The 72,089-nt window shown below is 46.3% G+C and overlaps 1 protein-coding gene across 1 annotated transcript; it reads right to left on the bottom strand.

The window, feature by feature from the left end:
- Positions 1–21,854: 21,854 nt before the first annotated feature.
- LOC119465729 (prolyl 4-hydroxylase subunit alpha-2-like) lies at positions 21,855–58,432 on the bottom strand. Its single transcript, XM_049656953.1, is given in 17 exon segments — positions 21,855–22,069; positions 23,263–23,349; positions 25,144–25,237; positions 26,302–26,355; positions 27,869–27,949; positions 29,818–29,929; positions 31,651–31,715; positions 32,877–32,996; positions 32,998–33,051; positions 34,679–34,824; positions 35,306–35,339; positions 38,114–38,274; positions 39,290–39,484; positions 40,172–40,326; positions 44,421–44,618; positions 55,481–55,931; positions 57,174–58,432. Coding segments are annotated over 16 exon segments (1,665 nt in total). The 5' UTR covers positions 55,501–55,931; positions 57,174–58,432; the 3' UTR covers positions 21,855–21,980.
- Between the last annotated feature and the right edge of the window lie 13,657 nt (positions 58,433–72,089).

The raw sequence follows: 72,089 nt of genomic DNA on the forward strand, positions 1-72,089 counted from the left end.
CCATGTAAAAAAAAATAACTGTTCAGAAAAAAAAATGGAGAAGTTTGCACTAGGCGCGCAATGCTTAAAAGACAGCGGAGCTGATGGGCATCTAGGTAGTCCAGGCCTTTGCTAAGAGTTTGCTAATTTTCGCTAGTCTTCCCTAAGTTTTGACAAGTTATATCAAGCTTTTAATTGTATTACACTTTTTATCGAGATCCTGCTATACAATGCTCGGTGTCGTCGATCGCATTCTCGCCTGGCCGCGCGACGTGATTGCCGGTAAGCGGCCTCCCTATCGCTACGTATAGACCTTTTCACAAACCGACGTTTGAGCAGCGCCATTTGCCGACGCGGGCGACGTCTAGCGTCAGAACATGTTATGCCACCATTTTGGACTGTGCGCCTTGCGAGAGCAGGCCGGCCGCACTTCGGTTGTGTGAAATTCGCCGCGCATTATTTCGATTGTTTTCTTCCGTTTCGCTTGTCTTGTGCGGCTTGACTTGTTACATGTTTCACGTGCTCGCGTGAGCGCTCAGTGTGGTGTGCCATGGCAACAGCAAGCCCAGCCAGTGGATGTGGTGTTTCGTCGTCGGTAGCGGCGGCAGCCGCGTCTGCTTCGTCGAGACCTGGCGTGCTAATCAGCGGTATATTTCATTGTTATTTCTGGACACATGTGACCGTATCGTCGATTGAATCTGATCACCATTAGGTTTCGCGGTTGAGGGTTGCCTCATTTAGCGAAAGCAGGCGCGTACGTAGCTGTCGGGCAATGCTTAGAACCAGGCGCCGGCGGCCCGACGACGCGTGTCAGTGGTTGGTAGATATGCGGTGGTTACTCCATACGCTTCCGACGCAACTGAACAGCTCAATCATGCAAAATTTATTGGATCTGGTGCGGTGCAGTGTGCTTATAACCAAATGTCAAAGCATAAGCGTGGCGATCGAGCAGCGCGGTACCTGCAGCGAACGGACGCGCGATAGTGATCACAGATGCCAGCGCAACTGATACAGCCCAGGTGCTATATTATTATTTTTAGTATTTAGTAGTTATTTATTTATACATACTGTCAATCCCAATAGGGATTATAACATGACTTGTTATAAAGATATATTTGTTTACCTATTTTTTACGTTTGTTTACCTGGAATGGCTTTTCTTTCGAATGTCTCAATTTGGAACAAGCTTCGCTCACGGTGAACCTTAACGTAGATCGTGCGCGAAGTTTGTATTGAAGATATCGCGTACGGAAAGAATTGTTCGTGTGCGCTATCTCTGAAGCGAAATACGCCAATAATATTGCAGCGTTAGGGCCATCTCTGCTCTTTCGCTAGTTTCTGTGCAATGTTCATAATAAAGTAATCTCAACTCTTGACATTTGTCGAATAAATACATATGCGTATGACTGCAAACCACTACTGACCGTGACTGAAAAGCGCTTAGTGGTCAGCGAAGCGGTCACTGCACGCACGTAAGTATTTCACTTGATCGACTGTGCGAATAATTTATTTTTTTCGTTACTGTTATTCTTGAAAGTATGATGCTATTGTCCGCGCGTACCCATGCGAATACCATTTTTTACGTTCTAACTTGCGCGGGCTCATTTAGCGCGTTTCTACTCCATGCACAGTTAGCGCATTACGGTTCCCGAACTCTAGCACTGGCGCTAGGCCGCGCTGATGAGGTTGACACGTTCGTTTTTGCATTCTCTTGCTGCCCAAGCACACAGACAACGCTCAGAGATGGGTGAGCTCGATGCAGCACCACACTGTTGAAATTATTAACTTTATGGGCAGGGCGGGCGCATGGTGCGTGTGAACGCAGAGACAATGTTTTGGTGGTCTGCACACATCTTCCATAGGACACGGTTTTTCCAGATCGTTGCGAAGTGTATTTACCGACTAGTTCTCTCGCAGAGTGCTTCAATTTGTGTTATACCGGTGTCACACGGTCATTTTGATAGCGATCGAGACCGATCTGGATCAGAATGTTCGACCGCGATTGGCTCCCTTCCGCAGATTGAGCAAAGAAGCCAATCGCGACCAAGAAATTCGACCCAGATCGGCCTCGATCACGATAAAAAGTGCACCGTGTGGCCCCCGTATTAGGCAGTGGAATGAAGTCGTGTTTGAAAGAATAACAAATGTAGCCTCTGCTACTACATACGAGAAAATATTGCATCGAAGAGCTGACAATTCTCGCAACCTATTGGGACATGTGCCGAAAAAGTTTACCAAAATGCGTTATTTTACTGATGTGTGCATTGGTTCACATTAGACTGAAATGCCAAGTCCTCAGGTGATGCAGGAAACCGGCAAAACGTTAACATATCACATCGGCAGTGGTCTCGCGGAGTGCTGTGTTGTGGACACACTATACTCCTCAAAATCGTTATTTTCCGCTGGTTGTTTGTGCACCCATAAACTGCACAGTGCTGGCCTGTAGCCTTTTGATGAGTATATATGCCATTATTTACGAGCGTAAGTCATTCGTGACAAAAATAAACGGAAACATCGAAGGAAAGCTACCACTCCGCAATGCAAACACAAGGCAAGCTCACAGTCCAGACCGAACAGGCAACACTGACACATACTCTCTACGCCAGACCGTCGGAAGCGCCCTCGTGAAAACGTCTATAGACGAGGCAACCTAAAGTTTGCCCGCGCTGCACCAGCGCCGCCCACTCCCCTGGCGGAAGGATGGAAGTGTCGAAGGTCGGCGCCGGGCCAGCGCGCGCCTGTGTTCTCTACGGCGCGAGGGACCGCGTGGGTTGTTTTCGTGACGGCGAGCGCGACCTCATCAACCAGGAAAGGTGGCACGCAATACTGCTGTGTTGTTGATTGCCACAAGAGCCTCGAAAAGTCGAAAGCCGCCCGTGAAGTTCTACAGAATCCCGGAGAGGTGGTACGAGGAGGACAGACGACAAGCGTGGATAACTGCAGTGCGCCGCGAGTCAAGTAAGTCACGTACTTTCGCATTCGCGTGCAATATCACGGCCGCTCGATAAAAACGCAATAGTAATGCGCCTGTATTTAGCGCATGGCCGTTTGTTTAGACGTGTCGCGTAGTTGAATCGTACAGTGAAATCCGCCGTGTTAGCTTAGCGGTAAATGCATACGTGTAGCGCCGCTAAGCTCGACGACGCGAGCTCGATTCCCGGCCACGGCGGCCGCATTTCGATGAGGGCGAAATGCAAGAATACAGTTCTTGCATTTCGATGGGGGCGAAATGCAAGAATACAGTTCTTGCCATGTACTTTGATTTTTGTGCACGTTAAAGAAACCCCGGTGGTCAAATTTATTCCTGAGACCCTCCATTACAGCCTGCCTCATAATGATATTGTGCTTTTGGCACGTAAAACCTACGAATTTAATTGATTGTACTGTTCGTTCACTCGCGATCGGCGAAGACTGGCTCAAGATAATTATATCCTTTTTCCAAACGCTGCAAAATTCCTAGTTGTACAGGCAACAAATAGGGCCGCACGTTCCTTGTCTTTTGTGTGGTGGCAATCCGTATTTAATGCAAGCTGCGGTCATCGCATGCGTCGGTAAGCGGCAGATCGCAAAGCAGCTGCCCGAGACGCGCGCTTTATGTTTGTTGCTTGGCCATGCTTTCTGGGTTCACAATATCCAAGCATGCTTTAAAGTAATTGCCACCGTGCACATTCTTCCTGCTTCACTCTTGCCGCCAAGAATCTTCGTTTCGTGTAGTAGCCGGCCATCGGTGTGAGCTTACTTTTGCTGCGGCGGTGCATTTGCCCGACGAGAAACTAGATTTGCTTTGGTGAGGCATGTATCGCTAATTCTTGCGCTCGTGCTGCTGGTCCCAAGGTAATCGCTGGTTACCGTGACCTGGGTTCATTTCGCGGAGCAGTTTGTACGAGTGATTTCTCATGACCAGTGAAAAGATACCTTGCTCAATAATGCAATGAGTTGCCATGACTCTAGCATTGAATAAGACCTGATATACTTTAAATATTTATACAGCATGATATAAGGCATTATGCACATATGTAGTACTTACATCGTTAATTAATTTTATTGGCTTATTGGTGCGTAATGCGTGTGTTCTTTCTGTTCCGACAGTGCTGATGCCACTCCCTGGGAGCCAGATTGAGAGCAGCCGTGTGTGCGCGCCCAGCGACCAACGAAACCAACCGCAATCGTCACCGTCTCTGCACATCTCTGCAAGCATTGATGACCGCTTTGTGACTGCACCATAGAGAAATAAAAGTGACTAAATGGCTGAACTCGGTGTGTACCTCTAACTCGATGTCGTATACAATCTTGTTGGACACCTCCGACACGCACTTGGCTTTCAATGGCACATCACCGCCCACAATTTTTCAACACCACACACGTGTGGAAGCAGACGCTCCTCTTTCTTGAGGTTGCCGCCACGAAAAAAACTGTTGCCGTCGGCAACCGTCTTGAAATCGCACTGCAGTCTTTGCATCGCTGTTCAGCAAGCAGGCGATCTGCCACCTTCGAAAACGGAGCTTCGTGAGCGCGAGCAGCGAAGGAAAGCGCGGGCGAAACAATGTAAACAAAGCGGAGACTGCACCGCGGAGCGACCGCGCTGCTTGAAATTTCCACATTGGGGGCGCTGTCAGGAGGCGCAGCAGCGCCTTCAGGCGATCGTTTTCTCGTCTATTGCAAACTGCCGCTGCACACGAGCCGTTTAAATCACCGCTGACGTCCCAGTCAAGCCCCACCGTCCCACCCGCCCCACGGAACGTCATGATTTAACTCAGATATGCGCCGCGCGCATTGTCTAGGCAGGATTGCGGAGCAGACGCAGCTGCGCGCAGTGTAAACACCACCTACATACACAGGCACAGGCCTACATACTCCGATATATGACATCATGCTATCTGGGCCGAAATTACCGTTGCCAAGGCTGGCGTGACGAAAGCGGTGACGTCAAAATCACTGTTGCTTACGCGGGAGCATCCCCATTAGATTCTATGGCAGTCGGTCCAGGTAGAATGTGGTCATGCATGGATCGGAGTGTGTAGGCCTTGTGCTATCTAGGTGGTCTTGGCAGTGTCTAGGCAGGTGCAGGGCGGAGCTTGGCGAAGGCGTAGCAAAGCGGCGCAGAGTCTTGCGAAGACATGCACAACTGTGCCAGCTGTTGCTAGGCAACGCAGGTGACGTCATCGCTCAGCGATGTTTTTTGTTCGCCTGTTAGGGACTGACGGTCGGCTTAAACAGCTCCGCTGTTAACACCTTCGCTAGTTCACAGGGGCATATATGTGCCTTTGCGCTTGGACCCTTTCTGCACTACCGCCAGGATCGGCCCAAATTTTTGGATTCTGCAGACACATTACGCCCGGCTTAAACACCTCCGCTGTTCAAATTATTAAATTATGTCGTTGTCTGCTTCTAACAAGAAGGGCCCGCACGCCTTGCGAAAAAGAAAATCGGATTTAAATAGGATAGTTAATTAAGGAGGCAGTCTATGCGGAGTATTAGTACAAGAAATTACGGAGATCTATCGCACATGTTATAATATGTGTTGGAGTTAGTACATGGAGGCCCGGTCTGTTATTTTAATGCGCAATTGCACAGAGAATAGCTGGTCACGGCCGCATCTGTAGCGGTGTAGTACAGATTGGGCTACATATAAGCCGGTTCATTGTATGGTGTTGCCTTACAGTGTCGCCTAGGGAGCCTACATGCAACGCCGTTTTAGGGTGGTGACAGCCTTTAAAAAATATTAAATTATGGGGTTTTACGTGCCAAAACCACGATCTGATTATGAGGCACGCCGTAGTGGGGGGCTCCGGAAATTTGGACCACCTGGGGTTCTTTAACGTGCACCTAAATCTAAGTACACGGGGGTGACAGCCTTTGTAAGGGTACTTGCCACCACCAGCTAAATTGGCGGGTTAATTGTGGGGACAGAAATGGCGAAAGATCAGCCGACAGACCACACTTTCCGCAACCCTTGGTGACATGAAATTAATTAACTTCTCTTAATAAACTTTGGCCTCAGCAGCCAGAGACAAACGGCGCGTCTGAGCGCCGTGCACGGCATGCCTACGTTTTAGTTAAACAGATTAGTAAGGACAGCCTTTATTACAGCACACTTCGAAAAGCACCCTTTATATATTATGTACAACTGGAAGGCAACGACAATACTTAATGCAGTTCACATTCTTGGCGTGAGATAATCCTACCACTAGCATGCCATCGTGCCTTATAACTTCTTGCTTTATATGTGTCACACGACATGCAATAGAAAAGTAAGTTTGATGTGTTCAAATAAAAGGAAAAGGCAACTAGTATATTAAAGATGTATGCAGGTTTCTAGTGCACACTGGCGGAAAACTAAATTAAAGACACGTGCCAACATGATCACGTGCCAACACGAGTACATCAGAGCGTGACAAAAAAAGGCAGAAAGACTGGGGACAAAAATGGCTTTCCACCAAATTTGGCGGTAAATAGCAGTCACAATTTTGGTGTTGTCACGACCCTAAAACGGCGTTGCATGTATGCTCCCAAATATGGCCCTATGGATAAACGGGTTCTGTTTTCTCAAACTGCCGCGCATCGGTCAGTCGGCTCAAGGCAACTGATTAGCGTCGTTACTCTGGCAGCCCTTGCGACTGAAGCCAAAGTATTCCTTTAATTCAAGCAACGAAAAGCGCTATGCAATGAAATATACAAAGGCTTTCAAACGTCACGTGAACCTTTTATCTTATCCTGGCAAGCAATGCATTAACGTAAGAAAAAAAAAACAATAAATATGCGGATCCAACGCAAATGTAGGAATCATGGTACATTAGCGCGCATTGTATCGTGCAGTTTAAAAACTCTGTCTATATTTTTATTATTCATACATTATAGGTATATATTATATGCAGTTGCTGCCTGGCATCAGTGCCTTATATATGCATAAATTTAAAAAAAAATTAGGGGCAGCCAAGGAGGTTTAAAAAATTTTTTTTTAAACCTCCTTGGGGGCAGCGTCACACTAAGTGGTGCGAAGGCTTAGGGAGCATATACATGCAACGCCGTTTTAAAACCGCGTTGCATGTAGGCTCCCTACGAAGACTGGGCAAACAGCGAAGCTGGTGGACCTTCCCTAGCTTTAACTTTGCTTCCTTTGCTTAACTAGGTTTGGCTACGCTGGTTCTTAGCTTTAACTTTGCTTAACTTGGTTTGGCTTGGCTGGTTCTGAGCTTTGTCTTTGCTTTCCTTTGTTTAACTTGGTTTGGCTTGGCTGGCTCTTAGCCAAACTTAGCCGACCCCGAGTACCGGGACGATACTCGAGGTCGGCGCGCAGTCTTCTAAAGACCACTTCATAGTCCGACGATAGCGTTGACGCGCGAGCGCGCTCGGCACGGCGACGCCACGCCAGCGAAAGCGCAGAACCGGCGTGAGGCGCGGCCGACGTATCCGGCGTTGGTCGGCGTGCCCCGGCTGCGCAGCTGGCGTCGAGATGCGACATGCTCCATTTCGCGCCGGCCTCGTCACCCAGAATGCACCGCATCTGCGTCGGCACGTGAAGCGAGTTCGCGATTTCGTATCATCCTGAAACTCCTATTTTCGTATGAAGTGCGCATGTGTCTAGGCGGCGCAGTGCACACGTTGGACTATAGAGGGTTCGGATTTTCGCGCCACCGTAACGTGATGAACCTGGCGTCGCCAACCTTCACCAACGCTGGCTGACGCGTACGCTGCGTCGGACTATAAAGTGTCCTTAACCCTTTCTGGGTAGCGGCACGGCGCTTTTCGCGCCGCGCTTCCTCTATCTCGGGAGTGACGATCTTCGTCCGTCCCATAATCACGGCGATGTCAGGGCGCGGTGGTGCGAGGCGTACTGTCACCTCGCCGCGGCGACAAGGAGCTTTTATCCTGTGCAGTGTCACGGCCGCTGGGTAAAAACCTTGCACTCGGCCGCGCAACGCTTGAAACAGCGAAGCTGGGCGATCGTAGCCCAGCATTTTCCGGAAGTGCGTGCCAACTTTTCACCTTATTACTCATGATGGTGATAATTTTTGTTCACGCGTCTCGGCTTACAGCCGTCACTGCGCGTTGCATAGCGCAGCCTGCAACACCGACACCGCGTTCCAATGCCGACACCGCGTTCCAGGAGACCCGCTCCGTGAATGCGTCTCTCTCTCTCTCATAGCGCGCAAAACCTCTTCACCTAGCAGAGCACGAGCGTACGAACGCGCCTGCTGTGGACGAAGCCGACGATACTCAAACGCACTCATATGGTAGGCATAAATGCACGTTCTGCAAGCGTGGCTGTATAGCCCAGTTAAGGTCTCCAAAAAGGACCATTGCACGATCAGTAGACAAATGATAATCTAGAGATAAAAAGAAACACTCTCGTTCACGTAGCTTGTTCGGGGCATAAACATACACAAATCTAAAGCTAATAGCACTGATATCAATATCACACCATATTAGGCGCCCTTCCCTATCTACAAACAAGTGCAGCACATCACATTGTAATTGTCTTCTAACGAATAACATACAACCCGCGGAAACTCCTATTGCATGGCTTACACAAATATTATAGTCAGATAGAAATGAAGTTAGAGCTACTTCTGTGTTTTCATCGGATTCAATCTTTGTTTCTTGGATAGAAGCAATATCTAATTTCCCATTTCGTAGCAAACGAAGGAGTTGAACTTGCCGTCGCTTACTGCGTAATGTAACGTACCAAAGTGGAAGGGAAGAGCGCCCACCATGATTACCTATGTTGGTACAGCGTTTACACGCTGCTCTAGGGGTGCATCACTCGTTTCTTGATGAGGTGATGCACTGGCGACCTTTGGCTGCACTTCAACACAAGAGTCATCTGCGGGAGTAGGCATTCCCCGCAGCGGTTTTGTCAACTTTGACACTTTGGGAACCCGGGCCTCCTTTCCGGCGGGCGATGGGTTGTCAGCTGGCACTGGACGCTTCTTAGTAGCCTGACACATTGATCCAGATTCCACTGATGGCGGGCGGTCTTGAACTGGCGGAAATTCTGCCCATGACATAGTTGGTTCGTCGTCAGGCAACTTAGTATCCTCCACAGCGGCAGGCTTCGGGCTAAGGCTATCGTCATCCGATGAAGGCTTTGTCTCTTCCTGTCGATGAGCTTCAGCGGGTGTTTCACCGGTTGCATCGACAACCTCACTCACATCCATTGGATGATCGGTGATGGTCTCATCCTCAGCTGTTCTGTTTCCACGAAGCTTGTCAGCGTACGTTCCGATGCAAGCATCTGCGATGTGACCGTAGCGGTGACAGTTACTGCAGCGTGGTGTCCTACGTTGTCGCCGGATATGCCCGACTCTGTTGCACCGTAGGCAAAGTGGTGGTCGGCCAGGAACCAAGACGAGGCACTGGTGTCCGTATATGCTCAATAGGTGAGGCAGATTACTGACAGAGACTCCATCCTCCAGTGTGCATGCCACGTCACGATTAGTCATTGGCCAGCCCTCCATGCCATCACACCTCCACATTTCTCTCGTGATAGACTGCACTGTTCCATAAGGTTCTAGCGCTTCAACAATCCGCCTCTGTTCGAGGTGTGGGTAAAGCCAAAGAAGCTTCATCTTGATATTTTTGCATTCCGGGTCTATGACAAGCCACTTGAGGCCCTTCACCAGCAGCTCACCTTTATCGACAAGTTTCTGTTTCGCGATGCTATTAACGCATGTTACTAGCCACAAATGGCTCATCTGGTACTGTCCAGCGCCGAGGATATCAGCTGCATTCAGAACTGAAAGGAGTGCATCGCGAAAGTCCAGGGCCCGATACGGCCGCCCTGTCAGGTCAGCATGCAGAAAAACTGAATTGAGAACGGTATTGCCAGTTGGTAGACGAGGAGAACGACCTTATAATTACCGGAATCAGTAGTTGACGGCAGGTAGAATCCTCGGCCGATGGCCGATGCGCTGTTTCCAGCAGAGCTCATCGCAGACGTGGCCGTTCGAACCGGCTTTAATTTGTATGTAATTTATTTATTTATTTATTTATTTATTTATTTATTTATTTATTTATTTATTTATTTATTTATTTATTTATTTATTTACAAGTACCTTACAGGCCTCGCAGAGGCATTGTGTAAGGGGGGGGCGATACAAAGTAAGAACAAACTAAGAACAAATTGGGTTAACATCAAAGCCAGTAAGAACAATGCAGAACAAAATGAACAGCAGCAGCAAAACAACAGCAGGTATTAAATGTATGTAAATTTGTATTAATTTGTATGTATGACTTTAATTGTGTATGTGATGTGCAAGATCGTACGTCATTGAAGCTGAGACGTGATCCAAGTAGTGATGCGTTGCAACGCCTGATATGTGATTATCAGCTTGTGGACATTGAGGAATATGCAAAAGCGGGGTGTCGCTACATGCATTTCCAAGGTACCTCGCATGCAAGGCTTGATCGAATTTACGTTTCGCTCAGCGCCCTATCTCTTATTCATGGTTACATTGTGCACCCTGTGTTCTTTAGTGACCATTGCCTAGTCTCAGCATCTGGTAGCCGTCGATACCAAAGTCGGCGTATGGAAATTTAATAACCAACTACTTTCGCGTGAGTGCGTTCTAAAGCGTGTAACTGAGCTTATATAAGCTCATCTATCATGCCGCAAGAACTTGCCTCTTTTTCCTGTATGGGAGTTAATCAAACAGGAAGTAAAAATGATAGCTATCGAAGAATCATCAATATTGGCCTTTGAAAGAAAGAATAATTACAAAGAATTGTATAGACTTCTGAGTGAACTACATGAGCTTGAATGTTCACATCCGGGTTAATATATTGATGATATTCATAATACCAAGGCGCAGTTAGAGGCTTTGTACACAGAAAAATACAGAGGTGCACTAGTGCGTGCGCGAGCGCAGCGTTTTCTGGAAGAACAGCTATGCAGTAGTTCCCTGGGGGATGAACGCCGACACGCGCTGTCTAAACAAATCCTAGATATAGACTATGGTGGAATCGTTGTTAATGAGTCGACCCTAATAACTAAAGCGTTTTTTGAACATTATCAAAAATTATTTCGTAGCCATAAGCCATTGGATACAGGTGTGTCTGCTACCAAATTTGTATCATTGCTGCCCCAGTTAAATCAGGACGAGTATGATAATACAAATGATAACATTAATATTAATTAGATAACTGCATGCATAGATGCATTAGCGAAAGGCAAGACGCCCGGCCCGGATGGCCTTACTGCCGAATTTTATCAGTGTTTTCGTTCCCTCTTGTCCCCATTATTACTTCAGGTGCACCGTGAGACCTTGGAGGTAGGGTACCTACCTGCCACACTTGGAGGTAGGGTACCTACCTGCCACAATGTACGAAGGGCACACTGTCCTCATAGCCAAAAGCAATGACGAAACTAAATTGCAAAAAGTGGACAGATACCGGCCTATTTCCTTATGCAATGTGAATTATAAAATTTTCAAAAAATATTAGCTAACCGTTTACAAGTCCTGATAAGATCTGTGGTAGGTAATCATCAAACATGTGGCATCAGAGGTCGGTCCATTCAGACCAACATTCATGTTGCGAGATTGGTGCTAGAGTGTGTAGCTGAGGGGATTAGACAGGTAGCAATGGTACAGCTAGATCAGGCTAAGGCGTTCGACAGGGTGAATCACTCGTTCCTTTTTGGTGTACTAGAGCATATAAATGTCGGATGACAGGTCCTTAAAGATGTCAAAATATGTTATGCTAAAGGCTCAACGAGGTTGATAGTGAATGGTTCTCTCTCCGATACGATTAGGCTTTTATCATCAGTAAGACAAGGATGTCCTTTGTCACCGCTTCTCTTCTGCCTGTATTTGGAGCCACTTTGTATATAAGCATCCTGAAAGAAGCAAATTTCCAAGGGTTTAAACTGTTGTCGAATGAGATTCGGGTTCTTGCATATGCAGACGACGTGGCCTTCTTTTGTACTCATAAAAAGAGTGTAAAGACTGCTCTTGCAATTACAGAAGAATTTTGTGCGGCTTCTGGTGCTAGCATTAACTTTGAAAAAAGTTCAGGTTTTTGGTTTGGTCTATGGGCCATAGTGCCATCCCATTACGCAGACATTCAATGGATAAAAGATCTGCGCTATTTAGGTGTACCTCTCTCACAGTATATGAATAGCAATAGTCATTGGTCGGGAGAAGTAGGAAAATTTCAAAGTAAAGTGAATTCATGGCGAGGACGGAATTTGTCAATGTTCAGTCGTGCTGAAGTGTGCAACGTGTTCTTAGTTTCCCGTCTCATGTATGTGCTGCAAGTACTTCACTGCTCAAGACTTCGTATTCAGGCACTGCATCGCGTATTTGCAACATTTATTTGGAGCTCGAGTTGCGAATCGATGCGGCGCGATAATCTGTTCGTCCTCTTGAACGAGGTGGTCTAGGATTAGTCCATCTCTTCCTCAGGCAAATTGTTTCTCGTCTGTTTTTCCTTCGAGACAGTGACCATCATTTATTGCGTGAAATGTTACAGCTCCGATTAGTTCATTATCTTCTTGATATAGTAGTGTCATCAGATGCCAAAGATGTCACCCATGGGGCTTTCTCAAGGAGGTCATGGATTCATTCCTTTTCTTGAAAGTTAGATTCAGCCTAGAGTACATTTTCTCTGCGAGTCGAAAAGCAATTTCTGCTGCACTGGTGGATTCAATTTTCCCAGATCCTTTGTATCGCGCACCCTATTTAAATCAGCCTTACCAGGATGTACTTAGGCGGTTCCGTAAAATGTGTATACCTCCTGGAGCTAAAACATGTTTCTTTAAATTGCAAACGGAAACACTTCCTGTTAAATCCTGGTTGAACGCGAGGGGCTGCTTCGTGCCATGGTCCACGAACTGTGGACTGTGTCCACGTGCTGAAACTATAGATCACTGTTTTATAGACTGCGTACGGGTGCTATATTTTTCTGGGACGTTCTCCAACGGACGCTTAAAAAGGACATTGACATCACTCCATACGCAATTAGGTTCCTACCGTTTAAGATTACTGGCGGTCCTCCCTATGACGTGTTTATAGTACTGTGTTTGTATAGCCTATGGAGAGCTAGAATGTGTGATCGCCATGCCGAAAGCCCGCGATCTACAAGATCATTCTTTCAAGAAAGTGCAGCTTATGTAAGAAGTGTGTACGCTGGGCAAGAACTTCCGCCTGACTGGATGCACTTGTTGGACGCATGTGTGTGTTTGCCCGAGTTTTAAGTGTGTAGCTATGTCCGCACTGTAATATACCTTCAGTTTTGTTTTCCATGCATTAAAGAAAAAAAAAGTGGCTGTATAGCCCAGTGGTTACGACGCTTGCTTTGGGAGCGGGGGACACGCGGGCTCGAATCCCGCCTCGGCAGGAAAGTTTGTTTTCTTTTCTTTCTTGGCAGTTTCTTGATACGCACCACAAATTACGGCTGGCTTAAACAGCTTCGCTGTTAAAAAAAAAAAAAAAAAGGTGCGGCCTGCCGCGTGCATCGAAAACGGTGTCATCCGCCGCGGCGCCACCAGTCGGGTACTGTTGCCTTGGATCTGCATCGACAACGTGTGAGGAACGCGCATGGAACGCCGTCGCCCGTGGAAGCCGAGGCGTCCCATCTCTGAAGGAAATCAAGCCATAGGAAAAAGGTTTATCATGAATAAATCGAGAAACGACTCCGTGGGTATAGCTGCTATTGCGCGTGGTCCGAAGCGCGAGCGCATCGTCCTCTTCTTCGTCGCGCTTGTTCCAACAATCTCCATCAGCTAGCGGGGACATAAGCAAAAAAAAAAAAAAAAAGAAAAAAAAAAACCTGGGCATCGGCATAGAACATTCGTCAGGAACGCGCTCGGAATGCCGTCGCGCGTGGAAGCTGACGCGTCCCAACACCGTCAGCTAGCGCTGTTCGGCCCAGGCAAGCGGCCGAGAATTCAACTACGGCCGAGATATTCTATCCCAGTCCGCCTGACGCGGCAGGCCGGACCTTTTTTTCTTATCCAGCGGCTGTGGCAGTCTTGTCATATCCGCAGCTGCGGCGTGGCTGTTGCGCCACAATTCTTGGCTGTGGCGAGGACTATAGCGAGGGTAACTTGAGAGAGGGTGTTAACCTCGCGGAGCGACAACGTCAAGTGCGTCGCCTGTAGCAACGCCTCGCACACAGCCTCGCACCAGCTGTGCGAGGCGTTGCTAGGCGACGCACGTGACGTCATCGCTCTGCGAGGTTTTCCACCGTGTAACTGACTGCAAACGTCCAGGTTAAACAACTTCGCTGTTAAAAGAGCGTAATGACCACGAACGCTAGATTGCGATGCGAATGCAATCTCATTATAGCGAATACTTCGTTGTACCAAATGGCTCGGCGCATATTCTGATTGCGCAGACTTCGTGGTTGCATTGCACTAGGAAGAGGAAGACACCACTCATTAAAAAAAACAAAAAGAGAAAGTAGGCGTCATTTCCCGTGCTTGCATAGCTTAGTAAACTAAAGGAATCACCCACCATAATAACGTTTATAAGCTATAGGTTCTGACGACGTCGACAGTTAATATTTTTTTTCTAAGACAGCCGCGCCGTCACAATGCATCAGTATGATGACAGCTGTGCAGCTTTATGGAGTTCGTACGTGTCCGTTTATTTCTGCGGTTATTTCTAGCGCTTAGTTCGAGTCACGTGATGACGCTTCTTTTCAGACGCGCTTTTTCCCACGTGCATGTTGCCGAATGACAAATGCGATTCTGATGACCGAGAAAAAAGGCTATTTGGAAAGTTCTTCTGCGATGCCATTACGCAAATGCATCAATAGGGCTTGAGAATACAGCCTTTCCCGCCCCTAGGTATATTTTTGAAAAAAAAAATACTGTAACAAGATAAAAAGCGCAAAAAGTACGAAAACACGCTGAATCGACAAAGATGTTTAGGCATAAGAGCCATTCCTGGACTCCTAAGCTACAGAATGCGACTTCGCGAATTCAGCTAGATGCGCTGGCGCTGTCGTCGGTGCGTGTGCAGGCAACATCATGGGTGCACGACCGTCCTTGTTGACTTCAGCTCGTCAACACGTCGGGGAAACTACAGCGCAATTACTGCACAAAACCCGCTTAATGAGTTGTCGCGGGAGCTTTTCCGAGGTTTTCTTGTCAAGCGTATTTCGTTCTAACCTACCGCGGTGCATGACCCGGTGCCTGTGTCGTTTACATGGCTGAGCGCTAGGTCTCGGGTTCGTATCCCGGCCATGGCGGCTGCATTCTGATGGTGCTGGAATGAGAAAAAAAGAAATAAGAATGTAGACAGAGTTTTTAAACTGCACGATAGAATGCGCGCTAATGCAACGAGATTCCAAAACTTGCGTAGGATCTGCATAGGCCGGTGTGTGCGCCGACGCATTCTGTAAGCAGGCCCGAACGGTCGAGCAATGAATGCCACCGGATGGGGCGACACGGGGGATAGAAAACGCAGACTGATAGCAGGCACAGACCATTTTTGGTTAATATGGTGGGTTTTATTTAACGATTTGACGTAATCGGACTTGGCCACAATAATCAAGCCAGTAGTAAAAAACAGGGCGGCTTTGCTCATCGCATCCTATTATTCACGATATCATAGTTGTCTATACTCTGAAAGAAATGCCTAAAATACTGCCACTCAAAATGCCCAGAAAAAGACGGCCGCTTATCATTCTTTCATATACCTCCAATTGTAGCTCAGCAAATCATCATTTGCTCTAATCCACATTCATCCGGCGACCTGTACTTCCAAGTTCGTTAGACCACACTTGCAAGTTAAAACATATCTTTGCCCAACAAATATGTTCCAACAGTCACTTTTTGTCTTGTTAATAAAGGCATTAAATTCATTACCATTGAACGTAGTCACACTAACAAAGTCATCACATTTACAAAAAAATTATTGCTAACCTATTTGGTAACTGTTAACGGCTTTTGAAATGTTAAATGTGTTACCACTTATTGCACATAAGTTTCCTCTATTCTGCCTTGTTACAAGAAATTGGTGTGGTTTAGCATTGGTTAACCCTGGTTGCTAGCGAAAGCTTCACTGCCCTGGCTAGGGCCATTGTCGAGCTCTGGCCGAGGTGTGGTTTCGAAATGATATGCAGACAGGTTTGCAATGAATACAGTGTTTATTCATAATTTTTTATGCATATGAAGACACTGCGGTGATCAGTAAAGTAGTGAGACTTGGTTGCAACTCGCAGCCGGGCCCAACTGTACTCGGGCAACGGCGGCAATGTCTCCTTTCAGGGCTCCGTATAGGCCTAAATATAGTCCGACGTAGCGTGAACGCGCGCACACGTTATGTCATGTTGGCGAGAACAACAGCAGCTAAAGTTCAACCGATGGTTCGACGTACTGGCGCCGCCAACGTAACCGGACGCGCGGCCAATGCGCTCCGACGCGCCCCGTGTCTGTTGACACTCGCCCGCGTGCCGATAACGTCGGACTATAAACGCGCCTTAATGCTCTCGTGTGGTTTGACCTCTAGCTCTCAAGATGAAAACTCTTGAGTCGCCGACGCCTGCCCGAGGTAGCGTGATGAAGCTTTCCCGTCAATATATTGCGTTTCTTGCTCGACAAGTATTTTGTTTCTTCTATATTGATAGCTTGCACGTGACGTCATGGCGGCTACATGGCGGCTACGATGAGGTCAGTGCAAGCCATCTATCTGATATCTTTCACGTGACGTCACGGACCCAGGTTATCATCATGCCGGTGCACTAGCATGACAGCTACGATGACGTCGGTGCAAGCCATCTGTAGTTACATGGTGGTATAAATTGATAGGCCTAATTTGTATTGTTTGCTTATTGCTTATCAAGTGAATGTCATTTGTTCTCTCTGCTCCAGCCCCCCCCCCCCCCCCTCCTCACCTTATGTAACGCCCTACGGTGCCCTTATGGTACCTAAATGACTAAAATAAAGAAATAATAATTCACAGGGCGTTAGAGAGGTTGGGCGATACAAAACTGTTATAGCGCAACCGAAGCTGGTGCAGATCTCCCTGCTACGTAACACAGAGCTCACCTGATGATGTTCCACTGTAGTGTTCTTAGGCGTTCCGTGGAGGCCAGAAGCGTGAACCTGAATTCTCTCTATAGTGCTACACCAGGTTCAAGAGGTTGCAAACCGAGAAGTAAAAGTCCCGCTGGTACTGCCCTGCACTGCGCAATGGCAGGTGCACTAAAAAGTGCGATGGCCAACAGAATACCCGCAACACGATATGTCTGCTGTAAAAAGACAAAAGACAAGCGGCGTTACAGTTCGCAGAAGATGTCGGAGCCAGGTCGCACAATGCATAGTTCAAGTCTAAGATATAAAAGCACTCCCACATGTGACAACATTGCCACTCATGTAAGCGTTATATACGCAGTCAACGAAAACAGCCATCTTGTTTCAAAATGAAGAAAATACGTAGATCCCTTATTATGGCAACAGTTTATAATCGCAAGGCAGGACTTGAGACTAGATACTAAAGTACCTTGAATGGCTGAAAACAATAAACAGGGTAACTTTTCCGCAGCTACGCCTTTTCGAGGCTATGTGCTGTTGCTGGAATTTTTGTTGATTTTACTCTTGTTAGTTCGATTTTTCACATGCCACATGTTTCCTGATGTGCATTCGCGCATTATCTGTAGTCATTATATTTTTCCGGAATAATATTGTCACTTGTGCGCCAGCGCTTTGTGTATTTTGGGGAAGTGTAGGTCATCGCGCTGTATGTTTACAAGTGTGAACACCATAACGAAATAGCTGACATTGTGGGATTGGGGCTAATGAATTCAAGAGTACGTTTGCTGAGTGCAAGGCCTATAGGACGGATCAGTTGGTCGTGGGATTTACGACCCACTGGTTTCTTTCACTACACGCATTCAAAGCGCGCCTTGGTTGCGTGTTAAATGAGGAGGTGGAGGTTGAGGAGCTATGCGGGAGGTTCTAGCCTTGCAAACGGATGCGGGCAATTGCTCCGCCGGAGCGTCTTCCCTTAATGTGCAGTCATAACATGCGATAGTGTCAAACGCCGCCTGATGCAGGTGTAATGCTACCAAGACAGATGGAAATGATTATCATGAGCGGACGTAGAATGCTATCACTCCACCAAGCTCAGCCGTACCCATAGGCGTGCACAGGTCCTTTCCATGAGAGAGGTGAGGTCGATATATCTTTCGGAGCCCCTTGGCTTTTTCTTCTCCATTCGAATGCACCACGGTTCATGACATGAGAGTGCACGTCAGTGCAAGTGCAAAGCCTGCAAAATATTGGTGAGTTATTGTGGGTGAGTATCCACGTATTCTGCCATTCTATGAATGAGAATGGCAGATCGGGGTGCGATGAAACGGAAGCGTGGAAGACCAGTGCATCACTTCTCGTATTCCGAAGTATGCTAGAGGCGTCGTTAAGTTCAATACTACCTTTATGCAGGAGGTCATGGCGCTAAAATGCGCCCACCGTGTTATGTTCAACTCTCTAGCAAGAAACGCCGCGCAGTAAATGGACGTGCAATGTGCGGCATCTACCACATTTTGTCATAGAAAACGATGTTTCTAAACACGCGCAATTCTTGGTCGCGCAATGAGCAGCCGCGAAGCTGAAGGTCGCTAGCGCCCTCTGAGGCAAAATGTATCTACCAAGTGAAGCGACTTAAAGCCTCCGAGATGTGCATACCGAGAAGCCGTGGCGAACAACGTTGGTGGCGAAGTCACCTTTGAAACGTTTGGAAATCGAACCTCCTTCCTTGAAATACGCCGAATAAAGGCCTCTGGTCAAGGAGCTTTTTAAACCTTCTTGCCTCTGGTAGGGAGGCTACACGCGAAGTATTTTCTTTCAGGCTGCGTAGCTGCTAGGTGCATGGTGCCGCCGTCTTTCGGTGCTGGCGGACACGAGGTACATCAGTAACATAGCCTTCGAGAACTGCGCGTGCCAATAAACCAGTAGGTGCGCTTAAATCTCGAAGGCTATGATCACCAATCGCATTAACCGGCGTAGAGACTCAGAGATGTCGGTGAAGCGCACACGGAGATAACACCGCGATTCATCGCGGCCGCGCAATTGTAGCAGCATCGGCCCCTCACGCTGGCCATCTATCATTAGTAAATTCCATAACAGGCCAGCTTTGTCCAATTATCAATTATCACTTCTTTTAAATGATTTCAGCAAAATGTTTTGGTGATTAGTTGCAGGATAAAAACTGTCACTCAAAGAAAATACATTAGTATTTCAGGCGATCCAACTGTGTCATGTATGGTGGTTATAACTGTATATGTAATCCAAGCGTGCTGCGACACTGCCGTCAATGTTACTGAAATTCTGGTTGATAGTATTTGTGCTATGAGTTTCTGCTAGGCCATGGAGGAAACGATAGACCTCAGAAACCGCAACTGTGACGCCGCAATGAACTACTGACGCGAAGGCGTGTTTTGATTTCAGTCAGCCGAAATGACTTTCGCATTGTCATGCGAAGTATGACTTGTGGTCATACTACATTGCAGCAAATGCCTCTCGTAAAGTTAAATGACAAGGCGTACATCATCATCATCATCAGCCTATATTTATGTCCACTGCAGGACTACGGCAGCAGGACGAAGGCCTCTCCCTGCGATCTCCAATTACCCCTGTCTTGCGCTAGCTGATTCCAACTTGCATTTCCGTCGTCGTGGTCGTCGTCGCCGCGAGGTTCCTTATAAAGTCCACGGGCGATAAAATAGTCGCCGCGCGCCGTATGGTCTATGTGCGAGTGAAAGCGTGCGAGGGTGAGCCGGGGAACGCGGCTCAATCTCGCGCACGCAAGAGCGGGAAGCGGAAAGGAAGCGTTCCGTCTTCCAGTCGCGCACAACACTCCGGAGGGAGGGTAGGAGGGGGGGGGGGGGCGTTTTACTCCGCGCCGGTCAATTCGCTTGCTGCTGCAGCCGCGCTGACTCACTCCAGCGTTTTGACAAAGTTTCCGCGCTCATCGAGTGTGATGCGTTCATGTTTGCTTGTGCGCGCGTGACACTATGCTTGTGAATTTAGTTCGTGTGCCCATGTTTACAAGTTTATACGGCCCATAAAACTGGGAGACTGTACAACAAAACTGTGGATATTTCGTGTTCACCTAATACTTGGTGCACGGCCGCTTCCGCATTTGACCCCGGTCTTACGCTCTCGCACAATTTGTGGTGTGCGAACTTTCAAGCTCGTGTTTATCTATATAACGACGTAGCTGCTTATCCGCCTTGCAAGGTCTTATATTCTATGTGATCTGCACGTGAATTAGAGAGCGAAAGGTAACCTTGAGTAACATCTGCCGGTTATCCGGAAGCGTCAATATGTGGCGTTGATCAAAGGCTGATTAAGCGGATATAACGTGGCAACAACGCTTATACACGACACGTGGCCTGCGAAAATGCCTGAGCTGGCTAATTAAGACTTGCTGTGCTCCCATATATATACGCAACGTTTCCCTCCGGCTCCGAAGCATCAGACAGCTTGCTGGCATTGCAGTTGTATTCTTTGCTGAATGGGTCCAGCCGCTCGCCGATGTCTGGGTTCTGTATATACCACACGTGTTTTAAGCTTTGCTTCAGCGTTGGAGGAAATATGACCCGTTGACATGTAGAGTATATGTTATGCCGGGCAAACTGGCTGGTAACTAAACGAGTGTTTAGGAAAACACCAAAATAATGCGCACAAAGCGGTTCAAGGCCATCCGAAGAATCAGTGTCGCAACGGTGGCTGTGTGCCCTTTTTTGACCGTTGCGAACTGCTCGCCATGCACAGCCTGTAGCTCATGTTCAAAAATATACAAACAGAGCAGACGAGAAAACTTCGTAGTTAGTTGGTTAGCACCTCTTGTATTGTGCTATTGTCGAGTGAGATTATATGCCTGAATAAGTTGCTCTCTGATGCCCTTTGCCATTTTTCATGCGTGATCGCTGAATAGTGATATAGTGTCCAGATTGTACGATACGACACCTTAGATTATTTTAGAGGCGAAGCACCTTAGGGCCGAGCCTTGTCCCTCGTAGTCCGTAGCTCTGGTTGGCATGGAGACCGCTATGTATGTATGTATACGCATATATACATATATGTATATGTATAGTATATGTACGCCAAGCTCCGGATTCCGGAAGCCGACTTCCGGTTCCACTTCCGGTTCCGCTTCCTGTTCCACTTCCGTTTCCACTTCCGTTTCCGCTTCCGGTTCCAGAAGCCGGCTTCCTGAGAACGCTTCCGCCGTTTTTCTCTCTCGTCCGTAGCTAGGGGCGCTGTGGTGCACAAGGGCGTTCGTTCCCGACGCGCGCTCTCTCTCGTCCGTAGCTGTGGTTTACCCGAATGATCCCCCGGTGCTTCGCCTACTCATCATCATTCACTTCTTGAATATGCGGTGATCTTTTTTGTCCTTGTGCGCACATACGTATTTGACGTTTGCAACTTTGTTGAAAGCAACTTTGCAACTTTTTTTCTCTTTCTATCTCCCCTTTCCCTTACCCCTAGTGCAGGGTAGCAAACCGGATGCTCTTCTGGTTGACCTCCCTGCCTTTCCTCTCCTTGCTCTCTCTCTCTCTCTTTGTTGAAAGACTCCGCTTATTGCGTATTTTTTTTCTGTGTACTCGTGTCACGCGTTGTGCTTATTTATTTCATCAATTACCATCTAGGCCTAGCTTCCTGTCTTGTCAATATCAACACTGGGAGATGAAGCCCGATACTCTCAAAATTGGGTGGGCGTAGTGAAATAGTGCATTGAAGCATGGCATCAAGCAGGAGGCAAATCCCTGTTTGAAGGAACTGAACTTACGTGTGGGTAGAGGCACTTAGAAGGCGATACAGGAGGATGTATGCCCTCTTCGCTAGTAAGCTTTTTTTTGCCCGCACAGGTGTGATGCGGAGGTTCGTGGAGCGTGCCGGAATAAACGTGAAGAAAGTATCAACATCATAGAGTTTATTGTCATGAGTATTTAAATAGACGGACAATGACACATATTCATTGGCATGACTTAAGGCGAAGGCGCACACGAGAGTGCCGCGAACCGCGACGACACCTCTCGGGGTCAAGGTCAGACGAGCGGAGCCAGAGGTTGGCTGCGATTCCGTGGACAGGGGAGCCGGAACATGTTGCTGTTGGAGTGGAACCACTTGTTTGCAACTGCAGCAAAAGAGTGGTGGGCTTTGTTATTGATGAAAAACTTAACAGCAACATGACAACTGTGAAAATGACCGAGTGAATAATTGTGTACACAATGAAAAAAAAAAAAACAGCACGCAAATTTGGAGACGGACACCAGAAGAGACTGAACGACACAAGAACTTATCTACTGAACAAACGTTAAGTGCATAGCTTACAGTGACGTCATAGATTTGGTGCATAAATCGGTCATGCATCACTTCTGTTACCTGGAGCAGTATGTTAGGCACATGACCAGGTAAACATCTCCAGCACCATTTTAATAATGTCTCTCTCTCTACAAGGCAGATGATTATTGAATGTGGCATGGCCAGAACATTGCTTACGCGACCCGACGCTGGACACCCCCCGTCAGTGCCCTTACCTTTTAGCGGGACACAAAAGTGAAAAAAAAAAATGCATGAGCTGTATTAGCAAATCACTTTTGTGGAATACTAGAAAAACTAGTATCATCGTGAGAAGAGTCTTGATAAGCTAGAAAGGGACGCAAAATAAGAAAGACAAGTAAAGGTGACGCCATGCTTGAAATTTCCGCGCCAGCTAGCCGCGGTGTCATAGATTTTGGTGGTGTCCGCTCGACCAGGGGTAATTTTTGTGTCGCTAAAGATATTCTATATGTTATAATATAAAGGAGTGACATAGTAAAGATGGCAAGTTTTAAGTATTTTATTTTCTGATGCACAGCGGGCCCAAATGTGAGAAACAAATACTTAAAAACCCATGACGTCGATATGATGTACCGAAATGGGGTTTCGGTGCGAAATCAAAGGAAATGAAAGTTTGGACTTCAGTGTTTCTTCTAGCAATGGAGTTCAGTAAAGTCGACAGTTCAGCAAGTTGCTATGGCGCGCATACTTAATACTGAAACTGGCAGCGCACTAACACAGAACACAAGAAACTCCTTCTTATTTGTGTTCCATCTTTGTGCGGTGCCCCCCCTCCCCCCACCCCCTCCCTCTCAGTATTCAGTATGGTCATCTAGTAATCAACGTCATAGAATTCTGTAAAATCGATATAAGGGGCTTGAAGCAAGCATTCTGAAAACACCAATCTCAGATATAGAGATCTCCAGTTATTATATATTTCGTTATAGCGATATTGAACTGACATTAGGAAAAGCCAGGCAGTTCGCTAACAGCAAGTTGATCACTTACTCCACTTAGAACCATACAGGACGGGACAACCTCCGTGTTTTGTCAGCTGCTCCCCCTCGCCATCCGCGTTCAGGTTCCACCAGAAGGCTGCGTTTCCCTGAAATAATTGAGGACAACAAGGAGAAACGGACAAATAAAACAAAAAAGTCGAGAAAGCTGGGTCAGGTTCATAACAACAGACTTGAAGCTTGATTCACGTATAGCAATCCAAAATTTGCAGTGGTCCACTAATACTTATTTTTTATTGTTGAACTAGCCTTGCTACAATTATCCGTCCGTCTCCCCAATTGAGGCTACTTTCGGTTCAGAGACAGAACGTGGCCAAATCTTTGCATTGACGTCGGCGCCCCTATCTTGTAATTTATGTTTAACTTCGTAATTGCAAGGAAACCCTAATATGCCTTTTTCCCGTGGACTTGAGACTGCACATACGTAATGGTACACAAACATTTCGACCATTACGACATGTGCCTAAAACAGCAGCTATTGTGAGAAAGAGAAGTGCATAATGTAGAGCGAAACGACAACATTCACGAATATTTGACGCCCACGGCAAATGATATCAGCGCTTACGTAATATGTATCGACAGCATACCTGTGCACCATCTGTATAACATCCACAAAGTTGTAAATTAATGCGGCATGAAGTCAGCACACTGAAGCCGAATTGAACAATGAAAAGTTCTAATTATTGTGATGAACTGCAATTTTAGTAGCTACTATTTCATCCAGTGGCTGAAATTGTGAGCTACTAAAATTACTCCTTTCCTCCTTCACTTCGTTCATGAAATTAAACTAGATGAACCGTCGTCCCATCCTAGTAATGTTCAATTTTGGACACTGCTTTTTGTTCCTCCGCAGACGCTCATTTAATTTGTGTGCACATTTTTGAGCATGCTTCGTCGCGCAATCAGTACGACTGCTCTGGTAACCGGGTTTGACATTTTGAGGATGAGCATTTTAACAGTGAAGTAATAACAATTGAACGCCTCCGCAACCAAGTTGCCTGTATAGCGAAGGACTCCTCCGTATTTGCCGGCCGAACTCCTATCTTTCACGTGTGTTTTGAACACCTCTGCAGTGAAGACACTACAGCAAATTTATCCAATACAGCAGCGCAAGGCAAAACGAAGACAGAAAAAAGTGGGACAAGCACTGTCGTTCAACTTCTCTCAACTTCAGTTGAAGGAAAGAGCATGTTCCGTTTATTTTTTCCCCTTTCTGTTTCTTCGTTCCAACTCGTCCAATTCGCCATCCTCGTACAACGAATTTGCCTGTACAACGAGCGAACTTGAGCATTCCCGCGGTTGACTGGTTTTACAGCGAACGGCACGTAGTGGCGCCACCAGTGTCGTCCCCAGCCGCCGCTGAGCTAAGGCCAGCGCCAGCACTAGCGACGCGCTTGACGTGCTTGGCAATGACAGCGAGTGTTCCAATTCTACTGCACAGCTCCCGGAATCGCTCAATCCGTATTCCGCCTGTTGTAAAACAGCAGCGGACGGGACGGCTAACGAATACGTCGCATGTTGAGGACGATCTGATGATCTGCTGCGCGTGCCTAACATGCTCTATTCCAAGGGGGGCGGTGCGCGATGTTTACGGTGAAGTGACCACCTAGATAACAATGGATTTCGGAAGTCTCAAGTGCTTCGTTATGAAGGCGTTTGAATGTGTTAGAATTTTCAGGCAAAAATGGGCTCGTATATTCGCGAGACGTTCTTACGGCGGAACTAGTTAATAATAGCCGGTGACATGTTATTAGCCAAGGCGAGCGGTCAATGGGAAACGGCTCCTATGAACCAAGAACAAATTACCAAATTATAACGAATAAATCTCGGCCTACACTACTTATGGCATGCTTCGCAGCTCGTTACAAAGAACCTGAGTCCTTTGGAATAGTCTCACCTTTTTCGGGCGTTAATCGCACGCCGAGATGTGGGAACACGGTCGCCCCTCCTTCTTCGACGTCACTTAACTGCAAAGAGGAAAGCATGATAAGTATAGCGCAAGTGCGGCTATAACGAATACTAGAACTAACACCTGAACAATTGCACTGTGAATTGGATGGAATTGGATGGACCAAAAGGAGTGACCACGTCTCGGAAAGACTAATCAGAAACTAAGCTCTTATATAATATACAAAGTAGTAACAGGAAGTTAGTTTTAAATTTTGAATTACCGTAGTCTTGCGCATACCTGGCCCGCTTTTCGGCGCACTCCAGCGGCATAGCACTATGTTTGATAAACCCCAGCAATAAATATTGTATCCCCTTGGCTTTAAACAGTGCCGCACAGTAATGAATTCCAAAGGTGAACGACATCTTTCGTGTTGTCGTCAGGGCAATAGTATTCCGAGACTCGGAGATATGTTTCTATGCAGCTATGAACGATTATCTGCGGAAGGACCACGAACTTTCGCACTAATCCACTGCCAGTTCGTGGGTTTCCACATTGGTTATCTGGAGACCAAGTATACATGCTTTGATATTTGTGAAACAACACTTGGCGCAAATTCAAATGCGCGTCAAGTAATTAATAATATAGCAATTAAGCAGCTCGCGATCGAGTTTCATTAGTTATGTACCGGCTCACAGTTTTGACGGGATTTCTTACATGCGATGCAATACGATCGAATGGGTTTACGACAAAACGTGAGCAACCGCAAACTTTTTGGTTATGCGGTTCTCTTAGTTATAATGATTGCATCCCATTCAGATGCGAAGCGTGATGGAACACACTAAGCACGTAACAACATACACGAAAACAGAAATAAGACAGAACAGGATAAGCTGTAGCGCACTTTCTCGTTTATGCTTTCAAATGTGTGCGTGTGTGTGTGTGTGTCACATAATAAAATTTTAACCCTCAAGTAAATCCCCAGGGGTGCAGCATGTTAAACGAACAGATACGCTGTGAAATGACGCCTCGCCTTCGTGAATCTAATCACATGCGAGGCAGTTTATAGTTTTATTTTCCTTTTGGTGTTTCAGCTTATTCTAATGGCACACGTGAGTGGCACACGTGAGAAGGTCGACTTACGTAAAACATCAGCGTGGCCACTCGATCACCTGCAGTACGCTCGAATTCGTCAATCTGTAATGGAAATGAAATGCAAGATGTAAATGTAACACAAGCTGAGAGTAAGAGATAAAACGGCTGGCCTGTGACGGTTGATCTGCACTATACACGTCTGATGGAAAACAGAATGCGCAAATTTGAGAGGGCATACGAAAAAAAAAAGCACTTCCAAGCCTTGTAAATTAAACTGGCTCTTCAGGTACTCCAGAGGGTCACCCATGAACACGCTAACTCTGAGAAAGGCTCGTTGTTGCCAGAGTGACACATAAGAGAAACGCTGGATCAGTGTAGACAAGTTATTGTTTCAAAACTCTACGGGCTTTGATTTCACCATGAGATGTTGATTATTGTAACAGAAAATTAAACTCAGAAGTTTGTTTCGACTTTCACGCCGGTACGTCAGTGTGAAGCCACTGATTTCGAAATACTTTTTTTTTCGTATTTCGCCCGTTGTGGTTCGGTAAATGTTCTGTAAACTGGCTACGTTCAGTCTTTGTCTCTTTTATTCCCCGACCACACGGACAGCGTTAACCGTGGTCAAGCTAACAACGGTTGCGGCTGACCCCGGTTACTGCTAGCTACACGGTAGACGTAACCGTAGTTTGCCGCCTAACCACTGTTATCGCAAATTGAGCTTTGCAAACTTGGTTTCCCTTCGAAAAGCGAGAACCAGACTGAATATAACTTGAATCAGCGCGAAGGGACGAGATCAGGGACAAGGAAACAACCTCGTCAGGACGAGCGCTTAGTGCCAACTGAAGTTTATTCGATCAGGCACTAGCCATTTATAATCTCTCGCCAAAGCAAGAACCATCAGGACTGGCAGGCATGCGCACGGAGTCACTAAAAGTACAGGTGTTTATCAAGAAAAAAACATCTCTAACTTTGAAAGGTTAAGTGACTGATGCGCTGAAGCACTTCTGCTTTAGCTATGCAGTATGCCCTTATACAATTTTTTTTTGTTTTTGCATATTTCAGGAACCTGGTACTAGTGAACAATTGAGTGCATGCAGGTTTAATACAATGAGTGGCTAGATTACTAGCGTACCTGTTTTTTTTACATTGTTTTTGCGCTATCTTGCTATATCATTGAAACATTACCCAGTTTGCCCAAATGTACACCTTTCCCCAGCTTAAATGTATTTCGTAGATGACATCTTAGGTGCACGTGGTGTCTTGGCGTGAATGAAAGACAGCATTTCGCCTCGCTGGTACTGTTAAGCTGAGGGTCTAGTACGAACACTGAACACACGCGCGGCATCTGTTCTCCATGCTCCCACGCTCGTAAATATCGTTCCTAAGGGACGCCGATATTGAAACGAGTTCCCGCCGCTGTGACGGCGCAGAAATGAAAAAAAAAAAAAAAAAAAAAAAAAACACGTAGTTGGCTGGCGTACCAGGGGGGAAAGCAGTGTATTTGTTCCTGCATCCTTATGTTGCCACCGACCATATAGGTGTTAGCATTTCCTCCACATATGTCGTGAAATTATCTTTGTAGACAGACAGGTTGCGCTATACGGTCTCTCACCTTTCGGTTTGGGTCGGCGAGGATATCGGCGAGGAAGTCGTGATGCGCGATGTACTGGCCTCCCACGCCATAGTTGGCCAGCTGTGAGGGGCACGGAGTAGAAGTAAAAAATAATAACAGTAAATATCATTTGCGCACGCAAGACAGACACAATGCAATGAATTATAATTTTTTATTGACCTAATAAAAAGATCTTGGCGCTCGAATGCGGCACCGGTTACTTTTTGTCTCATTAACATTTAGTGTTTTCCAGATTAGTTGCTATACACTCTAATACTCTAATATACATGACATACACCTGTAACATAGACATACACATATATACGAAGTGCTTTTATCATTAGTAGAACTTTTGAAACTCCGTCGTGGCATTCAGCCTAACTCTACTTCTTGACGTTGATTACTCTCAGATGTGGACATCATTTGCACGAGAGATAAAATGAATATTTAAGAAATCAACAAAGTTTCGCTAATGTTATCCATCTCTGCGGTACAGCCCAAGGGACAGAGATGGATAATACTTTGTTTATTGACGGTGCTGTGCACAGAAAACTATCATCATAAGCATTGGCTCGACGTATACATGTATACATGTAATAACCAATAATTGAGAAATATATTAATGAGCCGTCGGGATTAACCCAGTCATAAATACCGGGGACGCACGTTTCAGCTTCGCTGGTGAACGATCTGTACGGAGTGTTTGGACGGTCAATTATTGGTTACGTCTTTGTGTTTCGTAATGAGATTACACATACGTTCGGTTGCGACGGAGAGAAATACGTCACTGATGGTACGCCCGCAGTACGCCGTTGTCGCTTGCGTTCGATGTCTCGAGTTTGCTCGGCGGCGTGGTTAGAAGCATTCGCCCGCCATTGCCGCTTGCTATTCTTCGAAATGAAATTGATTCAAACTTAAGTCTCTCCGTTACGTAAGACAGTGAATGGCTCATGCCTCCTTAAGCAATGGCTCATACCCCCATAAACGCGGCATCCCCATTACGACGACAGAAGAGAAGGGAAATTGTACGTTGGAATGATGAGTGGCAACGGAGCCAGCTGAGGAAGACGACGACGACGACGAACGCGGGAGCAGTGACACGAGCGCGTGCCGAGCAAGAGCACGAGCGCAACCCGAGGGGCGCCAACGAGCCAGCTGCGGAAGAAGACTACGACGCTCGAGCCAATGCTGAATATGACAGTTTTCTGTACACAGGCGATGGACGGACGCTTTTTTGTTTCGCCTAGCCATATAAAGCTTCGCTTTAAACAGTGCGAACAATACATGCACTGGCCATACAAAGCGCAGAAGCCAGTAAAACTAAAACACTCATTTGAGCACGACATCTCTAGAAGATAACCGTGAGGTGTACGTAAATCCGCTAATAGCAATCAAATATGGCAGTGTTCTCAAGCAATTAAGTAGTATTTCAAATGTGTTAGTTCAATCGGCGTTACGCACAACATCGAACTGTTCCATTTTAGAATGCCTTTAGAACATATTCATATAGCTTAGCCACCGTATAGCCCATCACCGGCGGCCAGCTGCTCTAGCGATGGCCGAGGCGTACAGTGCACCGCAAATGTAGTTTTGGGATAAGGCAGGCATGAGTTCGCGAGGCCAATTTCTATCGGCGAACTTATTCTATTCTTATTTTATTGCAGCGTAACTTCATCGAGTGATCGCGCCAATTAGCGCCATCGATAGAACTTGCAAATGTGAGCGTCTCAAAGTGATAATAAAGGTAACGACGCGCAGGCATATTGGTTTCACACGCTTACAGAATTTCTTAATGCACTGATGATAAGCCCTCTTTATTCAATATCCATAGATGGCCATTGACAAGCGCTATTACGGTTTTTACATGCGCGAATCAATAATTTCATGAAAGTTAAACGAGGAATGCTCTGACACGTGGGAATTCTTCAGCAAGAGATCCATGCACTCACCTGGTAGTACTCCGCTTCTCCTTTGAAGTAATGCGTTCCCAGTCCAAGCAAAGACTCGACGAATCGATTTAACCTCGTTGCCACCGGTGCATCCTCGTCACCGAGCCAAGCACTGCAAAGCAGGTGTATCGCTCAGCGCTCCCGATTTACTTGGTCAAGCTCTTTAACCAGCGACACCAGGAGTACTATTATGGACACACTATAAATTCCGCCATGTTGAAGTTTTGAGCCAATCAGAGGAGGTAGTGGCTGCCCCGTGAGCCAATCAAGGCAGAGAAGATGGCGTGTCTGACAATGTGGCGGGATTTGACAATGTCCAACATAGCATCCCCGCCCAGACACACAACTCACACGCACCACTCACGCCGCTACACCAACAACCGGTAGCAGCTTACAGTATATAGCCGCGTGTTGGGCTGATTTCGCTAATGATTTCGTCACAACCGCATCGAGTGTCTGGCGTTAGCTGATAATTGTTGGTCTAGCTATGACGTCGTGTGTACGTCCTTATCTCTGTTTCCTCAGTGAATGCTTGGAGTGTATTATATATTTATACATACTGCGAATCCTTTGTACAATTTTAGCAAGTGCAACATACATGGATAAATGAGTTCGAATGATAAAACTAAGACACTAGTGCCAGCGCAATTTAGCAAAAAATAAAATAGAACCTACCATAACAAGGACTCAGAAATCGGAAAAATGCCTTTAGAATAAGCATCATAGTAAACACTAGAATTCAACATTAATAAAACCATGCATGCAACCATAGCAGGAGTGGCACACATGAACAAAAATATTGTTGCATTAGTAAAAATAAAATATCTGTCCAAATGCAATCAAAAACCAAAATAATAGAACATATTTGAACAGCGGAGCTGTTTATGCTTAGAATAATCTGTCTGTCGTCAGCAGAAAATGTGGGCCGATCCTGGCGGTAGTGAAGAAAGGGTCCAAGCGCAACGCCGCTGCAGAAAGTGTACACAAGTAGCGAAAATAGATTACCGTCTGTTTGAGCGGTGCGTCACCAGGAGGCGCCACCAATCCGTTAAGCCCTGTGAACTAGAGAAGCTGAGCCGGGCTAAGTCTAGCTAAGCATGGTTGGGACTACTTAAGCTGAGGCAATCATCGATAGCCAATCGATAGCCAATCAATAGCTAATCGATTATCAATCAATAATCAATAACTTCCCGGAAATGCTGGGGATGACATGGCAGTACTTAGCCTAGTCCAAATACGTGGCCAATACCTTGCGATAGCCAATCGATAGCCAATCGATAGTCAATCAATAGCTAATTAATAATAGATCAATAATCAATAAATTCCGGAAAATGCTGGGAATGACTTGGTAGTGCTTAGCCTAGCCTAAAAGCCAGGACTAGCTAAGTGTCCATCAGTTCCTCTGTCTCTTTAGCATTGCGCCTCCAGTGCAAGCTACGCTATTTTTTTAAGGAGTCATGCATAAAAAATACATATGGTAGAACGAGCACTCCTTGTACAACTCCTAATACAGTGCTCGTTGTCATAGAGATGTAAGAAACATGAAATATGGAATAGCGCATACACAGTTAACAACACAGGAAGACACCAACGAAAAGACGTTTTGGCGCTGATGCACCTGCGAAACAGATCAGGTCGTCTAATAGACATTGACCGTCTTGTTTAACATCTACTGCCATCATGCTTTTGTTGAGCATCTCAGTTTTGTCAGCGTTCTTCTTTTCTCTTACGTCCGGTGTTGCTAAACGAATAACGGATGCGGCTGGTGTGGGGTGAAATAACTCCAATTATTACAATAGCCAGAAAACATGTGAAAGGACTGCGTCATCTTACTTTGAACTGGTCCGGATCAGGGATGTCTCCATACCTTGCGCCCCGTAGTGAGTGGACCGGAAAAGCTGGGAAAGCAGGAGCAACGATCACTCACGCGATTGAAGTGCCCAGCCTTGTGACAGCGAAGCATATTTGAAGCATTGTACCTTTTTAACGAATACGATGATGCTATAATATGAGACTGAACTACATAAGCAATGAGTAATTTTAGCCATTCTCATTTCTTTCTGGATGCTGTTTTTGCTGTTTAAATGATGAATGTGCACTGAGCGGCATGAATCCGTTAAGTAGCTTGTACGGTGGCTTCTCGATTGATGCTGCTCAAAATTAGCTCACACGCTGACCTAGGTATTACAGTGGCACATACGCTAGCGTTAGTAGTAGCCAGACGGTTGCAGTACTAATCTGACACGAATGCATTGGGCGTCAGCGACAAATGTTTCCGAAAACTGTTAGTTGAGAATGTCAGCATCTAGCGATAATTGCTCAGCCGTACTTGTTTTGGTGTAGTGATGTATGTGTTACACTGTAGCTACGTAGCAGTGCACAAAGAGAACGCCTTGCAAGAGAATTGTGTTTATTCAGTTATGAAACTGTCTTACGATTTCAACAACTTCAATTCGTGGGTGCTGCGCCATGGTGAGCTTGAAAACCACAGCTCTCTATTTTTCTGTTTTCGCGAGACGACAGATAAGAACGTGCGCAATGAAACCGCACCTGTCCAAAAGGTTGTAAAAATGCACATGTGTAATTTCGCCAGCGCAGCTCAAGGATTTGACGGTAACTATAAGGGAACCTTACAAGCCAGCATAGACAGTCATTGACTCTAGGCATCCTCCGTGAAACTAACCATCCGCTGAGAAGAAGCTGTGACGTAACTAAAGAGGAGCGTTAATTAAGCCTATGCACGACGTAAATCGCGCATAGGCTTAACGTATGCGCCGCTATACCACGCATCGTCGTGTATGGCACTAATCTACCAGTGCGGTTTCACTTAGGGATTAGTTGGAGAATGAGCTATCTAATCTTGGCAACCACATTTAAACAGTGAGGCACGTAAAGTTGTACTAAATCTGTGCATTTGTCCCTTCAAGAAATGTTTCTAAAGTCTCTGTTGGCATTGTTTTTATATAGGCCTAACGTGTTACTTGCTGCTACGTAAATAAATACGTTTTATGTGTTGAATGCTTACAAGTTCAGCGCAACAGCGCAGAATCGTCACTCACCCGAGGCGTGGCAAACGCGATCAGATCGTTTATGTCACGGTCGCCGATGATATCATGGAAGGTGATGATGTACGGATTCAGGTTGGCCTCCTCGATCTTCACGGGCTGAAGCCGCAAGAAAGCCATCTTTGCCGTAGAAGTACCGGCATCGAAGCTGTCTGTCCATCTTTGGCGTCTGCGTGTAACCATGGAAAAGGTAGTTAGCTATAGATATATTTGTTCATTTAATGGTATTGAAAATGTCGGCAACCTGTGTCGCTAGCTTTGGCACAATCGAGTGTCATATGAGTAAAGAGAAATGCGATTATATGCAGGCAAAATCATATTTAAAAGAATGAAGAACCTTGTGCGCTGGGTACTGGATGAAACAGACCTGTAAGAAAAGCAAATGAAGTTCAGGCTAGCCTGTTGACGCGGCGTACACTATAAAATGATGAAGGGCTTGTGAAAGCCTTCCTTCTCATCGCTTGTTTTGCTCTTCCGATTGTATACCCCTTTGCAGTGCAAACGCTTTGGGAAATACTTCTAGACAGCCGTTTGGACTGCCTCCATGTTCTCGCTCTCGAAGCAGGCAAATTAATCGCTGATGTCGCAGTATCATGAAGGATGAACAGTGCCAACGTGACATCCCGCGTTTAACCATTGCATTGCGTAAAATAATGACACTGAATCTCGTGTCCACGTGAATCTCGTGACACTGAATCTCGGCCGCGGCGGCCACATTTCGGTGGGGCGAGGTGCCAAAAGGCGTTCATGTACTTAGGTTTACGTGCACGTCACAGAACCCCTAGTGGTCAAAATATATCCCAAGTCTGCCATCTCGACCTGCCTGACATTCAGAACATGGTTTTAGCACGTAAAACTTCATAATTTCATGTAATTTAAAGATTTCTTCCCTGCCTATGAGTGTGAACAAATATTTTGAAATTTGTGACGAAATCCGGTTGACATACGATAGCTGAGCTTTCGACGAGAAATTCAAAACATGACGGTTCGCCTTTTATTTTCTCCAGTATTGCTCAACCCTTTATTTTCAGCAAATTGAAGGACAATATATATATATGAAAAAAAAGAGAAAACACTTTACCAGTCTCAACTCTTTAGTTGTTGCTCATCAGATTATGCACCTTTAAAAATCACTCGAGTCCTATTTGGTGATTTTCATCGTTGTGATGATATCTTAAGTCCGCAGTCTGATGGATTCCATCCTATGAGTATTAGTCTATGAATTGAAATTTGTAGGATAACAAAGAAACCTGAAAGCTAAGGACTGCGCAACAAGCTATGGGCTGTAAGGTTTTACACAAGTCGGTGTAACATTAAGATGGCCGTACGTTAAGAGACAAGAAGATGGACTGAGAGTAAGGGGAAGTAGCTGATAGTCTCGTCGCGTTTAATAAGTAAAATAGACACTAGGCACATGCTGTAATCCAAAGAACAGATAATCGGTGGGGTATTAGAGTGGCACAGCAGGTGGCAAAAGAAAGGAAACGTAGTCGAGGCCGGCAGAGGTTTAGTTGGTATGACGAGATTACGAAATTTGCAGTTATAAAACGGGATCAGCAGATACAAGACAGGGGTATCTGAAGATCGCTGGGAGATGTCTTAATTTTGCAGATGGGCATAAGTATTGGCTGATGATAATAATGGCGATAATTATGATGAAGACGATGGGGCGAACGTTTTAAACGAGCGATCTCCAACTACCGCGGTCTCGTCTCGGCCGAAGCCATCGTCGTCTCCGTTTTCTTTGCTGTAGTTGAATAATTAGGCGAATTGTACCGATTGCACGAGTTGCTCACCCTGAGCTGCTCTCCGCGGCAGAGGCGCTTGTAGTTCTGTGTCTCCTGTGCGCTGGTGAGCTTCTCCTCAAACAGCTTGGTCTGGAACTGCAGCGGCTTCTTGTACCGCTCACTCACGGGCACTCCGTAAGTCTGCCAGTGCTGTCCTACAAAAATCCATGCACAGAACAAGAAAAGGGAGGAGCAACGCATCGATTATTTCCATACCTTCGTCAGACTGAATATATTGGTTGGTTAAAGAAGTCCTATTATGACATTTTCGGCTTTTCAATTATTCTTTACTTTTAATGAAGCTCCTGGACCTTGAACTCCGCAAAAAATACTTGCACGCCTAAGAGTGCCCAAAATAATTTAACAAACCAGCTTGTCCGCAAACTAGTTTCCATTTTACCTTTCCGGAGGGTGTATTAGTATTATATATTTCTCTTATGCCTACCAATATTTTTGTTCAACGTCTCAAGTGTGCGTGGTTAAGATTGGGATACTAACAATCGTGCAGTTAGAATAACGAAAGGAGCGTCAAAACGACACTCAAAGCTTGTGTAACAGAGGAGAAAACAATGACGTTACGTCAGCGCCAAACAAATAGTGTATAGGGAAGATAGGCGAGTGAAATTTATAGCTCACCGGCTTTTCCCATGGAGTCCAGTACGTCGTCGTGCTGTGACAGAGAAAACAAAGTGACAGGACGGAAGAGTGAGTGATGGAAGAACGTTAAGAACTGTACACAAGCGGCTGTCCCACGCCGAGCGACCCACCACCGATGACACGAACCGTATGTATACTGTATTCGCGAGCCAGCCGAACGTTTTCGTGCCACGCATAATACAGTCAAAGGCCTTGTATGGAAACTGCCCATTGGATGGAAACCCTTCTATGGTGACAGATACGGAGACAATAATGCTGTTGAATTTGCTGAAAGAGCATGTGACATGGTCAGATTCGTTAGCAATGGTCGCACCGCTCTGTGCTACCTTTCTGCCGGGGGCCAATCAGCCCGGCAGATGGGGTTATTAGTAGTTTATGCCGAAACTGCAATTATGTAAATGCAACTGTATGACAACCTTTTATGAGAATTGGGAATTTATAGTTTGGGGGCAAAAATTTTACAGTGTGGACTGTCACCTCGAAACAATATTCAGTCAGAAGGAGCCGGACCTTTGAGAAAAAACTTGGAGTACGCTTAAGCTTCGCCTTTAAGAGTGGAACGCGATAGCGTTATTGGACGCCGCTGACGCCGGCACCGACACCATATTTTCTGCGACATGGGGCCCGATCAAAATTTAGAAAGGCTTGGTTTTCAACATTCCCCTCAATGTTTCCTAGAATCAAGGCACAGCGAACCACCATCAGAATGCTAATATTCAATTAAAAGGTGCTTCGATTCCACCACGGTAGCCTTGTTCACAATGACAGCAAAGGGCAAATTCCACTAAAAATTTAGTTACGTGTTATCACTTGCAGCAGGCATCGCGCATATTTATTTATTTATTGACACTACCTCAAGGACGCTGTACACATGCTTTTATAGGAGGGTTGGTGCAAAAACAAGTTAGTTGATGTTGAGCAAAAAATTACTTAATGGCGGCTTTGAACAATACAGATGGAAGACTGGTGGTATGCCTGTTTAGCGTGTGCGCAGTGGTTTGAATAATAAGAGATTCTAGGTTCAAACGTGGAATCATTTTTCCTTCAGCACTGGCGATGATGACAAAGGCCTCATACCAGTTAATCGTACCCATTAGACTTCGCGTGATTGAAAATAAGGAACGCACTGGTTAAACGGCAGAAAAAAAATCTAGACAGAGCAAAACACTGACTTCCAACAAGGTTTACAAAAAGGCAATGAAAATATATAGTAGGCCAAGGGGCGTCCGCATGCCCAGATGCCCCAAGGCTACCGAAAAACGAAGGAACAGACAAACCTGTGGTAAGACAAAATAAGAGAATCAGAAAACGAAAGCAAGTTGTAAAAAAAATGCGTATGAGTTTAGGAGTTGCCACCCCTGAAGCTACGCCGCCTCGTACGGTTGAAAAACGCAAGCTTTTTATCAGACGATTCGATGGAGGGCGAACTAACACGCTAGTTCTCTACCGTGGCGATTTCCGTGCCCTCAATAATTTCCTTGGGGACCATCGCGTTGCTCCTACCAATCACAACGCACTTATAAAACAAAGGTGCCCATGAATTGCGCCCCCTCCGTCACAACTCCGGCCGCTCACGTTTACGCCTACGCTCACCCGGCAATCCTCCCAAACCGCCTGCGTTTGCCGGAATACCCGGACAATCGTCCGCGTAGCCATTCGTCGTGTGAATGCAGCATTAGAAAGTTTTAGCATGTCCGGCATTCTATTAGAGAGTTTTAGTATTGCGGACAATGTTTGCGTTAGCGTTAGCGTGTTACGCACGCTAAATCTTTGCAGAACGCTGTTCGATAGAGTTTTCGTATATCGTAAGACAACGATGCGCCGCTAAGCGCAAAACTTCGCCGCGCCATCTAGCTGCCAGTAGTCAAAGCAGCAAAATGAGCAGCTCGACAACCAAACTAGCCGTGTGGATCCACGCCAAGCCTTGAAACGAGCCTGCATGGTCAAGCCAAAGAAGGGTCGAGGGTGCCGCCATGTTTGCAACGCTAAAAACTTAGCGAGCGTTTAGCGTCTCCGCTATATCCGAAAAATAGCGGACGCACGCTACGCGCAAAACTGAAATAGCGTTCTGAGCATGCGCAGTCTGACCCCGCTATTTCTTTGCGTTTAGCGTGGTGCCATTTCCGCAATACTAAAACGGTCGATTATACGCAGGCGGATAAGCCGCATTGCCGGGTTAGCGGAGGCGTAAACCTGAGTGGCTGATGGCCTGACTATACCTGGTGGCGCAGTGCGCACCCGACAAATACAGAGCTAATATTGGAGTAACTAAGTATATTCTACGTCACTGCTGGGGCAAATTTTCTGAAGCGACGTAATTATGAACACGGGTACGCCACTGCAGAAAGTTTACACAAGTAGCGCAATAAGATTATCGTTGACTCTGCGTTTTTCTGGTGGAGCACTGCGTTACCACGAGGTGCCACAAATCCGGCAAGAGCGGGCGGTTTTCCGGATGAGCACGTCCCCCACCGCTCATCCGGCAAAGCACCGGCGCTTGGCGGAATACCGGATGCACTAAAGCTCTCTGTTAAGAAAGTTTGAATACAGGCAATCTCAACCCCCCCTCCCCTATATGCTCGACGCCTGCAGCACATGGTAACATGTATTGAGTGTACTTCACCGTTTGCGGTCTTTGTGAAAAACGCTCCCGTGGAGGAGCCGAAATGTCTTTTAATTTCATGCCTTTTACTTTAGTCGGTGCGGTGTGTTATTGACCCTGATCTTCCACGACCCGACGGGATTCCGTAAAAACCTCAACTTAATAGGTCCGAGGATATGACGCACCTTTTTGATGAGTAAATCGAGGTACTTCGTGAGATCCTCTGTTGGGATGGACGGCGGCTTCTCATTTGCCACCTTGTCTATGGCTCTCTCCACCCACTCCACGGAGCGGTCGTAGTAACCGTTGTGCACTGCCACTTGGCCCATGAAGAAGCAGTCTCGAGCTGCCCGGGAAAACAGAGGTAATCTTAATTTAGTGATGTACATCCTACTGAACGTTTGAAATGTTTCACTAGCTGTAGGGCGCACATGTGTTCATACTACAGTTGCAATAGCGATACGCATCATACACATCGCTTATATACTTCACCTTATTCTGTAAGCAAAAATTACTACTTAAAAATGACTTTTTGGTTGCGAGCCCTGTGTTTTTACGTCTAAATGCGTCGTGACGGATTATACACTAAATTCAAATTTCATTAATATAACTATGAATACTCACTAGAAAATGCATGAAGAATAATTCTACAAGCGTGACCTTATGTTTGTCTAGTCCGAAACACCTTGGAATACAACTAAGTCGGCCACATATAATGACAGTGCAGCATAATTCGCGATGCAAGACGATAAATCCACGAGATACGTCATATCGAGCCACCCTATCATTTGGCCACTCGCCTATCTTTATACCTTACCGCTATCGCAGTCGAAGTGATTAATTTAACAAAATCATGATAAACTTACATTCTTAGCTGATTTTTTTAAAAAGAAGGTATTACCATCCACTCGACTGTAGCACGGTGTTAGAGAGGAAACATTCTTTTCAGCTTCGTGCTAAAGTCGGATGAAAGACAATTTTTCGCTTTCTTGAACCTTTTCCCACCTTGCAGGTGAACTCATTTGCCATATTCTGTGTTCCTGCGGTTCAAGTTGTAGATTAAATCAGCCTCGCTTTGCGACCTACTAGCCTCCTGGTATGTCCAGTTGGTAGAGCGCCTGGTCCTGATAGGCGTTGGACGCGGGCTCCACCACCCGGACCAGGGAGCATTTTTCTTTAACTGCGAAGTTTACTTTCAGAAAACCCGTACAAGCCTTCCCTTTCCAGTGTCGTGCTACAGTTGGGTGGGTGACCGAGATGCCCCTTTCCTGAAACACCCTTCAGGGCTTCCACGTAATTGATCTGCCATATTTTGCGCAGGTTTTTTGTAACGGTCACCGCTTAATTTGAGATGGGCTCACCGGTGAGCGGAATGCGGCCGGGCACTGTGCGGTTCCGTGTTCCTGACGTAATGGTCAGGTGACCGTTGACGAGGTTGGCCATGTCCAGAAGGTAGGTGTCTTGGAGGCGCGTGAGCGAGACGGCGATGCCGTTGAAGTCCTCTTCCCACGGCAGCAGTCTGTTGGCCCGCATCGCGGTTATGTTGGGCAGAGGGTCTGTGGCAGAGAGTAAAGGGAACGGAAGAAACACGCGAGGTGTTGATCAGAAAGAATGAGTGGGCTAGTTCGCCGGTAATGTAGAGAGTGTTGTCGGTATCGTTGGTGAGCCGTTTGCCAAGATTACGAAGCCAGCTAGAACCATACAAGGGAAGTCAAGTAAGCAGGCGTTGGCCTGAAAAGGTAGACAATGTGCACCGAGTGAAAGAATTACGAATGTTTTTAATACCCGCTGTAGAGTAAAACACACACGCACGCACGCACGCATGCACGCACACCACACGCACGCACGCACGCACGCACACACACACACACACACACACACACACACACACACACACACGCACACACACACACACACACACACACACACACACACGCACGCACGCACGCACGCACACACGCACGCACGCACGCACATACACACACACGCACGCACGCACGCACGCACGCACGCACGCACACACACACACACACACACACACACACACACACACACACACACACACACACACACACACATGCACACACGCACACATGCACGCACATATTTTCTCTCTCTCTCTCTCTCAGCTTGCCTGCCAAAATTGCCACAATGCACGGTCGAAGGTAGACGAAGTACACCATTACATTTTGAGGATTGCTATAACGATGTTCTGCTGTACTGAAGTGCAGGACGTTGCTCACCTGATGCGTGCAGCTCGTGTATCTGCGATTCGATGGAGGCAAGATCAACTATCATCCTCTTCATCAGGTGGAAGGCATGGACAGGGTGTTTCATGTAGTCATAGACCTCGGAATCAGTTTCCAGATCATGGTAAGGCTGCCTCGTCGTCACAAAGCTGCGTGCCAAACATAGTAATGCTTTTCACGAATCCACGGGAGGGATGCAGCATGAAATGACCGCTTCCGGCTAAGCCAAAAAACAAGTAACAAGAATATACTTGCATACCAAGAGAAAAGAGCTTATAAGCTTAGCGAATTTACAACGTCCACAACGGCAGAACTTTGCGCAATACTTCCATACTTCCTGCTTTACGTTACATACATGTCAGCAGTCAGAGCCTCTACACCGGGTTGTTCTGAGTGACTCGCAAGCCTCATTGCTGAGCTTAAATGAAATCAGCGTAAGGCAAACAAACTAGCACATTGATACGAAATACAGAAGACATATGCCATAGCGAAAGATCTACAACAGGACATAACTTTCCAGTGAATTCCAAGTTCAATGTGAAATCATAGGAAATATAACAGTTGATCACATGGCACGTGCAGCGCATCAAGAGAATGAATTATCACTACTTCCTCTATAGTGACGAGTGATTCGCGATGTTTATTGAACAAACTATGCGGTAAGATTGTCCAAGGAAACTTGGTTCATAAATTATGCGCAGAAGTCTCAATTATGTAATATTGAACCTAGAATATAATTCAATATTCCGTTCAAAATTAGCCGATCTGTTGAAACAACAGTTCATAGTCTTCGGCTAGGCACTGCCTATAATAAAAGCTTCCTGTATAGGATAAGAAAACCTAACAGTGCTACATGCCCATGTGAAGAGGCTAAACAAGACATAGAATACCCTTCTCCTACACTGTAAAATACGTGATGCTCTCCGTAAGAAGCTTCCGGGAAAACTTCGTGGCTTGGATAGACGGGCACTATCCTTAGGAAAAAATTTGGGTGTATGGTGAACAGAAAAACTTCAAAACATCGCTGCGCGTGCCTTAGTCCAATTTTCGGAGAAATAAAAAATATCACAAAAATACTCAGTCAGACAACAGGTATTGCTCGCATTGTTATTATTAACAGGTGCCCTTGATTGCATGTTTATTGTACAATAGTCTTCATGTACATGTAGCATTTGTGTCTACGTACAAAACTGTTGTATTTAGAGCACGGCATTCAAGAAGGACCTAATTCTCAAGTACCCAACATCTTCTGTGTGAACATCTCGGTTTTGTGAACATTTATGCTTTGTCAAATCAAGTGTTGCCTGGGAAGCCTTCGGGGTATTGTGAGTATTTATGCTATGTGAACTCTTATGTTGTGCGATCATTTATTTATATTGCAGGACTTAGTACGGGAATGTTCGTCCATGTGTTTATTAGTCCAGTTTTGTGATCGTTGACAACTTTCCGACGACAACTAACACGTAAGGAAGAGGAGTAGCCGGTGCCACATATAGGCACCAACCTCTCCTTAAATACATTTAGTAAAAAAATATGTCCGCTGTATTGGTTTTTCTTATCTGTGTTGTCAAGCAAAGCACGCCTATAGTAGGAAGTCATGTCCCATGTGAAGTAAGAAAGATTCAGGCGATCATGCCCTTGAAATGTGCAACTCATTAATGCGTCCGTCAACTCCATGAAAACCTTAATTAGCGCCTTACGAACAAGTTGCACACCAAGCATTAACCAAACCACATTAATGCATTCACGGACAATCTACAGCTTTCTGATACGTCGCAAGTACACCCTATGTGGCTCCCGCTTTTAGGCAGCTTGGCCTACTACTTTACCTTGAACATGCAGGAGTTAAGCTTGCGGGAAGACTCGCGAAATGTTGTGACAAATTCACATAGTGCTTGTCCTGTCTTTCAGAAATATTCTTCAATACAGGCTTCGTGTTGTAGTGTTGTCCCCAATCAATAAGTGAAGGGACATCCCTATTCACGAAAAAAAGCTAGGCAAACCACAATGTTTCCGATAGCACTAGCATTAGAATCTAGTACCTTATATATGCGATTGAGAATTCTCAGTCACAGGGACACTGCGTTGATTTCGTATATGCATTGTGGAAGTATTTGCGAAAATCGGTTTCTGATGAAGGTTCTACAAAGAGTTGCGTTCGAATCCAACTCCTTTAAATTTTTCATCCCAGACCAATTAAACCCAGAACAATGCTTTCACGTGCACTGCTCTGGTCAAGTTCCTCTGGTGTTACGTACGCTGGACACTAATAGCCTTCCACTAGCGGTAAACAAAATACTCCCTTGTAGAGGCCTTATGAATTTCACTCTGAATAGCCTAATATATCATTGATGTGTTTAGGGGCAGCCCCGTCATTGCTCAGCTGTGATGCATAAGAAGGTGTCTAGTGTGATCACAAGGTGAGTAATCGAGAAACAGGAACGATGACGAATGTAACCTGAACTGTGCCGATATTTGAGCCCCCTCTCAATAGCCTAATATGATCCATTGATGTGTTTAGGGGCAGCCCCGTCATTGCTCAGCTGTGATGCATAAGAAGGTGTCTAGTGTGATCACAAGGTGAGTAATCGAGAAACAGGAACGATGACGAATGTAACCTGAACTGTGCCGATATTTGAGCCCCTTCTCAACAAAATAATGCCCACCTTTGGGCCACACTTTAAGCATACATGCAACTTCTTGTAAGTTCCGATATTAATAAATTTTACAGGCCGGAGTAGTGTCGCCGACGCAGCCGGAGGGAAGCCATTAACTGCGGCACAACGCCCCCGGCCGCACAAACAACGCCGCCGGCCAGAGTGACGCAGAGGCAGGTAAGATATCAAGGGAGAGATCAATACAGCCAGTGGTCGTTGTAGGCATAGGTAACTCCACAATATACATTCTTTTTTTTATGAACAGAGAAAATATAACACAACTAAAATTCTGGGGTCTTACATGCCAGAACCACGATCTGACTATGAGGCACGCCGTATTGATGACTGCGGAATAATTCTGACCTCCGCGGTGTTCTTTAACGTGCATTCAATGCACCGATACCCGAGCGTTCTCGCATTCGCCCCTATGGGAATGCGGCCGCAGTGGCCGGTATTGAACCCACGACCTCGAGCTCACTCATCAGGCCAACGCCATATAGGGTTACCGCGGTCGGTACAGAAGATCAAGGAGAGATAGGCAAAAAATTAGAGGACGCTTAAGCTTGGCGTTTAATTGTGGAAAGCGCTAGCATATTCAATGACTCTCCTTGACTGCTTCTAATGCTTCCCGCAACTGCAGCTTATGTAACCATAATGTTTACCGGGAAACGCTGGCAGCGAACGCTATGCACGAAGGCGAGCTTTCGGGTCGAAATGCGGCCTCTTGCGTGGGCCGATCCCGGAGGTATAGTGCACAGCCGCGACTAAAGAAATTACATCATTTTCAGGTTTCTGTTACTGTTTTGCACTTTTGATATTTCAATATGAGAATATTTAACATAAAGGGCATGCGCTGTCGGCGTTCTGTTTCATGACAATTGTTTGTGGGCTGTCATGTTGAAGATTGCGAGGAATAACCTTGTCAAGAATGTAAGACACTGTATGAGCAACTTTAGGGAAAGAATGGCGTGGCAATGTGACCCTCAAATACCGCATGTCATACAGCAAGGCGTGGCATATACATTGTAGCGCCAACCGACGCCGCAACGCAGGGACGTTAAGGTTTGCGCTCTCAGCCGGCGCCTTGAGGCAAGCTGTGAACGACGAAGATAAAGTTGGGCGGCGCGTGGTGGCGGCGCAAGCACGGCACGCGCTAGTCCGTTCTAAAGCCTGCTGAGCTGGCCCTCTTGCTCTGGCGCTCCGCTGGGACCCCTCGGTTTCCGACAACATATACCTAAATATATACGGCACTTGTCGCTCACGGACAACGCAGCCGACGCCGACACCGGAATTTCTGCGACACGGGGCCCATAACGCTGTCGCGTTAAATTGCTAGACTGCAATAGATGCAGTAAAACCCGATTAGCTGAAGCAGTCTACGTATACTACATAGGTGACTAGCTTTCACTTCCCCGTTGCCAATAGAAATCATCATTATCATCATCATGATCATCATTACTGAACCCGAAACAGGACTTTTCTTAGACGATCCTATCGTGTGATCGCCCGCTTCGAAGGGCGGCGGCTTCATCATCATTCATTCATTCAGCTGGGGGGTAAAATTCACGATACAACAAAGTGCTCACTTGAGGATGTTAGAGTGCAGCGTAACGAGGCGTCCCGCGTAGGCCAGAAGCATGAGCCGGACTTCTCTCTCGTGGTTGACCAGATCCAGGAGGTTGGAGACCGAGGAGTAAAAGTCCCGCTGGTACTGTCCTGCACTGCACAGCGGCAGCGCCACTAAAACTGCGATGGCCATCGCAACACCCGCAACACGATGTCGGCTGTAAAAAAGACAAAGCAAGCGGCGTTTTAAAGTGTGGATACGATGTTCGCGGAAATTGTCGAAACGATCGAGACAGAATGACACACGTTTCAAGACCATGATACTCGCACATGTATGGCAACATTTCCACGTGTGTGGGTTATACGCAGTAAAGAGAGAAGTACTCTCGTTTTGCACCAAGAGCAAAATATACTGGAATAATTATGGAAATATTTTATATTCGCAAGGCAGCACGTGCGACAGAGTATTAAAGTTCCCATCAGTCGCTGTAAGGAATTAAGAGGATAGCTTTTGCCAAGGCTAGGCCACTCTAGGTTATGTGCTATCGCTAGGATTGATTTGACTAATGTTTGTTTTATTACAGCGTAAGCTGTTATGGGCTCATTCCAGTAGCCGTTTCGGGTCGCGATGACGCCGCCGCCGGCGGCTCCCGCCACGTAACCGCTATCGCCGGAAACGCGAAAAAGGTACCCGATTCCCACCGGGATCGAGCCCGCGCCCGCTGCGTAGGAGCCGGATACTCCACCACTGAGCCACGCAAGCGCTTGCTATCGGGCCTAGGAAAATACCCTTAATGCAAGCACGCAGGGGGAGACGACTTGAGGCTCCACCAGTATGGTGGCGCCATCTAGGTAAGATGTCTAGAAACGCAGCGTCCGCAGGCGCAGACGACGATATGCGATTCAGACGAGGCACGCAATCAACGTGCTCCCGAGTTGCCGAGCCTCCGCCAGTGTAGTGGCGCCATCTAGTTAAGGTACCTGCAAATGCGGCGCGCCCGACATGTTAGTTGCAGTTGTAAGGCTTGATCGGGCTCAGCAGACTGCTGTGCAGAGAGCATTACAAGCCTCAGCTCGCCGTCGACGCCGGGCGCACAGTTCCGATCGTGCTCGTCAAAACGAGACGAACAGACTGCCTGTTGTGCGTGGTGCCCAAATTGGAGCTACTCTTGAGCCAGTCCACGAGCTTACGCTGTGACTGTGGTGCGTGTGCCGTGCAGGCCTGTGACTTTTTGTTTACGCCACATGTATTACCCGACGTGGTTGCTTAGTTGCTATGGTGTTGGGCTGCTAAGAACGAGGTCGCGGGATCATTCCCGGCCACGGCGGTCGGATTTCGATGGGGGCGAAATGCGAAAACACCCGTGTGCTTAGATTTAGGTGCACGTTAAAAAACCCCAGGTGGTCTAAATTATTCTGGAGTCCCCCACTACGGCGTGCCTCATAATCAGATGGTGGTTTTGGGACGTAAAACCCCATAATTTTTTACGCCTCATGTGTTGGCTGACGCGAATGTAGTCGTATCTGTTGCGCATTATATTTTTGTGGAATAAACTTCTTAGTTGTCCATCAGCGCTTCCGCTTAAACCCAGAGCAATGTATTTCTGTGCACTCTTCTCGTTAGTTCATCTGGTGTTGAGGGTACATTTGATGTGTGTAGGGGCTGCCTAACGGACCAGTTTCTTGTAAGATTTATAACGCACGTTCTTTTTTTCCCCGCTACACGGATTCAGAAAGTTCCCTTGTTACGTGTTACAGCATAAGGAGGTTGGTCCTAGCTAGGGGTGGATCTCGCCTTGCGAAGGCATGATGCAATTAATCTGCCCGAGCGTCTCCCTGTTTTTATTCTGCGGTGACAAACATGCGATACGGTTGAACGCAGCGTGTGCTGATTTGACGCTACGATTTAACGTTTTAAAGCGCAGATAGAATGCATGGTACTCCATCAAGTGCACCTGTACACCTAGGCATGCGCAGGAGTTTCGATTAGAGGAGGGGCGGTGGGGCTTCTAACTTCTACTTTTAACTATCTTGCAACGCATCCCCCTACTCCATTCAATTTCTTTTTCGAGTGTTATCTATTCACCCTCTGGCACTTGGCCGACATTCAACGAGGAGTGAAAATCCACCCTATAATATAATATTTATTGTCTACTTGATAATCGCTTATCACACTTCTACATTGCAATGTGCTAGGTTGTTGTGCATGGTGTATTTAATCTTCAGATTACTTTAAACGAACTAAAACCATGCACCAGGCACTACAAAAGTTGGCAGTGACTTTAGCATTCGCTAAAGAGGATGAAGGCGAAAGGCTGCTCGCTCGCGAGACACTCATTAAATTACTTCACACTCTCATTCGAATGCGTTGTTACTTCCTATTTCTCCCACCAAAAGCCGTGGGTTTGACTCCCACCAAATGTCACGAGATCAAGTTCATTAATTACCTCTACCTTAATTAACTGTGCTTTAATTAACTGCGCCTTAATACCAAAGGTCATGCGTTCGGCTCCCACCACTGGTCGTGGGTTAAGGGTGGCACCATCAATTTTGGTGCCATTGAATTTTGGTGTCATAACGCCGGACGGTCAACTTTTCGACTCATGAGCAACTTAAGGCTTTCGATTAAAACAATCATTAGAGCGCAGGCATGATAAATCAACTGTGGCCAGACGTCCACGGAAGCGCTATACATGAGTAGCTAAGCGAGGAATCCAGAAATTCCTTGTCCTATTAGCAAGTATGCAACAACAAACAGGCGAAAAAAAAAAATGATTTCCGGCCACTTTAAACACGTGGCAGCCTATGTATGTCTCTGCAGTGGAGTCGTGTTAAGCCCAAGTAGCGTCATCTACCCTCGAGAGTACGGGATTCCCGAGACGAGCCACTTTTTGGGCAGATGCCTTGAGAGACGCCTAGCGCAACCTGCAGCGCTCAGCCAACCGCCCAGGCGAACGGGCGAACGCTCTAGGCGAACGGGCAAGGCCCACTCCTCAGTTGCGTATACAACCTGGACGCATATCGACTCCACCGGTGCGTGTGCGTCTGGAACCCTTATCCCCTTAAAGAGACTCGGGCCCACAACGCCCATCACACCTCCCATCGCCATGCCAGCTATGATGATCCACACTCCGAGGAGCGAAGAAACAGTGACAATGACTCTGGTGACTGTTGCTGAGGATAATGGTGCTTATATCTCTATGGAGTCACGAATACAGTATCTTATATACGAGGGGTACTCAAAAAGTTGCCGGAATGGTGGTTCAGCGTGCTAATGTTACGACCTATGGCAATGCTTACCGAAGCACCTTCGAAATAGGACCCTTGCGCGTCACACACTTGCTCCATCACTCCCGCCATTGCTGGAAGCAGCGGTAGAAGGCTTCTTTCGGAATCTCTCGGAGCTTAGCCGTCGCACGCGCTGCAAAACGTGTCCCCTCGAAGCCCATTTTCAGAGTAGAGAACAGCCAAAAGTCGCTTGAAAGAAAGAGCGAACGAGAGGAGCCAGCGGGCGAGGGAGAGCGAACGAACGTTTTCCTTGCCGAGTTAGACCACCGACTTACGACGAAAACGGCCGAAAGAGCCAAATAAAGCTGTTCGCTTTAAAAGGAAGACAGGAGAGTGAAGCGATTGCTTCGACCGGGAATTCGTTTATATGCTGCGATAAAGAAACATGATGTGTGGTGTCTCGGTGGCTATGCTGTTGCCCTGCTGAGAAACGCTGCTGAGGTCGGGGGTTCGATTCCGACCGCGGCGGCCGCATTCCGTCGAGGGCGGAATGCGAAAGCGATCGTGAACCGGCGTTTTGAGCGCACGTTAAACAACAGCAGGTGGTCAAAATTAATCCGGAACCATTCACTACTGCGTCCCTCAAAACCCACTGTGCAGTTAGGGACGTTAAGCCCCACAATTTAATATTTAGCTGGGACAACAACATTGTCCGATAGTGGAGACCATTATATATTTTTTGTTTGTTCCTCGGATAATGTCGTTCGCCCACCACGAAGGCATGGCTAAGAATCGAGGGGTATAGAATGGTTTGGAGGATGGGTTTGAAAGTTTTGAAAGTTTATTTAACATAAGTAAACTATACAATTACAAAGTACACATTTTTGGGACCCAACAAATTTGTTAAAGGGTCCATAAGGGTTGCGGTTGAAGAACGATGTGGTATAGCCCGAATTGAGAGTATGTCTGGCGTGCACGGGTAACCGCCATCATGTCTCGAGTTATTGTGCTAGAAGGCCGCTAAACCTCCTCTGACAGTTTGGATACATTTTAAACAAGCACGCGCATCGTGTACCGTGACGATCACCGTCGGTAAACATGGCAGCGCTGCGCTCAGCGGGCACGGCTCACTTAAAACAAAATATAAAGAACAATTCCGTGCTCCTCTCCGGGCGTTTTCGGTTCCTTCTTCGCACGTTGTGCTCTCTGATTGTGCGCCGCTGAAATTTATGCGAAGTTTCCGCTCAGTCGTCGAACAAAATGAATGAGGCGGGCTGAAGTGGTTTGCATTGCGTCGCAAGAGGAAAGCGCAGCTACCAAGGTTTCATATCCTCTCAGATGACCTCGTACTGTGTTTGGTAGGGGCACGCTGCTTCTGGCCACGCGGTCGCGAGAAGAGGAGGCACTTCGCTCTCAGAGGCTGGAGCGTCATCTGATGCACAGTGAATTCGCAGCTGCAGCCAGCTGCTACGCATGTTTTTTTTTGTTTTTGTTTTTGTTATGTTTTTTACAAAAGAACAGCAGATTTTTTTTATGGCGTTTTACGTGCCAAAATCAGTGCTGATTATGAGGCACGCCGTAGTGGAGGACTCCGGAAATTTGGAAACAACAGCAGATGTTGTGCATGGCAACGTCTACACGTACTTCAGACTAGCGCAGCATTTCACGATGTCGCTTGACGTCACCCCCAACCGGGACGTGAAGGCCACGATCTACTAATTGTAATGCACTACATGTACAAGTTTATCTATATTTTAATTTCTCAAGTGAGCGTTCCTTGCCAGGTGCATAACTTTCTAACCTTTTGGATCGCTTCAGCTTGACTTTAATATCGACACCTACCCATGTATGCAACGTTTGCTTTGTGCATTGTTTGCTTCGTTGCAACGCAGAATGGGCCCAGTGAGGGGTGCGCAGGGAGGGCACAGGTGAGGGGTGGGTGTTCGGAGAGAATGTAGAGGCAGAGAGAAGCGCTTCTTCCTAGAGGGGTGACTGTAACTGAATGAGGTGCTTCAAAAAGAAACGCTCCCTTCGGGTTTTTGAAATAATAACGAATACCTTGACAGGAAAAGAAGGGACAAGCCATAATAACGGCTCGTATGTGGCATATCATTATGTACCAGGTATTTTATTTTATTATTACTAGAATTTCTTAAATCGTATGTGTCAGATAAGGCAGTTATAATGATTGAGCTGAATTATTCGAAAAGGTGGAAATTACTTGCGCCGAGGTCATCTCTAGTTAACGGGTACATTGTTTTACGGCTTGCACGGTAATTAGCCAGTTGCGATGATGTCCACAATTGAAGCCACTAAGCTCTCGGGCAGGCGAACATGGAACGAATTTTGAAACTAGCAGCAGCTTTGAGACAGCAACATTAAATTTGCGCGAAAAGACGCTCTTGTTCCCTTTACTTTTTTTTAACCAAAATGCCTTATTAAGCAGTGTAGGATAAATTTAAATGGAACACCTATGCATTTCGTCACACGTTTGACGGCGCTTTTCTCTTAGCTGGTGTCATCCCCGAAATGTCGTACATAGAGCGGATACTGAGTTTCTTTTTGCTTCAAACTCTTAAAAATGTGTACACAATGTACTCGAATTACCACACTGCAGGTAAATTCGCTGCCTAGCCAAATATCGTTAAAAAAAGGCAATACAAAAAATAAGCGTGCATGAATGGAAATGACTTGCATATTCTCCTGACCCTCCCTCAGATTTAGTATAGTACGTGGTGTAACTTGCTCTCAAAAGTGTCACAGGCGTATAAAAGGGCATCCTCGGTCCTTTGTCTCTGTATGCTTTATCGTGTTTCCGTTAGAGCTTCGTTTACTCAGCGTAGCTTATTCCGCTATTCATTGCTCGAAATTGTGGTGCTCCTTCTTATACCCTTTATTTTCATTTAACAAATAATCCATTTAAAAACACTTCCCTACTGTTCTTTTGCGAAGCAAATTATGAAATGCGTATTTATATATTTGGTGGTTTATTAACAAAATGATACTCTGAAAGCTGTACCACACTAGCGCAAGGAGCTTCATGTCGATCGCAACGATCCATAAAGATTGTTTTTCGGGCCGTAATAGTTGAACAGAAGTCCTCACCAAATGCATGCACCATATATCAACTTTCCCGCGGCACCGCACAGTTGGCTGACTCGTCGAGAGAGGGAGCCACGAGTGAATCCTGCAGCCACACACTGAAGAAAATGAGGCGCTGAACTTTATTGTGCCATGCCCGATTCATGGCCAATCCCCCATAGTGGATTGTGCTACATCTACAGGCACCAAACCAAACCACACCAAGCCATGCGAATGCAATGATCTTTACACGATATTGAATTTAAGAGAGTACAGTACCTAAAACCAGGAAAGCAATTACATATCTCATAATACAACGCCATAGTAGCGATTGAAAGTTGAAAAAAAATGACCAATCTTGCAGAGGGCCCTCCTAGGCGTCATGCAACGAACTATATATAGTTCGTGGCTCACCACGAAATATGGCAACCACGACGGTGACTACGTGGATGGAAATGCGGCATTTTAACGTTTCATACCTGGTCTGCTTGTTAGCGTGAGAGTAGTTCGACAACCACCAAGGAAGACGAGTGGTGGTGGTGGTGGTAGCATTTATTTAGGTCCTGAAGAATCTTCACCCCGTTTTTATAGGGGCAAGACTGCGGGCCGCTCCCACGTTGGGACGGGAAGGCCTAAGCCTTACTGCCGCATCGTGGGCCTTCTGGACAGCCCGGAGTTGATTAATCCATTCGTGGCTCTTGACCAAGTGAAATAAAATGCGTCCGCCATCAATACGTGGTGCTGTGTGGTGCTGTAAAGAGGGGCACTCCCAGAGCATATGTGTTTGAAATCGCTAACTCCGCCGCAGTCGGGTACACAGAGGGGAGACCTCCGTGTACCTACTGATGATTGGAGAGTGTGGGATACGAGTTCGTTTGTATTAGCCTGAGGGTCACGGCTTGAGGCCTCGTGAGATTTCGAATGTGGCAGGAGGAAAGACCTGCGACTCATCTGATAGTGGCTAGCGATCTCGTTGAAGGTGGAGAGAATTGTCCCTGAAACGGGGGTGTTCTGCCTCCGAAAAGGTCGGACCAAGCCCGTCGCCGGTCCCACCCGGCACACCGGCCTCTCAGTGCCCGGCGCAGCCGGCAAGACCTCGCGCCCGGGCATGGGCCAACTCATTAACGCTGGTTAGCCCCCTAGTTCTGCGCCCTCGTGCGCCGGGAACCATGTAATGACGTGATGAGTAAACACCTTACCCTTACGTGCCCTACCAACCTCTTCACAAACTGCCCTAGTCGACAAAGCTCGAAGGGCTGATCTCGAGTCCGTATAAATATCTTCCCTGTCCGACCGAAGGAGTGCCAGCGCAATGGCCAGCTGCTCCGCCTTGCAAGCCGATGACGTCCTGATTGACGCGGCCGATAACACTCGGCCCTTCATGTCCACGACGTTAGCAACAAAATGGCTGGAGTCGCCTTAGTATTGGGCAGCATCTACAAAACATGACTCTGCCTCGTGCGCATGTGCGTACCGCAAAAGCGCAGAGGCGCAAGCCGTCCTCCTGCCAGTGTTGAAAGTCGGATGCACGTTCCTCGGAATTGGGGAGACCTTAATAGCCTGCCTCAAACTATCCGAAAGCTGAACGTTCCTATCCCTTAACGTCTTCGGATTGATCCCGACCTTAGCCAGGATCCCGTCTTCCAGCCTCCAGTTAATATTTTTTATTTTCCATTCTCATAGAAAGACGGGGAGTGGTAGCAGCAACTTGCGAGAAATGTCGCGACCTCTAAATCAGCCGGAACTCAGGTGTTAGTAACTATTGACAAGCGGTGCTTGTCATGGACTACCAATACTTGTTGTAAATAGATGGTCTAAGTTGAACAAAATAGTTTTGAAAAGATTAATTTTGTTCCATGCGACTGAAAAATGTGTGACTTTATGGCCTTATTGAGGACCATCCTTGAGCTTAGCGGCTTCATAGTACCCTTTCTCCTCAATAGATGCTGTTTATTCATCAAGGGGGACTGGATAAGAGCCAGTGACCAAAGTGCTCTAACCTTTGTTGCGTTCCTTCATTGCTTTTGCATATACAATTTGTCCTTTCAGTGATTATATTTTGTTCAATTTGTGCACATTGACTCTCGAACTGAGTCGCATAATATCCTTTCGTCAGCGTGGCTTGCACTGTTTCGTAGTAGAGAGCGAAGGGAAAACAGGGTGGTTAATCAAATGTCGCGTTTGTTGAACTTGCAAAAAGGCACTAAATGATAAGAAAAAAGATGATAGCATTCGTGTGGCGGGCGAATGTCTTGAGATAGTTGTACTGCTGTACTGGCATTATGTATGTTAAGAGGCCTTAAACTCCTTTTTATCGAAGTTGAGAAACGCTTTTGAAGTTAAATTAGGCTATACTTTACCGCAAAAAGTACTTCAATGCGTTCAGCAGAAGCGGAGTTACTGGCAATCAAACATCCCGTTCGCGGCGCTTCCGCTCCTTCTTCAACGACTTGCACTGCGAAGGCTACCGCTGAGCGGGGCGTACCCACAACGCTCCGTCTGCTGAACGTCACCATGGAGCGCAGTTCAAATTTGATTTTGGATGTTCACGTAGAATAAAGGTGCTTTAGCCAAATGCGGTTGTCCTCAGCGAGCCGCACTGCGCTCAGCCAGCGGACTCGTCGCGGCACCCAGCGGCGGCCAGTGGTATCTACGCTACGTAGCAGACCACAGCTGCGTGCAACTGCAGTGCGCATGCGCAGCGTTTGTTTTGCGCACGACACGGGCTTCAGTGCGTGCTCGCGCTCATATGCTCCTGTGATGACTATGCTACGTGCTGCGGAATGGCTTTGTCCTGCTGACAGCTTGACCGACGGGATAGTAGCCACATCCAACTTGCGCATTTTTGAAGACTATCAATAGCTCCATACGAAGCGAAATGTGCCAAGGCGTCTAGCTAGGAGCGGTCAGGAGTGAATGCGCGCACGCAAGCAGTGCGTGAGGTCTGACCTAAAGTTCTCGCGGGGCTCGAGGGTAGTTGAGCGTTGAAAACTAGTCGAAATTAGCGAAAGCCGACGGCCACGACACCGATAAGCAGGGTGGCCAAAGTTTTATTCCTACTCAGGCGGCCGCGGTCGAGCGCGATCAGACGATCATCGGCGTCTTCCGGAAGTACGCAGTTATTATCGATATTCGAAGCAGATTTTCGCTTACTTCAGCCTTCATTAAACTGCATCGATAAATACACACTGCAACAGTAGGAAGAAGCGCACATGATCCAAACACCCTTCTTGATGGATGCAAGCTATTGGATAATAGCAGCTGTGAATGGAAATCTGATATATTACCAAATAAAGCGTTGAGAAAAGAGTGAAGAGCAGGCTTCCGTTGAAAAGAGAGCATTTGAAAAAAACGTGACTTCGCGCACTGCTTGCGAGTTCCAAGCGGCGTGCACGACTGCAAAATCTGGCTGAGATGTTCACAGAAGCGTATGCTATCCGCGGAATGTGTTTTTTTAACATGCCCGAGGCGTGGTTCAGGGTCCCTAAAAATTTTCAGGGATAAATGTTTTCATCCCTCCTTCCTTCTTCCAGCTCTCAGAAACTGCTTTCCTCTATCATTTCCCTTGGACGTTTCATGCATCCGGTTGTGTCGTACTTCCCGTATTTTGCAGCATTTGTATAGATGAGTCGTTTTGGCGTTTCACTACAGCAGAGGTGCCCAATTTTTCAATATGTGCGCTCTTTTAATTATTTACGCATCGCAGCTCCTGTGTTCATAGGTATACTACTTCGTGCTCGCGTCTGTAGTATAGTTGTTTCCGACTTAAAACAACGCGCACACTCCTTACTATTCTCTTGTCGTCGCTGAAGAAGAAACAACGAAAGTTGAGAAAATGGCAGAACCCATCTATTATATCCCATGGACGCAACGTGTGAGCTATCATGAAGTCGTCGTGCTGTTATTGGCGCCGTTTTTGAGGTCGTTGTTGACCTGTGAATGTCATCGTCGTGCTTCACAGCCAAAAAAGCAAACAAGTCGGGGGTCACATGAACACTTAAGGCTACAGCACTTCTGCGTGATGTTTTTTTCCATTCAGAAGCCTGAAGAATGCGGCAGTGGAGGCCAGGAACTAAACCCACGACCTCGTCGTTAGTAGCATAATGCCACAGCTACTGAGCAACCATGGTGTGCGACGTTGTCATTCATAGTTGAATAAATGTGCAGTATGTGCCGTCGGCGACGCATACCGTTCCCGGTATGAATATTCTGACGTTATCTTTCTATTTGCATTCGCTTAGTGCTGCTCTTTCGTATGTAACACTGTTTCTGATCAGTTTATTTTAATGAAGTTTGATTTTTTTTCAAGTGCCGGGAACGTGCAGAAAATGCCCACTGAGGCTTTGTCATGAGTGCATTGCAGATGTGGGCCGAAAGATGCCAGCGTCACCAACCACAAGTCGTCTGCTGCTGAGCCGACTGCTGGCGAGGAGAAAACGTCGCCCGTGCCTGAGACTCATACGGTCTCTTTAACAATGAACCACGCTGTACACTGTACTCTGAAGAGACCATTACGAGGTATAAATTACGTAGCTTCTCTAAGCGGAAGCCTGCGTTCAAAACCGGGCTCCTTCATACCGCGATTCAGTGAAGCGTGACGTGAAGAAAAGGGCCGCAAAAAAAAAAAAAAACATGAATAGTTCACATATAACAGATAACGTGCACTCAAAAACACTGCTTTCGGGCAGCCCGACGCTTTTTAAGTACACGCCATACGCCGACGAGCAGGAAGGCGAGCAGGAAGGCGAGCGAAAGTTTAAACATTTCTCACCTTCGCGTCTTGGCCCCCATAGCTCCTTCGATTGGTCCTTGGCTTGCGTGTGTTTTACTGCCGAGATTTTTTCACGGTTGCTTGGCCGTAACACGCACTTTCTCCGAGGGTTTATTTTGGCGTCTGCAGTGAATGTGTGGCACGGTTCCCGAGTCCTTGGATTTCGGCGCTGGATCTTTGTCCTGTTCGAGTTGGCCAAGTACCTGACGTCGAACGGTACGTGAAGAGTTTCACTACTGATGGGACTTATTATGCAGTTGATTCTATGGCAAACAAACCTTAGCTCATGCCCTTGTCCGGTCAAGAGTTATTTAGGCGTTTCGTTTCAACTGAGATGCAGAGTTTTCTGACTGAACAACACATGGGCGAGATGCTAAGTCACTGAGGAAAGGTCGAAAGTCAAATCTTGCAACCTCAGCAGCTGTATGATGCTTGAATAGCTGTTCCTTTCCTGTAAGAAGAAACGCAAGGTTAAGATCGCGATGTCAACTGCAGACTTGTTTGGACGGAATTTTGACAAAACTCTTGGTATTATTCGCCTTTTTGAGTGATCGCTGCCGATTGTTGTAGTGAAGACGACATCGTGTGGTGATACGTAGTCGAAAACAATAAAACAGCACATGCTGGTCCTCTCGTCTCCAATGCGGACTAGAAATTATTAGCTCTTGAAAAATGCCGAAGCTATAATATAGCATATATTTTAAACTTCAAGGAAGAAAGTGAGTTTGCGGTTTATAGTGATCAATATGGCGACAAAAGGAACCCTCAGGCTTGAGCCAACGTTTCTACAACGGGACTTGCTTTTCTCAAGCCTCTCGAAATCAGGCCTCCCTAAGAGAGGCCTGGCAAAGGCAACGTTTAGTGACTAAACGGTTCGCTCCAAGCTGAATTTTTCTTGTTAGGCTACTATTGATCAATGTTAGACTTGATAGATGAAGCAAAACAATATTTCCTTCTCTGATTCTTCCAGGCACCAATTAATTCTGTGCGTTCAAAATTTCGTCTTGCATCATTTGTTTCCTCTCCACAATGATGACAAGCGTACAGCTGCCGAGTGCATTAATAATTTTTGATTGTCTAGTGATTATTGTTCAATTTTAAAGGACATGTGCTCCGTGTAAGAACTCTCTACAGAAACACCAAGTATAAGAAAAGCAACCATCAAGGGCACCTATCAAGCCACTAGAAAAATATGCATGACGTAAAGCATTCTGAGAAATAGTGAAAAAAAAAGTGAACCAGTTACATGACCACATATTGACACCGAGAGCGATCACCCAGCTGTCGTTGCCAACTCGTTTTATATATATATATATATATATATATATATATATATAACAAAACTCCACATACAATCAAACTTGCTGCATAAGTCCAATCAGAAGTGTTTCAGCATTCAGCATGTATGAGATTCAATTTGAATATCGCGATTTTTATGAACGCTTTTGATTTTGGTTCTCTATCGTGGTGCGCTCACTTGTCCACACAGTGCCCAGTGCCACACAGTTATACTTGGTAACTTGCGATTGAATTTCTGTTCTCCTTCAATACACTGAGTTCAGGCAAGATTGGTTGCATTGGAATCCTTTTTTTTTTTTTTGAACCCTCTCAGCAATTTTTTGCCTTGGTCAGCCTCAAGATGTACTCACTCTCGTATGGAAAAAAAGCACACAAAGGAACATTTCCTCCTCACCTTTTAACATGGACGTTCTTCTGACGTCTTCCGAGGTCCGCGATGCACCTGTATGAGTGGCGCCGATGGTCGGAAGAGGTGGTGGTTTATCCCGTGCTTGAGCAATATGCGTAAGCTTGAAGGTCCTCTCGATGGCAGACGTTCAAAAATTGTCGTCACACAAACTCTTGTAGACGCTTCACTGTCACACCTCCGCTGTGGCCCGGTGAGGTAAGTTCGACGCTTAGCTAACTCGACGCCTCCACTACCTGCTCTTCAGTAGACTGCAACTTGCACATGTGGTAGGTTCACTTTCTTCGAAGAAACGAAGTTCCAGCGAGCACACGACGGATACTAGGACGTCTGGACAGTGACAAATCCTTCTCGGCAGAATAAACACGTCGTCCCTTTAGCTCCTCGGCAAACGTTCTGCCTGGCACGTCGTTTGTCAGATACTCATTCTCTCTTTTTTCTTTGTCCGTCCTTGTCTCCCGAGAGAAGCCTGTGGCAACACTTGCGCCGGATTCGGCGAAAAAGCTGGTATCAGAAAAGAGAAACGCCCCTGCAACTGCAGATCATAGGCAGGTCTTAGCGTCGACGACACGCGATATAGCTCCGATGCCGGATCACAAAAGCCGTTCGACCACTTCCACAAATATTATTGGAGAAAAAAAAACGGAACCTTCGCTCGCTTCACGGGAGAGGCGGAACTCCTCTGGCGCCCGTTCGCCGAATAAAAAGGAACGTTCGCCGGTACCTCGTCTCCGGACTGACCTTGCGACGCGGGCGGCAAAATGTAAACGAGAACGGTGTCGGGGTTGCTGCCTGTCCGGACCTCTTGCACTTGCACCCGATCGACAACGGTCTCTTCCGGACGTTCGGCTCTGCAGTGGTCTTCTTCTGGGTTACGCTAGCATTGCTGGGGTGTCTATTGGTGCACGAGCCGTGCTGGCGGCCTCTCCGTCTTCTTTTCCCACGTATACCCGTTAAGGTGCCCCGGCGTCGCTTTCTGGTGGCCGCTGTCGTCGCTATCGACGCTAGGCAAGGCCAGCCGGCGATCGCCACGTCGATCCTTTCGCTGCCGGACGTCCCAAGAGGATGCCCCGTGGCGTTGGAAAGTGTTTTGAGTCCGCACTTGCATGCGCTTAGGCACGCAAGCAGTCTTCCGTTTGCCTTTACCCTTTTGGTTTCTTTAGATTTTTTTTCTCAGCGTTAGTCCGCTCTGGCTCTGGCGTGGATTTTATTTTTTCTTATCTGCGCTAGCGTCTTTCCGCGGTCAGCGGTTAAGCGGCGTGGTCTCCCGCTGAGAGGCGAGTCGGGAGATCTGACCTCCGCGGCTGAGTCGGCGCAGTTCTAGACGTTTTCCCGCAGGCGACGCGGCGTTGACAAAAGTCTTCGGCTTCATCTCTTACTTCTTTCACGTGCTTCAGTTTTCCTCGACACGAGGCGGGCCAACGTCTCCTTAGTGCAACGTGGCTACCGTGCTGGCTGTGTCCGTGGTTTCGCGTGGACCGACACCTTTTGGGTGACATTACAAGGCTGCGCGTGCGTCATCCTGACATGTTCACATTTGTGCCCAAGGTTACGAAGCAAGGTCCAGGTTTCAGTTATATTTGGTTAAACATAATTAAACTAAGGGCGCGTAGGTACAACTTAGACCAAATAGACAATGGACAAAGGAATTGAGTGCCATGTGTTGGTCAATTGTTTCATGTGTCCAAGTTCAAGTTTCGCACTGTTAGTTACAATTCACAAGGTTTCTAGTCGCATGAGACCACGAGACCCGAAGAGTGGGTACCAGGTCACTGGAAATGCCGTTTTCAAATATAAGTACTTACGAGTGCTTGACTGTCACGAATGTGCTAACGTTCTTGTCATTGTATTGGCCGTCATTGCTTTCTCCGCAGAAGTGTACAAGCGGTTATATACCATTCTTTCATAACAGCGAAATAAAAGAAATTAGGATAGACTACTTTGCTTATTCTGAACTTGCCGCCTTGGCTCTAAAGTATCATATACCACTATTCCCAAGTTTATATACCGATATATTCAACAAGCCCTTTTCCTAATTAGTTGTCTACAGAAATTTCACGGCCGTAAGTGGACAGATAATTTAAAACCATATGTCTATATAGTCCGCAGAAAAACAGCATATAACTTAATTATTCGGACGATAGTTTGAGGATTGTCACGGAAACTTGTCCACCAATTATCGCTTACGGTGCATCTGGTACACGTGCTGCGGGCAGGCAGTTTCACTGTCACCTGCAAACTCTCAAAGGGTGAAGTGTGAACCAGCTTCGGCCAAGTGCACCAGTGCTTTCTACTGATTACAATGGCTGACGGGTTATGTGTCTTAATTAAGAGAGGTGCTCGTCTTGCACCTTTACTTTCACTCTGTTTGTACATTTCGTACCAGGTTTGTGTGGAAAGGTTGTACAGAAAAGACCGTGGGGATGGTTCACTCACAGCTACACTGTCAAATGTCCAAGCGGCAAACTTGGCAGTCGCTTTCTGTCTGAGTGAGAAAAAAAATGAACGCAGAAGTAACATTACCCGAGCTGTATGTCGACAGCTACTTATCGCGATTCTTAGTTTTCAGTTTCTAAGCGCCGGGAAACATTACGTGCAGGAGCCCGTTCTCTGTTATCATTGCTGCGCTTGCGGGTGGTTTGGCTATTTACGCTCTCGCACGCGCGCTCGAGAGGCAAAGGGCGGCCGTAAGATTCGCCAGCTGCAAAAGCAATTTTTATAATTTTCTTACGGCATCTCACGTTCCGTGCCCGTGGGGAAATCCCCCAGCCCACGACACCCGACAATCCATCCAAACATCCAGACAAACATACAGTTTGCTTCCGTGCACTGGGGAGGGGAGAGAGGAGGCAGAAAGATAAAAAAAGAAACGCACACACAGAGAGAGCTCACAGCTTTGTTGGGAGCAATGAGGCGAACAACAATCTCTCGCGGGCATAAAATATAGCCATTTAAACAATAATCCCGCAGTCAAACGGGCAAATTCAGCGACGCAGCACCTTATAGAATTATTGCAATGTTCAATATGTTGATTTCCGCGCGACTCCAAGTTCGCGAACTCCAGCAAGAGAAAAGAATGTCTTACTGTTAGCTCTTTATGACTGTAAGGTGCTGCTTGGCGAGGTGATTAATTTTCACGCGGGTCAATTTCGTCGACATCGGGGACAAGTTTCCGGTTCTCAGTATTCTACTTTCGTTGAGAGTTTGACAGAATAATGTCAGTAAAATCATTGTTATCATTGAATCAAGTCACTGACCATACTGTCAAAACTAAATAAATTTTCGAAATTTGTACGGATCTCTTGTTCAAAATTTATTAAGAAATTGAAAAGGGCTGCTGTGTTTACAGACTGGGAACAAGGAATCCATACTGATCTCGAGACATAATTTTGTTTTGACGATTTAGTCATGGACCTGCTTAGGCCTAATTCATAACAATGATTCCGCTTGTATACGCTTGTTACGCATAATTGTTATCTCTTTTCACAGTTTTATCCAAGTAAGTAAATTGCTTATTTACGTGTAAATTGCTATAAACAGCCTAAAGCTTGGTCGATGTTAGGATAAATGAATAGTTGCATGATTTTATGACTAGCTACATGAATGTCAAAGACAGAAGCGACCTTCCTGATGGCATTGTTGGCAATCACTAGCACGTTCTCGTTCCAACAGCATGTGACTTATAGTTTGGATCGTAGTTAACCATTTGCATAATATTGAGCCATCGAATCATATGAAATTACCCAAAATGAGGAAATACAGAATATATACGGATGATTTTGAACGTAACCCGCTATTTAAGTGATACCCCCTTCCAGCCGTCTTTAAGGACAATAAGTCTACCTGAATAGTTATGGCTGATTAGTTATGATTAGTCATGAATAAATAGCTACATGATTCCAGGTGAAAGGGAGTATATAGCAGTCATTACTGGTGGCCGATATGTCCTATATTTAACCGAATTAAACGAAAATAAAGATTTCTTGCTGCAGAAGGTTTTCCTTTTGAAGGCATAATAATCGCGCCCCACGCTGCGTAGCTTCCAGACAAATGCCGCCGCTGCGAAACCTTGTTGTTTGCAGATGTGCACACGCGGGAGAATTATTTAACGTCCTATCTCTATAGCGAGAGAGCCCTTCGTCTTCTGTGCAGTCCAGGTCGCGCCGTGATGACTTCTGACTTCAACCTTCTCTTTTTGAGACACGAGTTATGGTGCTTTGTTTTCCTTAATGGTCGTGAAAAAAAAAAGAAGAAAGGGTCGAGCGTTGTCCTCGAAGCTCTGAGCCCACGCTCCAGGCATAAGTGCTTGATTAGCATGTAAGTTGCAGCGCGTGCGAGCACGTGAGATCCCCCTGTCGAGGCGTAATGAAGACGGGCGCAGTGGTTGACGGAGTTTTGAGCGGCTGAGCACGGTGCCCTCGCTGCATACTTACAAGCCAGAGTGACGACTGTGCTGCTACGTTATTTTTTTTCTGTACTCGCGGAACAGTGGCCCGTTGTGCTGACAGCTTGAGTTGCAGGTGCTTGATTATAACGTGCGTGTCACGGTGGCGCGCTGTCTGACGTTGTCGTCCTATACCGTATGTCGCAGGATGCCCTTGGGTGTGTGTGTGTGTTTTTTTTCTCGCCGTTATTATATATATATATATATATATATATATATATATATATATATATATATATATATATATATATATATATATAGCAGTTGGTTTTTTGCATGCAAGCCTGAGCGACGAAGGAAAAGCGCGTTGTTTTGTGTTCGTCTTTAATTCCGTTCTGTTTTCTTGCGGTCTTTTTTTTTTTTCCTGTTGTTCCTGGTCCCTGGCCTGTTGTGCACAGTGAACGGAATACTAAAAGTGCTGAAGCGAAAGGGAAGGGTAGAGAATTCCATAATATATATATATATATATATATATATATATATATATATATATATATATATATTGACAAAGGTCGGTCCACCGACCGAAACTGTTGGGTAAATAATAAACCTAAGATAACCGCGAAGTTGTGCTTCTGATTTTCCTATATATATATATATATATATATATATATATATATATACAGAGAGAGAGAGAGAGAGAGAAAGGCTTAAGAAGGAACACTGAACATCAAGCAGCAAATCGTTTTAGGCTAGCAAAGTGTACTTTCACAACTATACTTTCAACCATGCAGTGGATAATACTAGTTGATCACTTGTAGAGAAAACGAAGGCCAAGCGTTTCCCCCCTATTCTTTAATTCGCGCTGAAATCTGAGCGTTGACGTGTCAGTATTACGTAACAGGCTTAAGAATGTTTTTCATATTTGAACAATTTAGGCGCTGGAAACGTTCTTGAAGCTTGCGGGGTATACGCTTCAGTTTATTTAGAATTAACCCTACGCAGTCCTTTTTCATCGATACACTGCAAACTATGACCCGAGTCGACATTGTCGAAATCCGTGAATTCGTGCCGGACTGTGGGGAGAAGTTCACAGTGGCGTCGCTCCCTGTCTTTCGGACGGTGCGTCGTTTTTCCGGCCTATATATACCTTGCCACCTATCATGTGAAAAGTCGCCGCTTTTCTATTGCAGAAGCGGAATGGTCAAATAAATGTTCGTTCTGATTCAACTATATTGACCCTTAAGAGAGAATTCGAGAAATAATAATTGAAAACGCCTGGTGCAGATCTTTTCGACATTTGCAGCCTGCAAGACGCTGATTGTCGTGCACAGAGTTTCTTTTATGTGATGATGACGATGATGATGGTGGTGATTATTGCCATCGCCTTTGAAACGAGGCGGCGACAAATAGTCATCTACCCTGCTTGGTGTAATCAGGTTTTACTCCATCTATCACAATCTAGCATTTTGTCATTCTCTCCTCGATGCGTTCTCTCCTTATCAAAACCACTATCTTTAAATTGTAATGATATTGTACGCCTGTAACGACCGTGGTTGTATCACTCTCTTCAATGATGTTTGTAGCATTAACAGCACGAAGAAGAAATCCAATTCGTGCTTTTTTTTTCTTTTTTTTTGCATCAGTACTCTAAACGTGTCTTACCTATATCGACTGCTGACCAGTTGAATCCCAGAATTTTGGTAGGTGAACGTTTTATGCAGGTCTAGCTGGGAAAATATATTGGCATTCCATTACGATGGACTGTGTCGTTTCTGGACATTTGCTGCAGCAGGCTCGTGTCGATCATCTTGTTGCGAATATTTGCACCGACATGTTTTTTTTATAGTACCACTATTATAGTAACATTATTAGAGTGACATCTGAACCTAGCATCTGCGTTCACCGTAATTGCGGCAGTTCAGCTAGCCAGAGAATGATAAGGATTTGTCTAAAGTTATAGTATAGTGCTCCTGGTATCAAATGGTGTTCCCGAATCTAGTTTGTCACCCAGAATTTGGTTAATGAAAACGACTAGACTGATTTTGCAACTAATGTTTACGAGTTCGGCTGTTATCAAAACATTCAAATCAGTGTGAATTGAGATTCAAGGTTTCATTATCGAGTGCGACTGTTACTGGCCAAATATCGGCGAGCTTTTGTGACACGTATACTCGAAAATGCGGTAGAACTTATTTATGCCGTTGGACAATCAGTTGGTTGACAATCATCTTTTCAACTTTTTGAATCACAAGGAAGAAAAAAAGAAAGACAGAGAAATGACAGAACAAGTACCTTGTCCTGTGCTTTCTCTGTCTTTCGGCATTTTGTTTCGCTTCAAAAAGTTCGAAAAATATAGCATAGTTACGAGTCCAAAACTAATCTTTATTTATTCTACAATGTCTTCTAGAAAGTAAGTCTACCTAGTTTTCTCGCAGAAAGAAACTTTTAGGCGTGAGAGAAGTCGAAGGATAGATAAATAGCAGCCACGATTGGGAAAAAAGGGGGCATAATTATATCAGTTACGGGGAGCAATAGGTGTCAGGATGCAAATTAATGAGCAGGACCTTTAATGGGTGATTTGTTTGAGTGAATTCTCATGCTGCGTTAAGTTTGCAACGTATTTTCGTGTAAAATGTTTCCCGTGCAGCTCGTTACATAAGGTGAAGTTGCAGAGCGTATATACATATCAGTATACGCCTTGCTTTGAAGGTATTTCATGAAACTGCGAAATTGAATAGTTGAATCCGCTGACTGAAAGCTTGCATCAAGACAGGACTTATGAGGATACTTTAGCTGAGGAGCTGTTATCTAAATACATTAGTTTCTAAATACATCTAAATACATAAATACAAGAGACAAATCGCTTTTTTCGGCAAGAACTGTGTAAAACTTCATTTGGGCCTAGTTGGTACATAATGCTGAACTTAAACTTACAGTGCCAACACCTAAGACGGACCCCAAAAGGAATACAAGACACACACTGGCGCTGACTAACAACTTCTTTATATATGCATCGACGACGTAGAAATAAAGAAGTTGTTAGCGCCAGTGTGTGTCGTCTCGTCCTTTTGTGGTCCGTCTTAAGTGTTGGCGCTGTAAGTTTAAGTTCAGAAGAACTGCGTATTTTTGATGAGGCTTGTTGCATTTAAGAGTTAAAATCAAGTGAATGTAGGGGGCAGATCTTTTATTTAGGTCTTAAATTTCTTTAGAAAAATTATTCACAATTGCAAGATTTCAAGAAATTCGTGGAACAACAGCTTGCTACATATAGCAATGAAAAACGATATCCCACTTCTGTAAACCGCACCTGATAATATATCTACAGCGAAAAAGAAATTGATGTATTGTGCACTGCGATGAAAGACACCACTAAGACGCACTCACCGTGCTTGCTTAGTGGTTATGGTGTTGGGCTGCTAAGTACGAGGTCGCGGGATCAAATGACCACGGCGGCCGCATTTCGATGGGGGCGAAATGCTAAAACACCCGTGTGCTTAGATTTAGGTGCACGTTAAAGAACTGCAGGTGGTACAAATTATTCCAGAGTCCCCCACTACGACATGCCTCATAATCAAATCGTGGTTTTAAAACGTATAACCTCAAAATTGAGAAAAAGCCCGTAATGATTCAAAGAATTTTACTTAAGCTGTTGACTAATCTATCAAAATTGTCCCCTTTAGATGCTCTAGCAGATGTTGTTTGCAGAACTACTATTTTTTGGTGCAGCATTACGGATATGTAAACTTCGTGTTTCAACTTCTTTTTAAACGTACCAGATTTCTCGAACCTTTGTAAAAACTTCCAAGCCATAAATCACAAATCTGAATGCTATCGCCAACGCAATTTAACTTTCTCTCTCCAATGTAACAAATTCGACTAAGATCGGTGCAGCCGTCGTCTCATAAAAGCATATTTCTTCGTTTTGCATATACTTATATGCTGAAATATATGAGTTAGCCCCGAGCTAAAGCTTCCTCGTAAGACTACCCCTTTGGGGAAACAACTTTTTGTGCGATTTTACCTGTGCGCTTCATTTAAGGGTTATCACTTTCACGGCATTGGTTTCGCTCACTTTGTCGCTGTTGCATGTGCCAGATAAGACGCACGCACGCACGCACGCAGTTCGAACAAATGCGGACGCGGATGCGCTAACCAGGAAAAACGCGGGAAAACCCCACTTTAAAGGTCAATATGTACGTGACTAACACAGTGCTGGTAGCCGCTGAATTGAGATGCGCATTGGTGCCGTTGTCACCAAGTTGTGACTTGAAATCGTTGCTCTACATTTTCTTGCGTCATATATGCTGAAGATCCTTTACGCGATATGATCGCCCCCCTTTTGCGACACCACTGTTTGTCATCACGCAGAGACAGAATTTGCCAACGCTTCCCGCAGCTTCATTCATATGTATAGAGGGAGAGGAGGGAAGTTGATGGTTCATGTTAATGGGGCGGAGAGTAAGGCGAAGGACGTCCGGTAGATGCGAGTGGCTTTGTGCCTATCAGCCGTCCTTGATGTGTTCTTTTTTATTGTTTTTGCTTGATGTAGGGGAGGAACACTACGTTTTAGAGAGACACTACGAAGCCCGCAGCTTAAATGTAAATGTACAAAATCGTGTATGTGCCATTTAGTAACGGTGTTAATGGTGTAACGGCGTCCAGGTTAACTTTGCGCTGCCTGTCACCACGGACCGCACATAACCATGCCAGTTAATAAGGACGTAGACGGTAAATCATGCATGTTGAGTGTTGAAAAAAAGTTACGACTATTTGAGTCTTGAGCCAAACTAGGTTACCACAGAAGCTGCGGCCATTGGGTTGCCATAGGAACAGCGAAAATAGCCACAAATAGATTTGCAAGTCTATAACATCAAAAAGTTTATTACCCGTGAAAGAAGAGCACTTTTCGAGAGCATATACCAGAAGCCAAGAAATTATTCAGGCCAGTAAGTGTCCATACCCTTACTTGCCCCCATGGGCAAAAAGGTTGGACATTGAACAAGTCTCAAGAATGCAGTTACATAGCGTTGACGAGAAGATAACGAGGGAGGTACTGAGCACTTGCGAACGAACAGTTCGCAAGTGCTCGTCGTCGTCGTGGAACATCTATAAAAGCGACGAACGAGAAGAAGGGGCACCCAAGTTGCCCGATGTTTGTTAGTCACAACTGCATCAAGCCAACGGATCCTCAAAATTCGTTCCAAGTGGATATGACTTTCGGAGACACTTGCTACAATTTCTCAATTGCAATAGGGGCTGTGAAAGTGATTAGTTTAAAAGTTAATTGACTAAAATTTGATACTTAATCAGATAATCATTTTGAATTATCGCGCAAATAGTGTCCACCTCTGTGAGTAATCTAGCTGAGGAAGTATAATTGTGCTACATCCAATGGTTAACTTAAAAAAAATTTAAATAAAACAAAATACAAAGGAAAAGTAACATTACGTATGTTGGCGTATGTTGCCCGAAGCAATGCCAATCCAAGCCAATGGCAGATGGCTTACCATTGTGCCTGTGACATGTGCGGGCGTTTGTGAACGTAAATGAGCGTTTCAATCGTCTCAAGGCGGGAGCTTCCGCTAGCGAAGGAAAGCCGATAGAGAGGGACAAAACTATTTATGGAAGCCTTAGGAGAAAATGTCGGGTGAAGCAAATAGCTGCTTGCACGTCCCGTGGCCGACGCAGCAGCGCCCGCTGATCGCTGACCCGCTGTGCTCCCATCAAACAGCCTGGCCTCCTAGTGTTGCATGGTTGGGATTGGATGATCCGAAATGATCGAAATTGTTCATGCCTTTCATATCTCCGTCTTTGATCGTTTTGCGATAGAACTTACAGGCGTAGAACACGTGCAACGGGCTTTAATGTAGTTGTTTACGTTGTGTTATCGAAGTACCCGTTAGTCCTGAATCGGGCAACTCGGTTGCCCGCCATGTTGGGTGATGATGTAGCTAGCGTGAAAAGGAAGTTTGCGGGAGACCTCGAAGAAAAAAAAAAAAAAAAGAAAGATTCTAACAAGTCAAGTGATATTGAGCCCATATTCAACCTCAACGGTTTATTATGCAGGCCGCGCGCTGAAGAGAATGACGCTGGCCATGATGTTGGGTGTATACAGATGAAGAAGATGAAGGGGTAAATTCCGTCATTGTCAAAAAGAGTTTTTTTTTCAGCTACCTACTGCCGCCCGATTCTTGGCCTATCCCCCTCAGTGGGTGCGAGCCATGATAAAGGATCATCATCATCAATTACCCCCGCGCATGGAAGCGGCCAACCTGACCGCTGGCTATGGCGGCGAACGCCGTATGAAAGGCTTTAAACGTGAAACATGCACAATCTCTGTGGTACGGCAGCGGCCGTCCAAAGGCATAACAACGGGCGCGACACGATAGTTCACTGGCAAAGTCTGTTCCTGAACAGTGTAGGGCCCGACAAAACTGGACTGAAATTTCTCACATAAGCCAGGAGCGCGAACTGGAGTCCACAGCAACACTTCGTCTCCAGGCTGGAAGGAAACGACACGGTGGGATGCATCACAGCGAGTTTTGCGGTCTTGTTGACTGGCGTCGGTGTTGAGGCGGGCGTGTTGGCGACACTGGGCAATGCGCGAAACAAATTGCTCACACATTGATGTGGACGAGGGCACGGGGACGTCAAAGAAAGAGACGTCGAGGACAGTGATCGGTTGAAGTTAGGGATGGAAGTTCGTGGGTGGTGGTGGTCCGAGATGGTGCCCCTCGATGGCCCGAGTGCACGGTGGCAACGCGAAGGAAGAACCAGCGTCTGGTGGAGGACAACGTTTATTCCGCAGCCAACTGTCCGGCAGGGCTGCGCCCAGACAACTCCTCCTCTCATGCCGAGCGCCCGTTCTTAAAGGCTCGGTCGCGCTCGATCAAACAACCCAACAAAAACGCGTGCATTCTTTGACTGTCTTACTTTCACCCGCCCTTACGGGAGCGACACTCAGTTCGTCAAAACCCTCAAGCGTCTTCCAGTCACTCGCTACCGGTTAATTGCCATCTTCATGCCCGCTTAAGCAAACAGCAACCGGTTGGTGGCCCTCTGCAGTAACATGGGTTGAAAAAGCCGCATCCGGCGGAATTTCCTTCCACCGTAAATTAAGGAGCCGCCGTCACGGCTCAATTCCACGAAACACACTTTCCATGCGTGCTTTGTCATTTCTCTGCCCACTGGCTCAGGGGACGCTGTCACGGCTTTCAACTTAATTTCCATGACAACCCCCGTGTGCATTCCTGATGATGCTCGGCTGCACTGAAGCGGCATCCAGTACAGAGATAGCCAAGGAAAGCATGGCGAATCGTAACCACCAAATCTATACACTCTAAAACTGACTCCTGACCAAGACAGCTAAGAAAAGCATAGCGAACCGTAGCTAACAACCCAACCTGTACGTTCTCGCTGACTCCTCCCCCCTCAAGAATGTCACTGGACACTTGCTGTCCACGTGACATGACAAAAAAACGCGTTCTTTCAACAGTACAAAGTAAAAAAAAATTACATACACTCAAAAAACAAAACAAAACAACAATAGAACACAAAGAATGACCTTCTCAATGTCCACGCTCATTCGTTCAAGAGTGTTTCTGGCGATGTCCGGGAGCGCGACGCACACACACATAATGAAAAACAAGAAACAAAAAAACACTGCACTCAAACCTGTTCAAATATCACCAAGCAATTGTTCCAGCATGCGAGATGCATTTCCTGCTCTCTCTGGTTCTTCAAGCACTCTCAATGGGAGCAAGTGGCACATGGTGGCTCGAAGGCCCTAATCTGCGCGGTTTGGATTGTCAAGAGCCCGTAACTAACACTTTCTATCAGCGTACTGTAGTGTCCCACACTTACTGCTACAATACCGTACCTATATGAACATACTACAAAATACCATTTCTGCTCAGACGTCGAAACATGCCGCGAACTTATCATAGTCAGCACAATTATAATAACGTACACATCAAAAGGGAAAAGAGAAAGTCTAACATAAAAAAATACAAGAGTCCTCGGCGAAATCAAAACAAACAACGACACACAAGAACAATTGCCTTACATGTAACCACATGTCTAAGAATATGAGGTAGAAATCATGGACAAAAAAATAGGATAAAACCCATTACTTGATAACAGTGATAAACATATGCTCATGCTTTACATTTCAGAACAACAAAATATCGCACACACACTGTTCAGGAGAAGTCCTCACTTCTATATTTCCTGACTGAGGCGCGAAAGGGCATCTGCAGCCTTATTGAGCGCACCCTTTATGTGTACGATTTCCAGATCATACTTCTGGAGCGCCAATGCCCAACGTGTGAGTCTTGCACTGGAGGAAGCCGAGCGGGCTAAGAAAGTCAGCGGATCGTGGTCAGTCCTAATTCTGACCTTTGTGCCGAAAAGCCACGTGTCTAGGCTCTCTAATGCCCATACAATCGCGAACGCCTCCCGTTCGATAGTAGACCATTTCTGTTGCGCAGGAGTTAACTTTTTACTGAGGAACGCTACAGGGCGCTCATCTCCATCGGCCTCCTGAGAAAGACAAGCGCCAACCGCTCTCTCTGAGGCGTCTGTGGCCAAGTAGAATTCCTTACCCGGGAGTGGTGCTGTTAAGCCAGGAACGGATGCGAGGGCCTTCTTTACAATATCGAACGCATGCTGCGCCTCTGCGGTCCATGGCAACGTGTTTGGGACTCTTTTGTTCGTTAGCCCTGTCAATGGCAGGACTAGCCTTGAGTAATCTGGGACGTAGTCTCGATAATAATTGAGAAGTCCCAAAACACTCCTCAGTTCTTTCTTTGTTTTTGGTGGTCTGAGCTGCTGGATAGCGCGAACCCTATCTGAATCTGGAGCATGAATGCCAGAACCCACCTCATGCCCCAAATACTTTACCCGCGGCTGCGCAAAGTTACATTTTGCCGGGTTTACAGTTAATCCCGCTGCCTGTATTGCTTGCAGAACAGTGCGCAGGTGACGAATATGATCCTGCCAGGTCTCCGAGAATACCGCCACATCGTCTATGTATGCGCACGCGTACTGGCGGTGATTCGCAAGTAGTTGATTGACTACCCTCTGAAATGTCGCGGCAGAGTTACGTAGTCCATAAGGCATGACCTTCCACGCATATAAGCCACTAAGTGTTGCAAAGGCAGTAAGTTTTTGCGACTCTCTATCAAGCGGTATCTGCCAGTACCCCCGGGTCATGTCCAAAACAGATATGTATTTTGCTTTTGCTATCGTGTATAACAATTCAGTCGCATTACCCATTGGAAATCTGTCTGGCTCCGTTATGGCGTTAAGACTCCGGTAATCCACGCACACTCTGATTGAGCCATCCTTTTTGGCGGCACACACTATCGGATGGGCGAAGGAGCTCTGCACTGGATAGATAAAATCCCATTCTACCAGCTCGCTCATTTGCCTCTCCACTTCCGCTCTGAGAGCCATCGGTACCTTGTACGTGTGCACTCGCGATTGCGTAGCCCCCGGAACCAGTGTGATTTTGTGCTCTCCCAGCTCGCATCGACCTGGTCTGCTCGACATCACCTCTTGAAACTCAGCCAGAACCTCTACCTAGCTCCTCTTCTGGGGATCGCTCAGATTACTGGCCTTCGTGGCCACCGGACATTGTTCGCGAGGTTCAGCGGCATTTGGTGCGGTTTCTAGACTGCCAAATTCATAGTCAGCCTCAAACACCACGCTTACATTATTGGTTCTGGCGTAGTAAGGTCTCATTTTATTCGCATGCACAAGTTTCTCAGTGCCCGCAAAATCCACTATCAAGTAGCTGTTGGCACGCCTTCTTTCCTTCACAACTTGAGGACCAAGCCATTTTGGTTGCATCTTGCTTCCGGCTGCATTCTGCATTACAAGGACTTGATCCCCTATGTTAAACTCTTTCTGTCTAGCCCGCAAGTTGTATTTTTGAGCGTAGCTCCTTTGCATCTGACTACACCGTTCATCGACAGCTCTCGCGGCTGCATTCATCATTTCGCGAAGTTCCTTGAGGTACGCCGCGGCTGGTTTATTCAATCCTGCGGGAGGTGCCCATTCGCCTGTCCATGATTTGCGCAGAATACTAAGGGGGCCATGAGGTGCTCGGCCATACATGAGTTCGAAGGGCGAAACGCCTGTTATATCGTGTTCGACTTCGCGGTAAGCCCACAGCAAACATGGCACATAGCGGTCCCAGTTTTTTTCATGTTCATCCATGACATGGCGTAACATGCCCTTAAATGTGCCATTCCACCGTTCAACAATGCCGTTACTCTGTGGGTGATCAGGAGTCGCAAACCTCACTGCCACTCCTAAACTCTCCATCAACTCGGCGGTCAGTTTAGCTGTAAAATTTGTTCCTTGGTCACTGCATATTAATTCTGGCGTCCCGTACGCGCGAATACCTCTATCAGGGCCTGACACGTTGCTTTAGCCGTTATAGCACGTAACGGGATGACCTCTGCCCACCTAGTACACTACGCTCAATGCGTATTTATGACCGCGTGACGAAC

The sequence above is a fragment of the Dermacentor silvarum genome, chromosome 10 (assembly GCF_013339745.2).
Source record: "Dermacentor silvarum isolate Dsil-2018 chromosome 10, BIME_Dsil_1.4, whole genome shotgun sequence".
Taxonomy (NCBI): Eukaryota; Metazoa; Arthropoda; class Arachnida; order Ixodida; family Ixodidae; genus Dermacentor; species Dermacentor silvarum.